Source organism: Oncorhynchus mykiss, chromosome 9, assembly GCF_057628025.1.
Source record: "Oncorhynchus mykiss isolate SJ-2025 chromosome 9, ASM5762802v1, whole genome shotgun sequence".
Classification (NCBI taxonomy): domain Eukaryota; kingdom Metazoa; phylum Chordata; class Actinopteri; order Salmoniformes; family Salmonidae; genus Oncorhynchus; species Oncorhynchus mykiss.
In genome coordinates, this window is record NC_143030.1 from 26,777,949 (window position 1) to 26,850,037 (window position 72,089).

At 43.9% G+C, this 72,089-nt stretch overlaps 2 protein-coding genes across 18 annotated transcripts in view; both read right to left on the reverse strand.

Annotated features, from left to right (window-relative positions):
* Window positions 1-9,866: 9,866 nt before the first annotated feature.
* Window positions 9,867-46,050, reverse strand: dhx15 (DEAH-box helicase 15). 15 transcript variants are annotated; one of them, XR_016483171.1, is made up of 15 exons: window positions 45,590-45,808; window positions 44,453-44,517; window positions 43,356-43,659; window positions 42,423-42,616; window positions 41,966-42,125; window positions 39,696-39,914; window positions 30,730-30,897; window positions 23,488-23,574; window positions 22,863-23,012; window positions 22,102-22,210; window positions 18,540-18,731; window positions 16,778-16,892; window positions 15,723-15,913; window positions 11,305-11,474; window positions 9,867-10,947 (listed from the first exon to the last, which is right to left on the reverse strand). XR_016483171.1 is itself a non-coding variant. In XM_021615151.3 (15 exons), the coding sequence occupies exons 2-15, from the start codon at window positions 44,482-44,484 to the stop codon at window positions 10,830-10,832; spliced, it is 2,217 nt and encodes a 738-aa protein (XP_021470826.1). In that variant the 5' UTR covers window positions 44,485-44,517; window positions 45,590-45,808; the 3' UTR covers window positions 9,867-10,829. The 15 variants fall into 15 exon arrangements, 11 of the variants coding, with proteins under 11 accessions (XP_021470826.1, XP_021470828.1, XP_090039968.1 ...); XM_021615151.3 differs by having other exon boundaries at window positions 16,778-16,900; XR_016483172.1 differs by lacking the exons at window positions 44,453-44,517; window positions 45,590-45,808 and adding an exon at window positions 45,824-46,050.
* Window positions 46,051-63,929: 17,879 nt separating this feature from the next.
* Window positions 63,930-72,089, reverse strand: part of ccdc149a (coiled-coil domain containing 149a) — a 25,316-nt gene continuing 17,156 nt past the window's right edge. The window contains exons 9-12 of one of the 3 annotated variants that reach the window (XM_021615157.3): window positions 72,061-72,089; window positions 71,710-71,786; window positions 66,728-66,841; window positions 63,930-65,398 (exon numbers count right to left, since the gene is read on the reverse strand). The exon at window positions 72,061-72,089 is cut by the window's right edge and continues 116 nt beyond it. In XM_021615157.3, coding sequence (XP_021470832.2) covers window positions 64,851-65,398; window positions 66,728-66,841; window positions 71,710-71,786; window positions 72,061-72,089 — 768 coding nt within the window. In that variant the 3' untranslated portion in view covers window positions 63,930-64,850. Of the gene's footprint in view, window positions 65,399-66,727; window positions 66,842-69,327; window positions 71,355-71,709; window positions 71,787-72,060 lie in introns of those variants that run through there. The other 2 variants (XM_036987609.2, XM_090183853.1) reach the window with 2 other exon arrangements.

A 72,089-nucleotide genomic window follows, 5' to 3' on the forward strand; every position in this document is an offset into this window, starting at 1 on the left:
TCTGTGGAGATGGGAGAAACTTCCAGAAGGACAACCATCTCTGCAGCACTACACCAATCAGGCCTTTATGGTAGAGTGGCCAGAGGGAAGCCACTCCTCAGTAAGACGCACATGACAGCCCCCTTGGAGTTTGCCAAAAGGCACCTAAAGACTCTCAAACGATGAGAAACAAGGACATTCCCTGGTCTGATGAAACCAAGATTGAACTCTTTGGCCTGAATGCCAAGCATCGCATCTGGAGGAAACCTGGCACCATCCTTACGGTGACGCATGGTGGTGACAGCATCATGCTGTGGGGATGTTTTTCAGCAGCAGGGACTGGGAGACTAGTCAGCATCGAAGGAAAGATGAACAGAAAGTACAGAGAGATGCTTGATGAAAACCTGCTCCAGAGCGCTCAGGGCCTCATACTGGGGCAAAGAATCAGCTTCCAGCAGGACAACAACCCTTAGCACACAGCCAAGACAACGCAGGACTGGCTTTGGGACAAGTCTCTGAATGTCCTTGAGTGGGCCAGCCAGAGCCCGGACTTGAACCCGATCTAACATCTCTGAAGAGACCTGAAAATGGCTGTGCAGCGACGCTCCCCATCCAACCTGACACAGCTTGAGAGCTCCCCATCCAACCTGATACAGAAGAATGGGAGAAACTCCCCATATACGGGGCAGCAGGGTAGCCTAGTGGTTAGAGTGTTGGACTAGTAACCGGAAGGTTGCAAGTTCAAACCCCCGAGCTGACAAGGTACAAATCTGTCGTTCTGCCCCTAAGCCGTCATTGAAAATAAGAATTTGTTCTTAACTGACTTGCCTAGTTAAATAAAGGTTTAAAAAAAAGAAAATACAGGTGTGCCAAGAAGACTCAAGACTATCAAAGTAATGAGTAAAGTGTCTGAATACTGATGTAAATGTAACATTTCCCTTATTTTTAATTTGCAAAAAATTCTAAAAAACAGTTTTTGCTTTGTCATAATGGGGTATTGTATATAGATTGAAGGGGGGGGGGGGGGGGGGGGGGTAATTGAATACATTTTTGAATATGGCTGTAACATAATGTGGACAGTGACAGAAAAAAAAGACAAATACAAGAAGTCAAGGGGTCTGAATACTTTCCGAATGGACTGTATGAAAATACCCTCAAATAAAAGGTGACATTCTGTACTATCGCCTAATATAAAACGTTTGATCTCAAATCCAAAATGCTGGAGTAGAGCTAAATGTAAAGTTTTAGCTTCACTGTCCAATTAAATAGGTAGGGTAGTGTACATGTGCAGGAGAAGAGACATAACAGCAAGATGTCATATTGACCCAGAAAAATGTCAGAGGAGGGGGTGTGTCAGCTAGCAAAGAGAGTCCACCCTGGTTCCTGCACTCGCACTAGGCCAAACATCTACGTTTTTTTCTCCAAATGCAAATCATGTATCTTCCTGGAGGCCAGCGCTCACACAAAGTTTGGTTTTGGGTTGTTGACATTAAAGCAGTGGTTCCCAAATGGTTTTGCCTCGCGACCCAATATTCGCATTGCGGAAAAATCGCCAAAATGCAATCTGAAAAGTATTTTTAATGCTATATTGATAGAAGTAGCAATTATATGACAAAGGAAAATAGGAAATAATTACATTTTGCCCATATTCTTCATTAAGAACATTAATAAGATTTTGAGACCATCAAATGGACCAAATCCACTAAATAGCGCTGCTAATAGCATAAAAGAATGCCATTTAAATTATTGAATCACTTTCTACCTGGGTTTAGTTATTTAGTTATTTAAATTCAGACTGGAGTATTTCTCAACCCCAAAAAATATATAAACAAATTTTTTCCCCAGACACCTGGACCCATTCAAAACCTCACAACCCAACAGTAGAGAATCACTGGATTAAAGGATACCAAACGTTGCTCATCAAACAAGGCTGATTCTCTTGCCTGTATTCTCGACTCACTTCAACTAGGTCCACCAACAGAGCTTGTTTGGAGGGCTGTCTTTCGCCTGTTTATCATGACTTGTTGCTGAGGACCACAAAGCAGCCGGAGCCTTTCATTCTCTCCCTGTATCTCTCTTTGCTCTCCTCCTCGTTTGATTTGACGTGTTTGTCACGCATCAGCTGTGACCTTTTTGAATTTTGGTTGAGTGGCTCAATGTTGTGCATTTTCATTCACACACAACTTGTCATACACTTCACTGGCTAGAGTAATGTAAAAATGAAATGGACACTGATGGTATTAACATGGAAGGAGAAACTGTGTTCACTGTAAAAGGCTTTTCATACAGCAATCAGATTTCAGCATGGTCACTTGGTTTGGAGGAAGATAAGAAAAACACATGTTTAATGTGTCACAGTTAATGTGGCCAATAGGGAATTCATGTATCATGCAAATTTCACATCAAAATGCATACTGTAATTGTATTTAATTTGTCAATTAAATATGATCAAATTGTCTTAATTGGGATTTACCACCAAGGATCATTAGTGTCATGTTTCCACTATAATTTCTCCTACACATTCCTCTTATATTTCCCTGGACTAGTGATTGCAAAGACCTTTCCTATTAAGGTCATTAGTTAGAATTCCCAAGTGTGGTACTGCCTTATAGAATGACTGTAAATAGCCTAAACCTAGTTTCTATGGGTAGAAAAAAATAGGTTAACCAATTAAGTAGTAAGAGTAAGGAGGCCTAGATGAAAGTATAGAGAGTGGGGGGTGGAGGGGTGACGCACGCTATAGGAACACTGGGGGGGTGCGTGGTTTGTGCTTTATCTCTGTCATAATCTACCATAATCTGTCCTCTACTGTAGATTAATTTAAAGATTGCAGAGCACCATGCATTTACACAGCAGAGGGGAGCTGCACAGCGAGCGAAATCACAATAGTCTGAGCAAGCTCTTTAAAAACAAATGTATTACGGCACACGCTACCCTTCAGGGTCCATTGCAATGTACTGAATCTTTGCTTTCTGTGATCTCCCTTTCTTATTACGTCTAATTCTAGGGGCATATTTGTTTTTCAGAGAAATCGCATTGACAGGTAGTAATAATCCACTGTGACAATCATGTGTGCCATTTCAAATACTGGTATATTTTAATAATTTCCATATTTTTTTCCATAAGGGGACCACACCAGTGAACTGGTTAGGTGATATGTCAGGATATCTATCTACTGAGCTTGAGGAAATAGATGAAGTCACAAATGATGCAAATATTGTTTTTCATTTCCTGCCAGCATGTTTCTGCATAGATCCCTCTAGTTGGGGGGCGAGATTAATTTCCAATTGGCAGCTCAATTTTAAACATGCAGACTACCACCCACCTCCCCCTATATAGCCAATCTATCAAGCCTAACCCGGTGATTCATGCATATATACCATATCACATAAAGGGCTGGCAAGCGACTGTCAGAGATGGCATGATTGAATTGTTCCGTTGCACTGTCACCAGAGAGGCTATTACTTCAAATTAGCATACAAATTCAAACCAGGACAGATGGATTTGTCACATTCCAGTCGCCATCTTCCTGTGAGATTGGCTGCTCTTGTGCTGCGTGATGGAGATAAGACACCTGTCTGGGCTCGTATTGGGAGGAAAGTCTGGTGCAGGATGGTAGGGGGCTAGATGGGTTAGATGGTGGAAAGGGTTTGTGAAACGCTGATGTGTCTTGCAATAACCCCCTCCCAAACTGATGAGGCCTCCATCCATCGCCCCATGGGTGGTCCAGAGATGCAGTCGTTCTCATACAAAGTGGTGATTTGTGTGCCGGTTAGCTAGCCATTTCCTCGTCCTTTTGTCTCAGAATTTGTGGTTTTGGTAAGTTATGTTCGCAGACCACTGTTGAATGGTCCCTTGTGTGACTGTCCTCTGTCACATTCAAAAGGGGGGAGGGGGGGGGGGCACATCAGCAAAGGCTGAGAATGACCATGTCAGCAGGTGAGGGTTGGGTGAACAGTGATGATCTGAGGTTACTCTGGTTCAGGCAATCTCCTTCCTCAACATAATAATGTATCCATGGCCTTTTATCACCCAGGACTAAAGGTTCCTCTAAAATAGAATGCATTTGCTGAAATTATACAACTCCTTTATGCTGAAGCATGAGATTACTAAACTTCAATCATGACTGCTAGGCATAAAATAATGGCTTTTAAAAATGGGGAAATATCAGCTAGTATGTGGACGGTCCATGTTGTAAACTATTTAAGTACAATTAAGACACATTTCACCATGCCACTGAAATGAACTGTACTACACACCATTGTCTTCCGACAGATGGAGACACTAACGCAGCAAACGTTGTCAGTGCAGACGGCCGTCGTAATTCCAAAGGATATATGGTGGATGGGTCTAAAGGACATTTTGTTAAATATACAGTGCCTTGCGAAAGTATTCGGCCCCCTTGAACTTTGCGACCTTTTGCCACATTTCAGGCTTCAAACATAAAGAAATAAAACTGTATTTTTTTGTGAAGAATCAACAACAAGTGGGACACAATCATGAAGTGGAACGACATTTATTGGATATTTCAAACTTTTTTTACAAATCAAAAACTGAAAAATTGGGCGTGCAAAATTATTCAGCCCCTTTACTTTCAGTGCAGCAAACTCTCTCCAGAAGTTCAGTGAGGATCTCTGAATGATCCAATGTTGACCTAAATGACTAATGATGATAAATACAATCCACCTGTGTGTAATCAAGTCTCCGTATAAATGCACCTGCACTGTGATAGTCTCAGAGGTCCGTTAAAAGCGCAGAGAGCATCATGAAGAACAAGGAACACACCAGGCAGGTCCGAGATACTGTTGTGAAGAAGTTTAAAGCCGGATTTGGATACAAAAAGATTTCCCAAGCTTTAAACATCCCAAGGAGCACTGTGCAAGCGATAATATTGAAATGGAAGGAGTATCAGACCACTGCAAATCTACCAAGACCTGGCCGTCCCTCTAAACTTTCAGCTCATACAAGGAGAAGACTGATCCGAGATGCAGCCAAGAGGCCCATGGTCACTCTGGATGAACTGCAGAGATCTACAGCTGAGGTGGGAGACTCTGTCCATAGGACAACAATCAGTCGTATATTGCACAAATCTGGCCTTTATGGAAGAGTGGCAAGAAGAAAGCCATTTCTTAAAGATATCCATAAAAAGTGTTGTTTAAAGTTTGCCACAAGCCACCTGGGAGACACACCAAACATGTGGAAGAAGGTGCTCTGGTCAGATGAAACCAAAAATGAACTTTTTGGCAACAATGCAAAACGTTATGTTTGGCGTAAAAGCAACACAGCTGAACACACCATCCCCACTGTCAAACATGGTGGTGGCAGCATCATGGTTTGGGCCTGCTTTTCTTCAGCAGGGACAGGGAAGATGGTTAAAATTGATGGGAAGATGGATGGAGCCAAATACAGGACCATTCTGGAAGAAAACCTGATTTGAGTCTGCAAAAGACCTGAGACTGGGACGGAGATTTGTCTTCCAACAAGACAATGATCCAAAACATAAAGCAAAATCTACAATGGAATGGTTCAAAAATAAACATATCCAGGTGTTAGAATGGCCAAGTCAAAGTCCAATCGAGAATCTGTGGAAAGAACTGAAAACTGCTGTTCACAAATGCTCTCCATCCAACCTCACTGAGCTCGAGCTGTTTTGCAAGGAGGAATGGGAAAAAATGTCAGTCTCTCGATGTGCAAAACTGATAGAGCCATACCCCAAGTGACTTACAGCTGTCATCGCAGCAAAAGGTGGCGCTACAAAGTATTAACTTAAGGGGGCTGAATAATTTTGCACGCCCAATTTTTCAGTTTTTGATTTGTTAAAAAAGTTTGAAATATCCAATAAATGTCGTTCCACTTCATGATTGTGTCCCACTTGTTGTTGATTCTTCACAAAAAAATACAATTTTATATCTTTATGTTTGAAGCCTGAAATGTGGCAAAAGGTCGCAAAGTTTAAGGGGGCCGAATACTTTCGCAAGGCACTGTATGTTAGGCTTTCACTGTGTGTCATTAGCCACTCACTAATAACATATAACCAAAAAAAAAAAGGAGTGATTTTTCTTTTGTAATTATGTATGACAGAATGGGTGGATTGGAAATATTGAGCACGACAATATCCCAATCAGCTCAAACCTATGGGTTTTCCGTTGGCTTCAGTTAGGGGTGCTAATCTCCCTGGCACCATCTCGTGGTTACATTCATGTTCCTGTGCAAAAAGGAGTCGATTTAAAAACTTGGGCTGAAAAACTTGCCTCCCAACAGTCTGGAAATATAAAATAAACATACTAATCTCCTGACTTTGCATACTGCACAAACCATAGCCTTAATACTCCCTCAGTAGTATAGGGTGCCACATTCCCCTCCTCTCTCTCCTCTCGCTACTAAAGACCGCTCTGAAAACACTTCAACTTCCCCTCCCCACTTGGCTGACTTGCCTTTGAAACTTCAATCAGGGGGCAAATGCTAAGTTAAGGGTCGCTTTTGAAGTTCGTCTTCCTCAGTCGTGTCTCTTAGCATAAGACTCAACACTTCTCAGGCACACGGGTGAGATATATTACGCCATAGGTGGAGAAAAAAATGATTTGGTCCTCATGTAAGACTAATGGATCATCACGGAGCTAAAAACAAAAAAGACCCCTTGGGTGCCGTGGCAAACTGCGCTCTCGCCCACGTAGTCAGCTGCAGAAACATGAACCGTGCTGCTGCAAATGCTTCAGTTTTTGCCCAGCAACACGGGGGCAGCCATTTTTAAAAGAAATGGACATAAAGTACCTGCAATGGCAGAGGTGTCCCAGACACAGGCTGCCATTCAGGTGAGATGAACTGGACCCTTCATAGCCTTACTGAGAATATACAATGAGGTAGAGAAAGAGGGGGGAAAAAGAGAAATGTCACAACAGGGAAAAACCAACAGAATTCACCCGCAATGGTCAGAGTGCATAAAGCACCATATATTAGGGAATAAGCACTACATCTCAAAGAACTGCATCCACAGCCATTGACATTTTTCTTAAGGCATGATCTACCATAGAGGGACTAAAACGCCAGAGTTCATATAACTGTCAGGAGGCTTTAACTCTGAATAATATAGAGATTTTATGGAAGTTGCAGAGGCTCAGAGCCAGCTGAAGCTGCCTTGGACACATACTGCGAAACCCCCTCAACCCAAAGCAGCCACGAGGGAGCCTTGAGGGGTGGAAGGACCCCAGATGCTCCACCAGTTGGGCTAGTCTTCTTTGGGACCTGGGCTGACCTGAGCCTGGGGAACAGCCCTGTCTTCAAGGCTCTCATCTCTAAGGAGTCCTGCGTCCAATTTCCTGTGGCTTCACACACCGCCTCACACAGCGATGATGTGTTTCATTTGGGCTGCTGACCCATCGGATGACAGGGGAGCTCTCTAAGAAACTTCTCCAGGGCTCAAACTTTCTTGGCTAGAGAAGCAAATAAATATTAAATTCCTTTGTTCAAAGTTTGATAAGAGCTAGCTGTCCAATCCCAATGACAAATTAGGAGGTGGACTGAAGAACGTTTAGAATGTTATTGGGTCCTGTTTAAAATTATTATGCAGCCTCATCAGTGGCTTGACAAAAGCTTGAGCAATTTTATGCAACTATAGTCCCTGCCACTCCAACAGATGCAGGCAAAGAGATTGCCACATCTTTTTAACCCTCAAATGTTTGTAATTAACTCATCTATGATTACTTTGACTAAAAGTGATATCTGGAATTTTCCTGAAATGTGCAGACTTCAAGTTATTGGCTGATATACACTGAACAAAAATGTTTCAAAAACGCAACATGTAAAGCATTGGTCCCATGTTTGATGAGCTGAACTAAAAGATTCCAGAAATGTTCCATATGCACAAAGCTTATTTCTCTCAAATTTCTGTGCACAAATTTGTTTACATCCCTGTTAGTGAGCATTTCTCCTTTGCCAAGATAATCCATCCACCTGACAGGTGTAGCATATAATAAAAGGCCATTCTAAAATATGCAGTTTTGTCAAATCCCACAGACATCTCAAGTTGAGGGAGCGCGCAATTGGCATGCTGACTGCAGGAATGTCCACCAGAGCTGTTGCCAGAGAGTTGAAGGTTCATTTCATTACCATAAGCCACCTCAAACGTAGTTTTAGAGAATTTAACAGTACGTCCAACACAACCGCAGACCACATGTATGGTGTCGTGTGGGCGAGTGGTTTGCTGACGTCAACATTGTGAACAGAGTGCTCCGTGGTGGCGGTGGGGTTATGGTATGAGCAGGCAGATGCTACGGACAACAGATACTGAGACGAGATCCTGAGGCCCATTGTCGTGCCATTCATCCGCCTCCATCAACTCAAGTTACAGCATAAAAATGCACGGCCCCATGTTGCAAGGATCTGTACACAATTCCTGGAAGCTGAAAATGTCATAGTTCTTTCATGGCATGCATACTCACCAGAAATGTCACCCATTGCGCATGTTTGGGATGCTCTGGATCGACGTGTATGACAGCGTTTTCCAGCTCCAGCTAATATCCAGCAACTTCACACAGCCATTGAAGAGCAGTGGAACAACATTCCGCAATCAACAGCCTGATCAACTCTATGCGAAGGAGATATGTCGTGCTAAATGAGGCAAATGGTGGTCACACCAGATACAGACTGGTTTTCTGACCAAAAAGTATGTGGACATCTGCTCGTCGAACATCTCATTCCAAAATCATGAGCAATATGGAGTTGTTCCCCCCTTTTGCTGCTATAACAGTCTCTACTCTTCTGGGAAGGCTTTCCACTAGATGTTGGAACACTGATGCAGGGACTTGCTTCCATTCAGCCACGAGCATTAGTGAGGTTGTGCACTGATGTTGGGCAAATAGGCCTGGCTCGCAGTCTGCGTTCCAATTCATCCCAAAGGAGTTTGATGGGGTTGAGGTCAGGGCTCTGTGCAGGCCAATGAAGGCCTTCCCCAAACTGTTGCCACAAATTTTGGAATAACATAATCGTCTAGAATGTCATTGTATGCTGTAGCATTAAGATTTCCCAATCTGCCAAACTCAGATTTGTCCGTTGGACTGCCATAAGGTTGAAGCATGATTCATCATCCCAGAGAACGCTATTCCAGAGTCCAATGGCGGCGAGCTTTACGCCACTCCAGCCGCGCTTGGCATTGCGCATGGTGATCTTAGGCTTGTGTGCAGAAACCCCATGAAGCTCCCGACGAACAGTTCTTATGCTGACGCTGCTTCCAGAGGCCGTTTGGAACCTGGTAGTGAGTGTTGCAACCGAGGACAGATTATTTTTATGCCCTACATGCTTCATCACTCAGCAGTCCCATTCTGTGAGCTTGTGTAGCCTACCACTTCGTGGCTGAGCCGTTGTTGCTCCTAGTCATTTCCACTTCACAATAACAGCACTTGCAGTTGACCGGAGCAGCTTTAGCATGGCAGAAAATGTGACAAACTGACTTGTTGGAAAGGTGGCATCCTACGACGGTGCCATGTAGAAAGTCACTGAGCTCTTCAGTAAGGTCATTCTACTGCCAATGTTTTTCTATGGAGATTGTATAGCTAGCTGTATGATCAATTTAATAGACCTGTCAGCTATGGGCGTGGCTGAAATAACCAAATCCACTCATTTGAAGGTATGTCCACATACACTATATATACAAAAGTATCTGTGACCAACAGATGCATATCTGTATTCCCAGTCATGTGAAATCCATAGATTAGGACCTAATTTATTTATTTAAATTGACTGCTTTCCTTATATGAACTCTTTGAAATTGTTGCATATTGCATTTATATTTTTGTTCAGTATGCAGAGTACATATCTATATGCACAAAAAATAACTAAATTGACTTCCAAGGCCAAGCTTGAAAAGCCAAAAAAAAATGCCAAGACCTTCATTACAAATTATTACAGTTTATTCATGTTATTTAAAATGGATGACCAGGTGATTTCCCAGTCTGCACACCACTATAATCTCACATTTGTTCACACAAGGGGATCTCCCCTGTGTCCATTAACATACATTAAAGGCCCTATGCATCTGTTTTTATATCAATATCAAACCTTTCTTATTAAATAAGTACCTTACTGTGATAGTTTTCAATTAAAATGGTCAAAAAGAAAGCAATTTCTCAAGCAAGAACTTAGCTTGGACTATCTGGAAGTGGTCTGAGTGGTGAGGGGAAAACGGAAAACTAGCTGTTATTGACAGAGGTTTGGAACTCTTTCTTATTGGTCTATCAACTAATTTACAAAAGTCCATCCCATCAAAACAGGCTGAAATGTCAGGCTCTTTTCAAACAGCTCTTACACTAAAAGGGCATTATCATTTTCACAGTATTATTCCAACCTCAAAAACAATATATGAAACACAAGACAATCACGTTTTTAACATTTCAACATTTCATTTCTATTGAGCCCCTCCCCCTAACATAACACCAAAGTCTGGTAGCTATACAAGCAAGACGGTGGGTGCTAAACCGTCCACGCTGGTATTTTCCTTAAATTGAAGTCAAAGTTGGTTCAATGAATTAGCATGGAATGTCTCTACCTAAGTACATTTCAGTAAGAGTTCACACTTTCTAAAAAGGAATGTCTACATAAATGGTCATGCTTTACCATGGTCAATGGCAGTAACTGTGTTGACCGCTAACTCCTACCCGGATCGGCCGCAGTGCCAACCACCTGTTAATCACAAATGACTACAGGTGGTCAAAATAAGGAAGACCCAAACAAAAAGTATGAAAATAATACATTATGAACCAATGAGAAGAAAAGGCTTTTGAAGAAAATGAAGAGTGCTCAGATAAAGAGTTCAGATGCCCTTAGTGCTGGTGGTATTGTTGTCATACACACTTGTGTTAGTACTGAGAGTATTCCTTGGTTGAGAGTTTAGCTATGATGCGCTCCAACTGTCTCTTGGCTTCACAGTTGGGGAAGTTTCCCATCTCATAGTACTGCGGGGCGATTTTCACCAGCCTGGGAAAGGACACAAATAAACAGTCATGAAATGTGTCTGTGAGTGAGTGAGTGAGTGAGTGAGAGAGATTGGTGCAGACATGTAAACCAACAACGCGCACAGTCCCACAAACACATAAGGAGCGGGCTGACTGCTGTTTTTACACACGCAACTCACATTCTCACCAGTCTAGAAGGAAACATGAACACTAGAAGCTGTAGTCTCGCTCTCTGGAATATGGATCTAGGAGCAGGCGGGTTTGACTGCAGGCAAGCACATTCACAGACGCCTAGAAGAATCTAGGCGAGGACCGACTATAGTCAGGAGCACACGCACTAGACAAGATGGACCTGGGGCTAGGCAGGCAGTGAGCTTACCACTCTGGTTTGATGTCGGTGCAGGTGCGGATGTAGTTTTTGGTGGTCAGCACAAACTCATTGTACATCACCCACTCCGGCTTGTGGTCCAGCACAGTGGAGGGGTGCAGCTGGACCACCTGGTTGTCCTTCACAGTCAGGTAGTGGCCTGTACGCTCCAAATGGGCTACCTGTCAATCACATACAGAGACAGTAGGCTAGATAGTAGCTGCACTGGGCACTTGTTCACACAAGACTAACTACATTTCAAGAGGGCTTCCATTGACATTTATTAACAAAATCTCACTAATGCATACAGTATCAACTAATTTAAAGTCCATACACGAGGGATATGCATCTTTCTCTTTCAAGACGATTCAATGTGTATCTAGATACATGGGCTCCGATACGATACAGAAACAATACGTTTTAGTTTGAAATTATTTTTGTGCGATTAGGTTTGATTATAGAGGAATGAATCGATGCGGTTCGGTGGGATACGGTTCGATGCTCTAACATCTGTTGCATAAACACATCCATTTTCCATTAAAATCTGCTGAGCTGACTTGTGTGTCTAAATTATGTACAATATATGTCTATGGTGTATGTAGTCACCTGAGCCACTGTCAGATTGGGGGCAATGTATGATTTTCTCTTTTGATCTGAATTAAACATGTTTTAGCTAGTAATGTATCAAATAATTAGCTATGGCAATGAATAAATAGCACAACTTCGGATTTCACCCCGTCTCAAAACGAATGGTTTTGGTCGTTATGTAATTATCAACTTGACCCTGTATATCTAAAACTGACCATATACACAGATTATTTAAAGCAAAACAACCAAAACTATTGCTGATGGGGAACCTGAACAATCGTTAAAAAAAATCCAATATACAGTGCCTTGCGAAAGTATTCGGCCCCCTTGAACTTTGCGACCTTTTGCCATATTTCAGGCTTCAAACATAAAGATATAAAACTGTATTTTTTTGTGAAGAATCAACAACAAGTGGGACACAATCATGAAGTGGAACGACATTTATTGGATATTTCAAACTTTTTTAACAAATCAAAAACTGAAAAATTGGGCGTGCAAAATTATTCAGCCCCCTTAAGTTAATACTTTGTAGCGCCACCTTTTGCTGCGATTACAGCTGTAAGTCGCTTGGGGTATGTCTCTATCAGTTTTGCACATCGAGAGACTGACATTTTTTCCCATTCCTCCTTGCAAAACAGCTCGAGCTCAGTGAGGTTGGATGGAGAGCATTTGTGAACAGCAGTTTTCAGTTCTTTCCACAGATTCTCGATTGGATTCAGGTCTGGACTTTGACTTGGCCATTCTAACACCTGGATATGTTTATTTTTGAACCATTCCATTGTAGATTTTGCTTTATGTTTTGGATCATTGTCTTGTTGGAAGACAAATCTCCGTCCCAGTCTCAGGTCTTTTGCAGACTCCATCAGGTTTTCTTCCAGAATGGTCCTGTATTTGATCCATCCATCTTCCCATCAATTTTAACCATCTTCCCTGTCCCTGCTGAAGAAAAGCAGGCCCAAACCATGATGCTGCCACCACCATGTTTGACAGTGGGGATGGTGTGTTCAGCTGTGTTGCTTTTACGCCAAACATAACGTTTTGCATTGTTGCCAAAAAGTTAAATTTTGGTTTCATCTGACCAGAGCACCTTCTTCCACATGTTTGGTGTGTCTCCCAGGTGGCTTGTGGCAAACTTTAAACGACACTTTTTATGGATATCTTTAAGAAATGGCTTTCTTCTTGCCACTCTTCCATAAAGGCCAGATTTGTGCAATATACAACTGATTGTTGTCCTATGGACAGAGTCTCCCACCTCAGCTGTAGATCTCTGCAGTTCATCCAGAGTGATCATGGGCCTCTTGGCTGCATCTCTGATCAGTCTTCTCCTTGTATGAGCTGAAAGTTTAGAGGGACGGCCAGGTCTTGGTAGATTTGCAGTGGTCTGATACTCCTTCCATTTCAATATTATCGCTTGCACAGTGCTCCTTGGGATGTTTAAAGCTTGGGAAATCTTTTTGTATCCAAATCCGGCTTTAAACTTCTTCACAACAGTATCTCGGACCTGCCTGGTGTGTTCCTTGTTCTTCATGATGCTCTCTGCGCTTTTAACGGACCTCTGAGACTATCACAGTGCAGGTGCATTTATACGGAGACTTGATTACACACAGGTGGATTGTATTTATCATCATTAGTCATTTAGGTCAACATTGGATAATTCAGAGATCCTCACTGAACTTCTGGAGAGAGTTTGCTGCACTGAAAGTAAAGGGGCTGAATAATTTTGCACTGCCAATTTTTCAGTTTTTGATTTGTTAAAAAAGTTTGAAATATCCAATAAATGTCGTTCCACTTCATGATTGTGTCCCACTTGTTGTTGATTCTTCACAAAAAAATACAGTTTTATATCTTTATGTTTGAAGCCTGAAATGTGGCAAAAGGTCGCAAAGTTCAAGGGGGCCGAATACTTTCGCAAGGCACTGTAAGCCCCGATCAGCAGGTATAGGCTATAGCCAGATGAACGTTGACTCCGGTAGCTTACTTTTATTCCGGTAAAACACATTTTTCAACTGCACAATAACCTATCAAATTACATTGGTTTTTACTCAACTAATAAAGCCTAATATTGTGCAAGCCAGTTTACAAGCATTTGAATGCTGAAGGTGCCGCGCAAATGTGCAAGATCAGGAATAGTCCGCCTACATCTTGTTGGTCTGCGCACGAAGCAGCACAGTGAGCAGTTTGACTCGGCTACTGATATTGCCTGGGGTGTTTCAGCATGAAAAATGACTTGTAGATCAATGACACTGAAGAAGAGGACGTATCAGTTGTCACAAAAGAGTAGGTATTTTCAGAAGGTAGAAAAAAGTAATATGAGCAAAACGTTTTAGTGAACCGGCGATTCATAACATTTGAATCTATTTTCTGACCGATGCATGCAACATTTGGATTGGTTTGAAGTCCCACAGACCGATGCACTCAAATCTTAAACATTTGAACCAGGGACCAATGCATATCAAACGTTACATTCCTACCATACACGCACAGAAACACAGTATCAAAGGTTTACTGATCAGGCACTCGTGTTTTTTTTAAAATCCTGAGGCGATTTAACATAGTTTTTTTACCATCTATAATCCCTGCAGCCGAATCAGCCTATTCAGGTATGAACTAGACTGACCCCTTGGAATGTAGTGTACATCTTAAAGTACAATGAACACAATCAATTACACAGAAAAGGGAAGAAGAGGCAGCTCTGGGCTTAGGCGTTTTAACTTCAGCAGAATTTGCCAAGTTAAGGAGGGCGGTTCATTTTTGGTTTCCGTTCGGGGTACTTCAATATGCAGACGATGGCTGCTGTGATTAACGAGGCCAATCAATCAGTCTCAATAAAGACCTCTCCAAACAAAGATGTGCGCTCAAACGCCTCTGAACTGCAATATGAGCTACAAATGTGTCTTTGCGATAAAAGGTTAATGTTGACAAATATTGTTATATTAACGGCGTAATTCAACTTGTCAGGTCCCTTGTTTTCAGGTTCCCCCAGAAATGGACTTTCAACAAAATGTCATTTATTTTCCCTTAGCAGGCAGCAAATTGCCTTGAATTCTTATTATGTGTTTAACTGGTAGTGCCTGTGTGCGCACACTTAGGGGAGGCGATCCATTACAATAAGCATCTTGACGTGTTGTGTTTTAAGCAACAGTGTAAACACCTGTTAACTAAACAGACATGGTGAGTATCGAGAAAACACCACCAAGGTGAAGCACAAAAGCAGCGCTGCATCTTACTTCAGTCTTAAAGGGGCAATCTGCAGTTGCTACAAAGAATTTAACTTCTGTCTCGTGAGTTTAGTTCAACTGTCGTACCCCATCAGAACCCAAAATATACGCTTGTTTTACGGCAATGTTTGTTAAAGTAAATGTAAAACTATAGCCTCAAAACATGGTTAAAACTATCATTTTTAGATCAGTCCTTGCATCCATAGCTCTGTGTATGAATTTGAGAGCGGTTACATTTCTCCAGCCCCATCTCTCAGCTTTTTACTGAAACAGGGGCGGTAAGTACGCTTTGTTATTGTTTCAACTGTTGATTGCTACTTTAAGGGATGGCATTAGTTTGACAAGCTAACAAGCTTATATTGAAGACGGGTTATCTAACCATAAGTCAGTGGTACAGTGCTATTTTCCAATTTCAAAACATTGACTAGGGTTAACTAACTAACCCACATACTCTACTCTGGCCTGTGACATTTTTGGAACATGTACAAGGGACTAGCCAACTACCCAAAGGTCAAAGCCAAGTGCTGTGTTGTTGGGGGACAATATGGCGCCATTGAGCATGACAACACATTCTGAGACAGACCCTCTGGGTCCTTCCTTTCTGTTTGGCCAGTGAGCACTGACCTGCATGAAGAATCCTGTGACCAGCGCTCTGCGAATGTTGATGTAGTAGTCTCTGCTGGTGAACTCTGTGCTGCGGCGGGGCAGGCTGAAGCGGTCCATGATCCGGGACAGCTGCTGGCGCACGTTGTCGGCCGACATCAGCGACCTGTAGTTCACAAAGTTGTCGTAGCACCACTGTGTCGACTCATGGTCTGTGAGAGGTGAGATATAGATTTACAGTGCTTTCAGAAAGTATTCACACCACTTAATTTGTTCCATATTTTGTTGTGTTAAAGCCCGAATTTTAAACTAAAGTAAAACTACAAAACATTTGACAAAGAAATTATATTTTTGTCCTGAATACAAAGCGTTATGATTGGGGCATATTCAACACAACACATGAGTAGCACTTCATATTTTCAAGCATGGTGAAGGCTGCATTATGTTATGGGTATGCTTGTCATCTGCAAGGACTAGGGAGTTTATGATAAAAATAAATGGAATAGAGCTAAGCAGAGGCAAAATTCTACAGGAAAACCTGTTTCAGTCTGCTTTCCAACAGACATTGAGAGACAAATCCACCTTTTAGCAAGACAATACCTTAGCACACAAGGCCAAATATACACGGGACCTGCGTACCAAGAAAACATTTAATGTTCCTAGTTACAGTTTTGACTTAAAATTGTCTTGAAAATCTCTGGCAAGCAATGATTACCTACCAACTTGACAAGAGCTTGAATATTTTTTTTAAGAATAATGTGCAAATGTTGTACAATCCAGGTGTGCAAAGCTCTTAGACTTACCCAGAAAGAGTCACAGCTGTAATTGCTGCCAAATGTGATTCTAACATGTTCAGACTCAGGGGGTTGAATACTTATGGAATCAAGATAGTGTTTTATCTTTCACAAATGTTTGAATTTTTATTCCACTTTGACATTGCAGAGTATTTTGTGTAGATCGTTGATAAAAAGGCACTGTATGTTAGGTGACATTAAGGTTGGCTTACCGGACACAGATTAAACCTAGTCCTGAATTCTAATAAAGCATGCTCAATGGACATTCTGTGGGACACGTACTCTGTTTGAAGGCGTGGTAGACATTGAGTAGGGTCAGGTGGTCTCCGTCAATGTGGGCGAAACGCATCTTGGACTCGTCGGCCGCCTTCCTAGCCTCCGTGGGTCGTACGAAGCACTGTGGGACTAAACAAGGTTGGTATGGGCCCCAACACAGCCGCCCATAGGGATGAGTTAAGCAATTCCCACAGAGAAGAACAAGGCCTCGGGTCAGAGAGGCCAGAGAGAGCACTTCACGGGGCACAGAGCATTGCCACAGGTGCGTGTCGGAAGAAGGGGGTGAAGGGGGGGGTGGGAGAAGGCAAAGGAGTGTTGGCTTTCTCCTGCTTTGCGCAGGATTGAGGTTAGATGTTTTACGAGCTGCATATTGTAAGACCTAACCTCAGCCAGGGTATGAGAGGGGCATAGAAAGGGGCTCCAACCCCCAAAACATTATCTTTACTCAAACTGTTTTGCTAAAGGGCATTTATGAGGCTAGCCTGCATCTGACTCATAAGCTCTTTAAGCGGTGGTGCAGAGGGACACCAAAGAAAGTGTCCTCTTAACCACTCAATCTTTGCCTGAGCACTTTAGAGGGAAACCCATGGTCTTGCATCCACGCGGAAAAGCACTTGTACATCAAAAGGCTGCATCAAACACCTCCCGCCTTCCCAAAACTTGTTGTGAGCAGCCTAACGTTAAAACATAGTCCATCGTGGGCTTAACGGGTGAAAGCTGAGTGTTTATCGATTCGAACCCCTACACTTGGTTGCCTGGGCGATGCGAGGCCTAGTATCCACTGCTGACTCGGTAATGAACTCAGCAGAAAACCGGGTTCCTTGACACACCAGTTATAGATGTGCAGCCTGTCCAAACAGCTAGTTAAATTCCCTTTCCCTCTGTTCAAAAGCATCGGATTCATCTCAATGAGCAGCACTCTGCTTTGGCAAGCCTAAAGTGCAATTACTGCCGCAGCACATTGGTGCTGCTCAGACTATAAACTCATTAATTTACTGTAGACACGCATTTTTCCTGCCTGACAAATATTAACTGACTGACACCACCAACTCCTTCTGCTCTACTCTTTCTTCCTCACTGTGTTCAATGGGGTCGTGTGCAAAGTTAAGGCCCATTAGAGATTAAATTTGCTATCAGCCGCAAGTCAAATCACATTCATCAACATCGTTATTGAAATTCACAGTTGCAGAGATGGAGTTCAGATTACACCCCCTATACACAGCTCTTTTTAGAACTCCATCAGTACTAGAGTGATGTCATTGCTACAATGACAGAGAGGCATGGTTTTATGTTCTTTCCCGGACAAATATGTTTTTCTAACGAACCAGGTGTGAAATGCTTGGACCAGCTCTAGACACCAAACAAACAAATCTAATGTCAACAACTGCATATCAAAGGCTAGATAGAGTAGGGTCTTCATGTTGTGTCTGCAGACACAATCACATAAAAGTCTTAAGTTTCAGGAGAAGTTCATTACTTTTTTTATTTTACTTAACTAGGCAAGTTCATGACTTTAAACATATCATCTAATTATCTCCAAAACCTGTCAGGTGAAATAGGCTAAACAAGAAAGGGGTCAAGGGTGAATGGATCATCGTCTGGACAACTAAGAGAAAAAAAATTGCAGATGCAGGGCACTGAATCCATCTTTTGTGGAGGATGAAGGGCAAATTTGTCAAGAACATACAACTTTCACAGGAAAATTAGTGTGCACAATAATGACGGTGGCTTGTGATGGGCATACCACACTTTTCTCCCTGAGTATTACCTGACAGCATGGCTGTGATGGACAGGATCTCATTGGAGCAGTTGAACTCGCAGGAGGCAATCACCATCTTGGCTAGCTGCGGGTCTAGGGGGAACTCGGCCATCATGGAGCCTAGCTCCGTCAAGTCGCCGTCATCGTTGAGCGCCGCCACGTAGTTGAGCAGCTCCAGGGCCCGCATCAGGGTTTCCGGTGCTAGAGGGAGACGAGAGAGGGAGACGAGGGTAAGAAAATATTTGTACTATTGTCAACCGCTGCCATCTTGGACCAGGTCTTTTCACACAAAATGTTTATTTTATATCAAATGAGAGTAACCTGGATAAATAAGGTTTAAATAAGGAAAGGTTTAAATAAGAAATTGAAGAGAAGCACAGGAAGCGCAAGGGATGGCATAGGAGGAAAGTGAAAAAAAGAAACCGCCGAGGAAGATGGAAAGAACACAAGGGGAGATTAAAACAAGCACCTCTATATGTGATGGCCGGTTACCCCGAACGGAAACTTTAATGGTGGAGGGGAGACTCATTTTTCATCTTCAGCTCCGCTGATTCAAAACAACTCTAATGCAATTACAGGGGAACCCTTCACTTAATGCATCAAAACAGGGCTCCCACGTTTGGTTAAAAGATTTTCCCCAAGATGCAATTATTGACCTTCGGCTCGGGAAAACTGAAGCCTAATGACCAGTTGCATGTCAACTGAAAATTAGCTTCGGCTTCAGCTGAGGGCCATGTTGTTCACTTTAATTTCTCTCAAATAAGGAATCAAAAAAAGCCTTTTTCAAAATACAAGCAGGTATTTTCTTATGACGAACAAATCGATTCGGGGCATCAAACCTACTTTTGTTATAGAAAAGTGAGATCTAGCCACATTACTTTATCAATGGCTTGTGGCAGACGCACTCCTTTTGGAGGAAAATCTGATTTTGCAGTATCTGTAACATGATGCACAAGTGTGGAAATGCAATCTATACATGATGCACCTCATCAGAAATAAACTATTGACCACCTCAATACATGAGAATCCAATATATTAACCAAGGGCCAAATCAATGGGACTAAAGGCTAAAGGGTACATTAAACTCACATTGGCTTTGAAATGTACTACTCTGCAAATGTCAAGAGGCAAATGAATCCCACCTAAGGCTGGTCCTTCCTGTAAATCGCTACTGATTTCTCTGGGACTTTATGTGATTTGGTGAGCCGCTTCACGCCACTGCCACTGTGCTTATTGAGCGTGGAGCGAGGCAGGTTGACAGAGAAATAGACTGGCCTCTCGTGTGCTCCCTGGTTACAGGGTGGAAACCAAGGTTCTCCATTAAGATTCAGGCCTAACTCAAATGCAACACAAACTAAAAGCCAATGGCCTCCATGCCTGGGTTCTTTGGTTAACCTTAAAATATGTGGACCTCTCCAATCCTTGCTCACTTCAAGGTGTCACCCTGCCTGCAACTTTTCATTGCATACAGCCACAGAAAAGAGCAGCAGCTCAATGACAGTGTCCCCACTTGCCTTAATGACAGCAGCACAAACCCAAGTCGTGATTAAATCCTTTTAATGTGCCCAAATTGATGATAAATTAAAACAAATGGCTGATGAGACTCATCCCCCCACCATCATAGCAGCAGAGGTTTTCAATCGTCTCAAGGAAGCATTCCATCTCTCAAGCCCTTTGAGGAGCTGACATTTTATTCATTGGGTTGTCTGGCCTCATCAGTCAGATGACGGTGTGTGGACAATCCAAATGGCTACAGGCTAAGGCAGGGGTTCCCAAACCTTTTTTGGTCCGCAACCCCATTTGTGATCCCAATTTTTTTTTGCAGCTCAATATTTACTGTTTTAATTGGGGCTATGCCAGTCTATTAGAAATTGGGACTAGCGCTCTGGCCGGGCCAGTATTTCAGAGTTTCTCTCACAACTCCATTTTTCAAAATCAGGCGACGCCTAGTTTGGGAAACGCTGGGCTAAGGAGCAAAACATGTTCTAATCATGCTCCTCTACCTGGAGACCCACATCCATTGCTCTCTTTAACCAGTTCCAGAGATCCACTTGGCTGAACCCAAAACTCTGGCATAGCCATCCTGGGAGTGGTTCTTCTGCACCGCATGTCAAATTGACCTGTGCGCCGGCAAGATACAAAGACTTTTCTTGGAGGAGAAGCTTTGAAGTGCGTTGGAGCGAGGGCACAGCATACTCCGGCTATTCATCTTTCTAGTCCAATCAGCTCGTGTTCCCGGGGCGCTAAGCAGCTAGTTAGACGGACCCAGTGCCTCCACTGACAGCGTGTAGAACTTCCAGGGACAGCCTTTTTTGTGGATGTGGATGAATAAGGTAATCATTCCTTCCCCTCATTCCCAGTTAGACTAAATGGACAAGGCTTGAGTGGACCAGGCGGGGGGCTAACCCTTAAGTGCTAGGAGACGTATAGTTGTGGGAGAGAACTGAAGGGGGTGGGTGGCGGAGGTTGGGGGAATAGGTCAGTCACGTTTCACCGGCGGAATATAAAGAGAAGGCAATAGCCAAGGTGATACCGGGGCTATTGATGTAACCAATTTCATTCTCAAAATGGTGTTTGGCGCCGTGGATGGGGAGAGATGGGTTTAATCTCGGAGGTGAGATGAAAACTGTATTAAGGTGGTGGGGGGGTCTGGGGTTGAGGCTATGGACAGAGAGTCCGGGGGGGGAGCAGTTCTCCTTGGGGAGAGTAAGAACATAAGAACACACGCATGGTGTGTTAGCTCCGGGGCTGCTGGGAAGAGAAGTAAGTGACATTGGGACGAGACAAGGCACCTCTTGTGCGTTTTGGCCAGGCTCCAGCCCAGTGCAGATGAACAGGGAGAATAGGGGGTGCCTGGAGAAGCGACAGCCCAAACACACATCGACTGACCAGCCAAACTACTCCTCCCTAGTCACTACACCATGTCCACCCACAGCAGATAGAAACAGACTTGTTTTGACAGTGCAGTTTAACTACCTATTCCGGCAAAGGAGCAAAGAACCACAAGGTCCAATGTGGTCATTATGCTCAACTTCCAAGACAGAACAATTATTTTAGACTCTACAAACACTCCACATTTTCTCTTTTTCATTTTTCTAAGCTCATAGCTGACCCAGATTGGGTGTCATACATCAAACATTTTCAGTTCAACAAAAATGTTTTTGTGGACCTGAGATGTACCCGTCCATGTCTATTCATTAGCCCTTAACAGATGATTCTGTGATTGAAATGAGACAGAAATTCACCATGGTGTTATCTATCAAAACCCAAACTTTACAACTTGAGGCCCTATTCAATCAATCTCCGTAACTGGGTTTCCAGGATAAGTCAAGAACATTAATCTCTTTTAAGTCAAAAAAAAAGTCATGTTTGGCTATGTGATTTACACTGTGAAACAAAGAAAAACTCAGCAGCATATACAATCACACTGTGTACACACACTGTGCAGAAATAAATTAATTTAGCCTTGACTGAGATTGACTGAATAGGTCCCCTAGTAACACAAAAACAAGATATTAACACAACAAAAAGTTCTATCCCTTTTGTCAAAATGCAATAAAAGAGTTATTACCTGGTGGGTCCATGAAGTCGAAATGGACCAAGTCGTCGATACCTAGCTTCTTGAGCTGCAGCACGACCGAACCCAGGTTGGACCTCAAAATCTCTGGATACGTGTTGTCCTGTGACAGAAGAAAGGGAAACCGGAGGAGACGGTTTCAAATCAAAACAAATTAGTAAGGGTGCTGATTATCTCGTTACACGCACTCGTACGTCAAAGTGAACAGAAAATAGAAGTCTAGGGCCGCTTGAAGGGCTATTTAACTTGTTTTAAAATGCCCTCTGCCAGTCGGTGTGACGTGAAAGAATTACCCTGTTAAAGTGGAGGACTGGGTCTTTCACGTGTTCATTTGTCACGGGGGGGGGGGAATCCGTGTCACTGGCGCAGGTTATTAAAAAGAGCTGTGGGTGATTGGTGGGGAATCCAGCTGTCAGAGTGAAAAGGGCTGAATAAGGAATAGGAGACTTGTGTTCTAAGTGGAAATACTGGATAGCTGGGAAATGGAGATGTTTATTTTCAGTGTACAGGTATAATTAAGCCTCATATGCCTTTTCTCTGTATAGTCTAGAGGTACAAGTGCACTGCACTTATAAGAATCACGGATACAAGTAAGCAATGAACGACGATGCTCTGTACACTCTCTGGAAATAATGTAAGATGTAGATATCTCAACCTGGGGACATTAGCATTCCTAAGCAGCTTCAAATAATCAAATTGGTTATAGACAATTCATCTGGGACTAATATAATTCTTATAGCAGTACCACTACTAACCTGCATCTCGGTCTTGTAGGCCTTCTCTGTGTAGAGGCGGAAGCACTTCCCTGGGCGTGTCCTCCCGGCGCGCCCCGCCCTCTGCTGGGCCGAGGCTTTGCTGATGGCCGTCACCAGGAGGGACTCCACTCTGATACGAGGGTTATACACCTGGAAGGAACAGCAAGGGGGACAGGTGAGGTATTGAGAGGATTCAAATCACTCTTTTCACAAACACAGGTACACAATAATTTACAAAAGGGATGAGGCATAGGGGGCATCATGGTTGAGAAATAGACCAGCATTTATATGCAGGTTACAGGGGGAAATTGAGTTTCACACATACACAAGAGACACTAACACACATATTCCCAAATCACATACACACATAAGCACAAACACACATGCACACACAATCCAACCGGGAAAATATATCATCTCTGATTGAGCCACGTGTATGACTTGGCTCTGGGCTAGAGAAATGTCAGAGGAATAAATAACAGGCTTTTCCATCTCTGCTGCTGTCAGGTGCAGCGCTGCTCTGTTTATCTGGGGATTTTCAGGCAACAGAGGCAGATGATCGGAGAAGATTAGGCTAAGGAGGGGTGGATGGGGGTGACGTAGGGGAGGAAGGACAGCGGCAAACCTTTTGCTTGGCAAATCCGGGATCAATTACAAACACCACACCGTCAATGGTCAGGGATGTCTCAGCGATGTTTGTCGAAACCACGACCTGCGGAAATTAGTACAGCTGGGTTTAGAGTCAGTCGTTAGGGAGGAGTTGTGGGAAAGGGAGAGTAACATGGGTCGAGGCCCTGTAATGGAATGGCACTATTCAATCACTCACTCACTCACTCACTCATTCCGGTATTTGGTCATTTGATAGGTTAATAATTCAGTCATTCACATATTCATGAATTCTCCATTTTGACACAGAGTCTAGTCATAAGCTGTTGAATATGTGAGGGAAATGATTAGGTCATAGGTCAAAACCTGCTGCCATTGGGGGAGGTCAAAATATCTTAGTATGAGAGCGAGACAGAGCAAATGTTTTAATAAAGGGAAAAATGACCAATAGTTCATTTGTGGCCCCATACAAATCCCCCTTTAGTGGAGACACTGCTCAAAACTCAAGTCACTACACTTCTACAGCGAGCACGCATCAACATCTGAATGAATTAAGTTCTGCAGACACTTCCATGGCCCATCGCAGACACACTGTCTAATAGGACCCAACAGGGGAGTACTGCAACAGTTGTTGCAATCAAGTCGAATGAGGCGTCTGCAAACTGCAGCGGGCTGCCTCGCCGCTGAGTGTCCCTTCCACATGTATTACCACTGCTCTTTTTGGAGGGGGGGTGCCGCTGTCAGCTCGCAGCACGCTACCAGTCTCCACGAGATGTCATCTTCTCTCTTACAAAAAGCCCCTCCCACAGGTCTTCAAAATTACAACAAATAATTGATGTAATAGTTCCTTTTCCAGCGGGTGGCCTGCATTTAAAATGCAGTTCTTTCAGAATCACTGTGTACGTTGACGTTCATCCTCCGAGATTATAGTCTGACAAGACTGGAGGAATTTGTTTTAGATTAAAATGAAAGTTGCGGTGAAAAAATGAAAGGAAATCAAATTCTGACTTGCTTTCTGAGTAATGGAGCCTGACGCCTTCAACAAACAAAGCAACACGCGGATGTTTCATGCGCCCCAAGGTGCAGGCGTCATGTGGCAGCAAGAGAGCGCCCACCAAATTAAAATCACTCACTCCGGCAATCAGAGATGTGCTCAAAACCCACCTCGAAATAGAAGCAAAGTTGCATTAAAATTAATAAGCTCGGAGGATTGCGGCAATTATGTTTAGAGTCACAAAAAATGAGTCACGGCAAAATGAGGCTCTAAACTAGAGCAGGTGATGAGAACAGAGATTTGTTTTCAACCGCTTCAAAGCCAAGGAGGGGGTTTTCTTTTCCTATGATTCCCCATTTCCAAGTAAAATGTTAGAAATATTACAGCTGGGTTTCTTTAGGAGAAATTCCTCCGAGGTAACACATAGTAATACTTAGAAGAAGCAGAGGGGAGACGAGGAGGAAAAAAAGCCCACTCCTCAGCTGTCAGAAGGGTGCGTCGGTTGATCAAAGCATCAGGGCCCGGCTGCAACATTTATTTTCCCTAAAATGTAATAGGGTGCAGACAAATTCTGAGTAAGGGAGGGGAGAGAAGGAAGAGAAATAACAAATGAAAAGCCGTTTGGGTTGCGGTATCAACGCAAACGGGGAAGCTGCTGTGGAGTTGCACGTTTCCCAGTCCCAGATCTTTTTCTATTACAATTATCCCCTATAGCAAGGCTGTCTATGAGCAATGACAGCTGAATCGGAGCACCGAAATCAAATGAGTCACATCACCCTATGGGTCTCTCTCTGTCGGCGTTTACACAAACAGGAGAGGAGGGGAGGAAGGCAGATCTGCAGCTGCTCTCACGCGAGCCTTGACCGCCGCTGGGGGGGTGTTCCCGTTATGTAACGATAGAGCCTGATTGGCCCCAGAACCCTTCGAACTATGTTGTGCACCATGGCACTGGAGACTGGAGTCAGACAGGCAGAAACCTGCTGTACTGGGAACTTCCACTCCCACTCCAATGTCTCAGCATAATGTAGGGGGGTGGTAATAAAATTGCTTCATTGCATATTCTGTGCACTGCCACTTCTTTCATATAGAAAAGTAACACCAGTTCAACTACAAGCACAGGAAAGATGCTAATAATGAAAGTTGCCCATTTACATTAAATCTCCAAAAGCATTGAACAGACACTTCCTTACAACGAATGACAGGCGTGAGAAACATTCTCCCAAGGAAAAAGACAACATCACTTTCCTCTAACAAATCTGCCAATCATGTACTTAATTTGTTAGTGTACATGTGGCTTGTATATGAATGCATTTCGTTAATGCTTTCACATCTCTTGATCAAACATTTGCCGGTACAAAAATACTTCTGTGAATTATCATCCATCGATATGGGTCCAAAACAGATTCTGAGCACTTGCCGCCCATCCTGCGTAGCTCCGTTTCGTTTGGCTGTCTAAAGCTGTGAGCCTTAAAGGCTTTTCAAAATCCTACCTTTTAAGCGAGGATTTCTCTCCAGCCAGAGAATGCCTGACTGTTTAGTTATTAATGTCTTGGACATTTTTGGGGGGCCCAGCCCTTGGCCTTGTGTAATTCTGCCGTTAGAAGTAGAAGCATTCTGCTTTCTATTCATGCTGAGGAGAGAGGCAGCAGCCAAAGACGACCCATTTTAAACCTGTCAGAAGGCAGCCTGGCCTAGCCAACGGTCACTTCGATTAGTTTACACCTCCCCCTCGGGAGGGATGTACATCTTGATCGGATTGAACACTAGAGGTGCATTGCAAGAATCAACGGTGGCAGGTATCACTTCACAATACGTCTGAGGGGATCTCTTTGAACTAAGAGGAATCAACCACCTTTTGAAACAAAATTACATGCTGACAACTAGAGCAAAGCTGTAATTAAACCAAAGCCAATTGCTTGGCAAAGAGTTCAAGACATTAAGAACACCTAGCCATATTCAGTGACCCGTAGGTGTGGAGAAATTGCGTCTTCTTTGAGTCAATGACCCAGCTGATAAGCAATCTTGAACAAAGTTGGCTAGCCTAGCATGGACCGGCAGGTTGGGCCATCATCTCTGGGAAACAACAATGTCGGCCAACATTTCCCCAAAAGGAACGGGTGGCAAGGAGCACTTCGTGTCCTGTTCAAAGGGAGCTGTGAAAGGTTCAATGGGATGACTCCCACCAGTTTAGGCCAATGACCTGTACGTCAGGGAAGAGTAAGTCAGTGCTTTAGCAGCTGCCACAGTAGCTAGCCTGTCTCCTCACATTTCATAACCATATAGGAGGGCCTCTCATTGACTGCATTGATTCAGAATGCGTCTGGAGGCTGGGGCCTGTTACACAGAGAAGCACAGTGCGGCTCCTTCCTGTCTGTCTGTCAGCTGTATTGAGCGTTCCAGACTTTTCATCAGTAATATCATTAGAGCATCATCTCTGCGCATTATTTCTGGGTTATTAACCTGCAGGGGGTGAGCACTGTGGCTAACAGGGGCCATCTTTCACTCCAACCCTCTGGGAGGAACCGCCTGTTGAAAAATAAAACCTTCCCTTGATTGGTAAAAATGGAGGGCGCCTCGAACAATTTGGGCCCTGCCACATCAGTGACTTACTGGAATGGATCCCAGCGGGCGTGCGTCGCTGACTATTGAAGGGATATCCACACACGTGAGGATGATAGAAAACAAACCTAACGCTAAACAAGAGCCCATTTGTCAAAAGCGCATAATGATGATACTTTGAAAGGGAGAGGGGGGATTAAAGTCTTTGCTAGTAATCACAGTGAATTGAAGCTCCAACACTAAATCATTAAAATGTTCTAAAATGGGAGATCAGTGGCTTTTCTGGGGAGACATGACGGGCAAGCAAGTTATGTTAATGGAGGGAGTGCTTAATGCAGCCATTAGCATGCGGGACAGCAGAGGCCGGGAGCCTTAATTCTTTCATTGCCTCTCCTTGGACTTGCTTGGGTGACATCTCACCTCAGCTAAGGCTCAGCCACTGACGGCGTCAGACTGACAACAGAAGGCCAAACTCACTCTGTGCATGCTTTTGTCCATTCAAGACAAATGCCATTGGCTGCCACTGCTACATTCAAGACCCTTGACCAATTAAGCTTAGTGAGAGACCAGAATTGATGATATTCATCAACCTGGACATTGAGTGAAAGCAAGTCATATGGTGTTCAATGATCATTGCGACCTACACGGTCATTCTAGCCTCACTCTCCCTTTTGCAATGTAAGTTCAGACACCGACAACAGCTCACCTCCATGTGACAGTCCCTTCAGGCCAGGAATGGGGGACAACATGAAGAAAAAACTACCTGAAAGGTAGCACGCTGTTGAGACGGTCTGTAAACACCAGGGAGGAGTCTGGCACTGCTGAGAGTGCATATTGGGAAGAGGTTCTTTGTTCAAAGAATTGTTGAATGCAAATTTACAGCCACTTACCAATTCTCCCAACCATCCAAAACACCCCGTCCCAATCTACTAAGATGTGGAGGTGGCGTCTCCTGGGACCAGGCATCCAAACCACTCCCTGTGCTGCCTGTGTCCTTCTTTCATGTCAACATCCCTTTGAACAGCGCAAGCAAACACAGGGATGATGTTTGAACTTTGGAAAGATCCCAGGCCCTGGCTTAGGCCAAACTGTTGAGCCTCCTTTACACAAAACACACACACGTGGAGGAGAGAGATAAAATAATGTCACACCGGGAGGGTGAGCGAGGAAGGCCGGAGCAAGCATTTCATCCGACTCGTCTTGAACAGCAGGAAAAGAGGGGCCTGTCAAAATGCTGTGGGTCAAACCGCAGCGGTAGAAAGGAACGTGATGACAGCAGCCTTCCTAGACTTGCCTTCGGAAAGTACTCAGACCCCTCAACCTTTTTCACATTTTGTTACGTTACAGCCTTATTCTAAAACTGATTAAATATATGTTTTTTTCCCCTCAAATCTACACACACCACCCCATAACGACAAAGTGAAAACAAGTGTTTAGAAATGTTTGCAAATGTATTAAAAACAAAACACAAAAATACCTTATGTACATAAGTATTCAGACCCTTTGCTTTGAGACTAGAAATTGAGCTCAGGTGCTTCCTGTTTCCATTGATCATCCTTGTGATGTTTTTACAACTTGATTGGAGTCCACCTGTGTTAAATTCAATAGATTGGACATGACTTGGAAAGGCACACCTGTCTATATAAGGTCCCACAGTTTACTGTGCATTTCAGAGCAAAAACCAAGCCATGAGGTTGAAGGAATTGTTCGAAGAGCTCCGAGACAGGATTGTGTCGAGGCACAGATCTGGGGAAGGCTACCAAAAAATGTCTGTAGCATTGAAGATCCCCAAGAACACAGTGGGTTCCATCATTCTTAAATGGAAGAAGTTTGGAACCACCAAGACTCTTCCTAGAGCTGGCCGCACGGCCAAACCGAGCAATCGGGAGAGAAGGGCCTTGGTCAGGGAAGTGAACCCAATAGTCACTCTGACAGAGCTATCGAGTTCCTCTGTGGAGATGGGAGAACCTTCCAGAAGGACAACCATCTCTGCAGCACTCCACCAATCAGGCCTTTATGGTAGAGTGGCGAGATGGAAGCCACTCCTCAGTAAAAGGCACATGACAGCCTACTAAAGACCCTCAAACGATGAGAAACAAGTTTCTCTGGTCTGATGAAACCAAGATTTAACTCTTTGGCCTGAATGCCAAGCGTCACGTCTTGAGGAAACCTGGCACCATACCTACAGTGAAGCATGGTGCTGTGGGGATGTTTTTCAGTGGCAGGGACCGGGAGACTAGTCAGGATTGAGGGAAAGATGAACGTAGCAAAGAACAGAGAGATCCTTGATGAAAACCTGCTCCAGAGCGCTCAGGACCTCAGACTGGGGCCAAGGTTCAACAGGACAACGACCATAAGCACACAGCCAAGACAACGAAGGAGTGGCTTTAGGACAAGTCTCTGAATGTCCTTGTGTGGTCCAGGCAGAGCCCGGACTTGAACACGATCAAACATCTCTGGAGAAACCTGAAAATAGCCGTGCAGCAATGCTCCCCATCCAACCTGACAGAGTTTGAGAGGATTTGCAGAGAGGAATGGGAGAAACTCCCCAATTACAGGTTGGATGAAGGGTCCCTTGGTTAAAGGGTCATACCCAAGAAGACTCCAGGCTGTAATCGCTGCCAAAGGTGCTTCAACAAAGTACTGAGTAAAGGGTCTGAATACTAATGTAAATGTGATATCAGTTTTTTATTTTTAATACATTTGCTAAATAAATATGGGGTATTGTGTGTAGATTGATGAGAGGAGAAAAAAACCCAATTAAACCAATTTTAGAACAAGGCTTTAATGTAACAAAATGTGGAAAAAGTCAAGGGGTCTGAATACTTTCCAAATGCACTGTATATATAAAAATGATCAGGCGGGGACTTCATTATTCCAAATAAGTCATCAATAATCTTTCGGGGCTCCAATGACAGCCAAATAAGCCTCAATTGGGTAGGCAGCACACAATGAGCCATTCATCAAATCCCAGTCAGATGTTGGGGCAAATGTTCGCAAATTACTGGCGGTGTGACAGGGTTTTGATATTCCATCAGATTCCTTGCCAACAGCGTGGCCGTCCAGGTGGTTCCACTGCTGTGATTATAGTGCGCTCGTTTGAACGCAGAGCCATAAACAAAACGCTGGACAGGTTTGCGGCCCGTATTAATAATGGAACATGAAGTCGAAGGGCCGTACATTGCTCTGTGGGACCAGTTCAGGACAAGGGAACAAGAAGAGGGGAATGTTCACACATTCTTTTGTAGATGAGCAAAGTTCCAGTAATGCATGCTGCCTTTCCCTGGCACTGAGAAGACCAGATGATTGTGGCCTCTGTTCTCTGAGAGAGAGGCTGTGCAAAACCAATAGAGGAGTGCAAGAGATTAAAAGACTGTGGCTTCAGTGCTTTCCTCAGGCATGGAGGGAGTGAGTAATACCCCAGTTATATTTTAGAGCAGGGAATCATATGCTGACAAAAGCAGCATATGTTGTGTGAGTCAGTCCTGCACCAAAGCTGAAGCGGGAAAACAGTTTTTCTAACCCCCCCTCCCACTCCTCCCTCTCCATATCCACCCACCTACTTCCCCGTCTCTCTGCCACTCTCCATTTCTCGCTTCCTTTAGCCCTCTCACTTTCTCCCACTTTCACTCCCTCCCTCTCTGGAAGGGAGATATTGAGTTGCTGGGATGCCCTGTGCTGCTGAGGAGTGAATCGAGTGGCGTTTACCTTCCTCCCGATGGCTCCGTTGGGCTTGCGGGGTGGTGGCGGCTCAAAGATCCTTTGCTGCTGCTGGGGCGGCAGCGTCGAGTACAACGGGATGATTTTGATGTCCCCCGCGTCGTGTCCCAGGTCGTCGATGTCCCTCTTGATGCGCTTGCAGGCCTCGTCGATTTCCTGAAAGATGAAGCGGAAAAAGTAAAAATGGGCAGGCAGGTGAAGGGTGGCTGACGAGGAGCAAGCATTTGGGCACACAGTAACCTGGGGCTTGGTTTGAATAGCACCTTGAGAGACAATGGGGAGAAAAAGGTCTGAAGGGGAGAGGAGGGGTTAGAAGAAGAACATTTGTTCTGCCCATCTCTCCATCTGACTGAGGAAATTAAACCTGGACTGCCGCGTGCTTGGTTGAGCTCCCCATGGCTGTGTTGTCAAATGCAGCAATCAGGAGAACACAGACACACACGGTTCATTATTCCTTACCGCAATATTGTAGGAGAAATGTGAAATGACAATGCTGCACTGATGCATAACCAGCGGCAAATCATGGCAGATCAGTTTAGTGGAGCTGAACATTATAGAGCCAGTGGGCTCCCAGACAGAGAAACTTAACAACCAGGGGAATAAGAAAACATGACAGACGACAAAAGGCTATGACTCCGACTGAACTAGGCAGCCTGAATATAATAAACCAACATGGTACGGACTGCCATAATGTGACGTTAGCAAATGCAACATATCAAATCGGTAAACGGCCCATGAATAATTAAGACTATTACTTTGCAATCGACCATGCCCACGAGAACCCTAAGTGACAAGCTTATATACAGCCTACATAATACTATATAGCCTGATAGGTGTCTATGATTCCTGGAATATCTACACTTAAACACCACACTTGTTTTTTCCCCCTATCTCCAGACATTGGACAATGTTAGCTATGAAAAGACCAGAAAACGTACTGAAGCGATAGCCACTGCATTTTCATGTTCATACTTATAGGAAAGGTTGCACCAGATATATATATACAGTGGGGCAAAAAAGTATTTAGTCAGCCAGGAATTGTGCAAGTTCTCCTACTTAAAAAGATGAGAGGCCTGTAATTTTCATAGGTACACTTCAACTATGACAGACAAAATGAGAGAGAAAAAATCCAGAAAATCACATTGTAGGATTTTGAATTAATTTATTTGCAAATTATGGTGGAAAATAAGTATTTTGTCACCTACAAACAAGCAAGATTTCTGGCTCTCACAGACCTGTAACTTCTTCTTTAAGAGGCTCCTCTGTACTCCACTCGTTACCTGTATTAATGGCACCTGTTTGAACTTGTTTTCAGTATTAAAGACACCTGTCCACAACCTCAAACAGTCACACTCCAAACTCCACTATGGCTAAGACCAAAGAGCTGTCAAAGGACACCAGAAACAAAATTGTAGACCTGCACCAGGCTGGGAAGACTGAATCTGCAATAGGTAAACAGCTTGGTTTGAAGAAATCAACTGTGGGAGCAATTATTAGGAAATGGAAGACATACAAGACCACTGATAATCTCCCTCGATCTGGGGCTCCACGCAAGATCTCAACCCGTGGGGTCAAAATGATCACAAGAATGGTGAGCAAAAATCCCAGAACCACACGGGGTGACCTGGTGAATGACCTGCAGAGAGCTGGGACCAAAGTAACAAAGCCTACCATCAGTAACACACTACTATATCTCTCTAGTCACCCCCAAAACCAATTCTTTCTTTGGCCGCCTCTCCTTCCAGTTCTCTGCTGCCAATGACTGGAACGAACTACAAAAATCTCTGAAACTGGAAACACTTATCTCCCTCACTAGCTTTAAGCACCAACTGTCAGAGCAGCTCACAGATTACTGCACCTGTACATAGCCCACCTATAATTTAGCCCAAACAACTACCTCTTTCCCAACTGTATTTAATTTATTTATTTTGCTCCTTTGCACCCCATTATTTTTATTTCTACTTTGCACATTCTTCCATTGCAAAACTACCATTCCAGTGTTTTACTTGCTATATTGTATTTACTTTGCCACCATGGCCTTTTTTGCCTTTACCTCCCTTCTCACCTCATTTGCTCACATTGTATATAGACTTGTTTATACTGTATTATTGACTGTATGTTTGTTTTACTCCATGTGTAACTCTGTGTCGTTGTATCTGTCGAACTGCTTTGCTTTATCTTGGCCAGGTTGCAATTGTAAATGAGAACTTGTTCTCAACTTGCCTACCTGGTTAAATAAAGGTAAAATAAAATAAATAAAAAACTACGACGCCAGGGACTCAAATCCTGCAGTGCCAGACGTGTCCCCCTGCTTAAGCCAGTACATGTCCAGGCCCGTGCTAGAGAGCATTTGGATGATCCAGAAGCAGATTGGGAGAATGTCATATGGTCAGATGAAACGAAAATATAACTTTTTGGTAAAAACTCAACTCGTCGTGTTTGGAGGACAAAGAATGCTGAGTTGCATCCAAGAACACCATACCTACTGTGAAGCATGGGGGTGGAAACATCATGCTTTGGGGCTGTTTTTCTGCAAAGGGACCAGGACGACTGATCCGTGTAAAGGAAAGAATGAATGGGGCCATGTATCGTGAGATTTTGAGTGAAAACCTCCTTCCATCAGGAAGGGAATTGAAGATGAAACGTGGCTGGGTCTTTCAGCATGACAATGATCCCAAACACACCGCCCGGGCAACGAAGGAGTGGCTTCGTAAGAAGCATTTCAAGGTCCTGGAGTGGCCTAGCCAGTCTCCAGATCTCAACCCCATAGAAAATCGTTGGAGGGAGTTGAAAGTCCGTGTTGCCCAGCAACAGCCCCAAAACATCACTGCTCTAGAGATCTGCATGGGGGAATGGGCCAAAATACCAGCAACAGTGTGTGAAAACCTTGTGAAGACTTACAGAAAACGTTTGACCTCCGTCATTCCAACAAAGGGTATATAACAAAGTACTGAGATAAACTTTTGTTATTGACCAAATACTTATTTTCCACCATAATTTGCAAATAAATTTATTAAAAATCCTACAATATGTGATTTTCTGGATTTTTTTCCCTCATTTTGTCTGTCATAGTTGAAGTGTACCTATGATGAAAATTACAGGCCTCTCATCTTTTTAAGTGGGAGAACTTGCACAATTGGTGGCTGACTAAATACTTTTTTGCCCCACTGTATATATATTCCATATATATATATTCCACAAATCTAACAACAGCTAAACAGCCTTCATGCAAAAGTTTACAAAATAATGAATACACTTCTATTTTCACAATTTGAATTTAATGCATTAAAACCTCATACCAACAACACATTGCGGCTTTGACGTCAAGAGAGGAACAGCCTGCTGGTGGCTTCGGCGATAGAGGCGAATCGGGGAAAGTAGGTACTAAAGTGCCCAAAGAGTTTTGTCATGTTATGTTGCTAGTAGATTATTTAAAAAAGAAACTAACTATTTTGTGCACTTCACAAAATAGATGGCATCATGAGGCAGGAAATGATGTGGATATATTGAAGCAACATCATCAACATCAGTCAGGAAGTTAAAGCTTGGTGGCAAATGGTTCTTCCAAATGGACAATGACCCCAAGCATACTTCCAAAGTTGTGGCAAAATGGCGTAAGGACAACAAAGTCAAGGTATTGGAGTGGCCACCACAAAGCCCTGACCTCATTCCTATAGAACATTTGTGGGCAGAACTGAAAAGGTGTGTGCGAGCAAGGAGGCCGACAAACCTGACTCCGTTACACCAGTTCTGTCAGGAGGAATGGGCCCAAATTCACCCAACTTATTGTGGGAATCTTGTGGAAGGCTACCCAAAACATTTGACCCAAGTTAAACAATTTAAAGGCAATGCTACCAAATACTAATTGAGTCTATGTAAACTTCTGACCGACTGGGAATGTGATGAAAGTAATAAAAGCTTAAATAAATCCGTCTCTCTACTATTATTCTGACATTTCACATTCTTAAAATAAAGTGGTGATCCTAACTGACCTAAGACAGGGAATTTTTACTAGGATTAAATGTCAGGAATTGTGAAACACTGAGTTAGAATGTATTTGGCTACGGTGTATGTAAACTTCTGACTTCAACTGTAACTTGCAGGATATCATGGTGGCTGATGTTTGTGTTAGCCATTACACCTGGATTTACTGTTACTACTGCTAGTAACGTTAGTACTCAGGTTAGCATGTGGCTAGCTATAGCTACCATCACCCAACAACAGTTTGGTTATAGATGTTCAATGTCTATGATGGTAAAGGTTCATTTTGACTTTGTGTAACAGTACAATAAATGCTGATGTGTTGTACTGCTAATACAGTGCATTCGTAAAGTATTCAGACACCTTGACCTATTCTACATTTTGTTAAGTTACAGCCTTATTCTAAAATGGAATGAATTGTTTTCCCCCCTTATCAAATCTACAAACAATACCCCATAATGACAAAGCAGCAAAAATCTGGTAAAATTGCACATTTACATAGGTATTCAGACCCTTTACTCAGTACTTTGTTGAAGCACCTTTGGCAGCGATTACAGCCTTGAGTCTTCTTGGGTATGACGCTACAAGCTTGGCACACCTGTATTCGGGGAGTTTCTCCCATTCTTCTCTCCAGATTCTCTCAAGCTCTGTCAGGTTGGATGGGGAGCTTCGCTTGCAAAGCTATTTTTAGGTCTCTCCAAAGATGTTTGATCGGGTTCAAGTCCAGGCTCTGGCTGGGCCCCTCAAGGACATTGAGACTTGTCCCAAAGCCACTGCTTTGTTGTCTTGGCTGTGTGCTTAGGGTTGTTGTCCTGTTGGAAGGTGAACCTTGGCCCCAGTCTGAGGTCCTGAGCGATCTGGAGCAGGTTTTCATCAAGGATCTCTCTGTACTTTGCTCCGTTCACCTTTCCCTCATTCCTGATTAGTCTCCCAGTCACTGCAGCTGAAAAACATCCCCCACAGCATGGTGCTGCCACCACCATGCTTCACCGTAGGGACGGTGACAGGTTTCCTCCAGACGTGACGCTTGGCATTCAGGCCAAAGAGTTCAATATTTCACCAGACTAGAGAATCTGGTTAGTCATGGTCTGAGAGTCCTTTAGCTGCCTTTTGGCAAACTCCAAGTGGCTTCCATCTGGCCACTCTACAATAAAGGCCTGATTGGTGGAGTGTTTCAAAGATGGTTGTCCTTCTGGAAGGTTCTCCACAGAAACTCTGTCAGAGTGACCATTGGGTTCCTGGTCACCTCCCTGACCAAAGCCCTTCTCCCCCGATTGCCCAGTTTGGTGGTTCCAAAGAGTCTTGGTGGTTCCAAACTTCTTCCATTTAAGAATGATGGAGGCCACTGTGTTCATGGGGACCTTCAATGCAGAAAAAAAATAATTGGTAGCCTTCCCCAGATCTGGGCCTCGACACAATCCTGTCTCGGAGCTCTACGGACAATTCCTTCAACCTCATGGTTTGGTTTTTGCTCTGACATGCACAGTCAACTGTGGGACCTTTTATAGACAGGTATGTGCCTTTCCAAATCATGTCCAATCAATTGAATTTACCACAGGTGGACTCCAAGTTGTAGAAACATCTCAAGAATCATCAATGGAAACTGGATGCACCGGAGCTCAATTTCGAGTCTCATAGCAAAGGTTTTTTATACATTTGCAAACATTTCTAAAAACCTGTTTCTAAAAACCTGTTTTTGCTTTGTCAGCATGGGGTGTGCAGATTGATGAGGATAATGTTTTACTTAATTCATTTTAGAACACGGCTGTAACGCAACAAAATGTGGAAAAAGTGAAGGGATCTGAATACTTCGATGTTTCAAAGCTGTTAGTGGGTAGGTAATAGGGCTGTAAAAGGGGCAATGCTAAAAGCCTGTGTGCTGTAAAAGTGATTAAAAAAAAAACATTTTTATCTGATATAGAATAAAGAAATCACAGGATATGGTCAGATGATAAGTTGGCTTTATTCAGAGTGCCAAAAATAATTTTTTCAAAAACAATGACGACTCTCTGATGTGGGTCTTTACCGTCTTATGTGGACAATGGCTTCACTCCTGTTGTGTGTTCTCCTCTTGACATCACTTTTCCGAAACGCTTAAAATTGATATGTCGTATTGGGACTTTTAGTTGGAAGGATGAAACCAATCAGAATGTTTAAAAGAAACCTAATTCTGCTATCTTCCTTTTAAACAAGAACACCAACATGTAAACGGTCACAGCCTGTGCTGTTGCTCCACCTTCAGGCCCTAGGGAACTGTGCAGCTCCTTCTATAGTTTGTTTCGGGGTCACGTGACAATTAGCACTTACAGATTAAAATAAATGTTTTATTGGAGTGCGAAGGAGACGGGGGCTGGGGCAGGAAGGGGTATAGGGGCTTGATGTATTCTGAAATTATGGGAACCATATTTTATAGTCATACCAAAGCCACAATGTGACACTGACTGCAACCTAGAGATACCCAGTAGAACAGATGCTCTCCTTTGACCTGGAGCGTTTACTCTTTACGTGGCATTTACTTTACTCAGGGTAAGAACTGGCAAGGTTTTGTCCCGATTGAGTAAAACACAAAAACATAGGGAGCCTCAGCTAGGATCTCTCTTTGTATTTGTGGACTTTGTTTGCAGACAGTAATGCATTCCTAGCCCAATTTTTCCCTGCTGTGTTCACTCACTACACAAGTCAAATCCATCCCACCGATGGCCATGTAATCAACACGTTGACAAGTTAGAGTGGAAAAGAGTAATGAATAGATTGGTAAAATTAGCCTGGGTATTAATAGACCATCAACCCTCTGGATGCAGCAGCTGTCATGAAAAGTGGACGCCGTTGCCAAGGCGCCGGGATTGAGCTGGTGTGCCAGTGCCCGAAGAGAAATGGAGCGCGTGCACAGCGGGGCGGCCAGCCAACTGTGAGAACCTGCACACCAGCCGGCCCACGCGACCCCAGGAGCGATGCGGTGGAGCACCAGGCACCTAACCAGACTCAATTAGGCACTCGCCTCGGTCCACTTAATTAGCAGAGGCCCGGGCGAATCTTTACGTTTTGAAGTGAACCGCTGAGGGGGCAGCTTAAATGGTGGGACTTATCAGGGCGAGGCAGCTGTGATAAGTTTTGCCTCTCTTTTTTGGGGAGTTTGAGTTTGTCCCTGCCGCGAACCATTAAAAAACAGACAATCTCCCCCAAATACTTGGGAGGGAAAGGAACCCGCCCCCTTCGCTTTTCATTTGTCATAAATGAAAACAGCTTTACCTCAAAGACAGAACTACGTTGCAGATCTGCGTACCCGATCATTAGTCAACATCAAAGTTGCGGGATGACGAGAGGTTGAGATGCGCTCCGGGGAGGCACTATTTTAACGCCCATCTCCTCCAGAGCTACCTCACATCGACTTCTTTAACCCAATTAGGAAAGTGTTAATGAACTCACCATGGGAGTGCTCGCTGACTGCACTGCTTGCTTTGCCTCGGCAGCTTGACACCCTGACGCGTTCAGCGTTATTGAGCTAGGGGAGGTGGCAATGGGGGTGGATACTCAGCAAGAGACGTATCAATGTTTAACGCATTTCCCGCAAATATTCTCTTCTCCTCTGCACATTCAACGAGGGGAGGCCAATGCTGTTCCCTGGCTGTCTGAGTGGCTGGAACACCACTAATCTAATCTACCAGCCCCTTGAAGGATACCACTTCAAATACAATGCTCCTCTGTGACTTCATCCCTACCATAACGAACCAGGCATCGATCCGGCATCTGCAAATAAAAACGGATGTAGATGCGCGGTAGTGCCGTCCCGCCGATGAATGACAAATGACTGCCGTTAATGAATAGGCTGCCATATTATCTGACTGGGTGAGCCCTCGGCAGATATGATTTATTTTTTAAAGATGGCTACGCTGGATGATGACGTGGCGCTAACTTAAGGGAATCCATACATTCAAAATGAGAAACTCCAGGCACATTAACATTCACGCTCGGTCACGAAGGATACTTAAGATTTATCTAGCCTACTTCCCCAGAGTCAGATAAACTTGTGCATACCATTTCTATTTCTCTGCATGCAGTTTGAAGAAAGTTGCTCAGTAGCGTTAGCACAATTTCTAACTAACTGTTCCCATAGACTTCCAGTCATTGTGCTATTGCTAGTTAGCCTTGGCTCGCAAAACTACCTCTAACGTCGTTTAAACTGGACACAGAGACATCTTTTTTCATTTAACTAGGCAAGTCAGTTTAGAACAAATTATTATTTACAATGAGTGCCTTTCCCCCGGCCAAACCCGGACGACGCTGGGCCAATTGGGCGCCTCCCTATGGGACTCCCAATCACGGCCGGATATGATTCACCCTGGATTCGAACCAGGGACTGTAGTGACGCCTCTTGCACGGAGATGCAATGCCTTTGACCGCTGCACCACTTGGGAGCCCAGACATACAATTGGTATCCACAAGTTAATCTGACTCTGAGGAAGTAGATAAAGGGTTTCCTTGCCAATATGTCCAAGTATCCCTTTAAACTCAGTCTAGGGTTGCAATCATACAAACCTCACTTAATTAGTTCCCATGTCACAACCATAAGCTACACGAACTGTTACATTACGTAGGGAGAGAATGGTGAGAATAATAGTGTGGCACTGCTGAGCCCTGAGACAGGCTGCCTCTCCCACTCGTGAACTGGGAGGCAGACAGATGTTTCTGGGGGAAGGCAGGCAGGCGTGCACCCGCCCAGCTGTGACCAAATTCATCATTATGGGCATAAACCTCGCCCTCCATTACACATTAGTATACAACATTTTTAGGAGTGAAATTTCAAGGATTCATGGGGCAGGCAAAATCTGGGACATTGTCTTTTTTTCCCTCTTACCAGGGTAATGTTCCAAACAGGAAAGGCCACATGCATTCAATACCTCTCTTGATCTAAGCATTGATCATCTCAGTTGTGCGCATGCGAAACGCTGGAATGGTGGCAGAAAAGGACCTACCTCTTGTCCAGTGAGGAAGAGCAGACAGTCGCCCTCCTCCTCTTCACACATGTGGATCTGGATAACGGTGCGGATGGCTGCCTCCAGGTAGTCCCTCTCAGGTTCCGGCGTGTAGAAGATCTCTACCGGGTGCGTGCGTCCAGGGATGGTCAGCAGCGGACAGCTGTCAAAGTACACCTGGAACTTGCCGGCATCCAGCGTGGCGCTCATGACGATGACCTGATGAGACAAAGGACAGGGTGTTGAGAGGTGGAATGGGAAGAGAAAATGGCTGCCGATGGGGTTATATGATGCTATAGGATTTCGTTGCCCCTAGACACTGATCAGAGTTCTAGATTATAGTTTGGCCTAATGGTTCAGATTCTGATTAGTGTTATCTTAGATCAGTGTCTAAGGGCAACCCGAAACAGCAGCTTTTAGCAGGAGCAATACTGTGAAGAGAGGAGCTTACATATAACCAGGGGACAGCGGCGATAGTATAGCGTAGGTAGATAAAGGTTAAGGTAGGAGTATTTAGAAGTTGACGAATGGTAGGGTCTGGTGTAGTCTCACCTCAGGGTAGTTAAGAGTGATAGTAACACATGTGACTGATGAAATGGATAAGGCCTAGGACGTAGAACATACAATACATTGGGAAAGTATTCAGACCCCTGGACTAAATAAACAATAATGATCATCAATCTACACACAAATACCCCATAATGACAAGGCAAAATGCGCTAAAAAAAAAGAAATAGGAAACATAATAGATACCCTCTATGCAGGAGAATAGGAAGCGGGCGTGAGCCAGAAAGAGAGTGTAGATTGGACCCTGGCCAAGTGAGAGGAAACAAAATGGTGGACATATCACAGGAGGACAGAGCCCCTGACCCATGAGGATCACAACGCTCACTGCCCGGATAAGTCTCGCGGGCACACCATGTTCTCCCCTAGGGCCCATTAAGCACATTAAAATTCTGATGGTGGGCGGCGCGCCTCTCTGCTCTCCCATTTTCACTCTCAAATATTTCGGTCCACGGTCTATGCGCTACTTCGCTTTACGCATAACAAGACATTATAATTCCTCTTAATCAAGGCAAATTACACTTCAAATTTGGGAGAGGAGGGAGACTGGGAAGAGGGACATGAGCAGGGCCGGTACGATCATTGCCACTAACCTAGACCTTATTTAAAAGTCCCTGAACACGTGTGTAACCTTTGATGCCGTCCCTGACAACAACTAGTCATTACCCATCTGTTTTATGAGAATTGTGTCCGGCACATTCGGCCTATAAAAACTGAACTCCCACCCCACCCATCCCTGTCTGATTCTCTTAAATGGGCTGACCCGGGCAGCAATCTCAGTTCTGCCGCAGAGGAGACTCGCCGTGCATTTCTGAGCTGAATGGCTGACGTTTGTCTTTTCTTCAATAGACACATAGCAGTCAGCCCGTGGAGAGACTGCCACACTGAGGCTTTTTAGGGGGGGGGGGGGGGGGGGGGGAGTAATAATTGAGTGTGTGTGTACACAACCAGGTGTGTGCACACAGAGAGGCAGGCTCTCATGAAGGATAGAGGACTAGGTCAGAGGTAGGATTTGAGTTTAGGAGAGTGAGCTGAGGAGAAGTCATGAGGATCAGACGGTACAGGGCTTTGAGAAGCAGTAAAGAACACAACAGAAACTGCTTCTCCAATAGAAATCCCTGATCACTTGTAGACGATGTCATGGTGACGTTAGTTAGCTAAGCTCATGCGCAGAAACATGTCATAGGTCTGATGGTTGTGTCGAACTGCGGCCATGAAATCAAACGCACTCTTCCGATATAAAGTTGTTTTTGATTCAAATGAAAACGTGTCAGTTTGTCACTTTCACAAGGTTGTAGTAACGACAGGTTCAGCTACTTGAGACACTGGCTTGTGCCTTTAGAAATCGAGAAAATGAACAAATAAGGAAGAATTTTTCACTTCTCTCACTGACTTCTTAAACCATAAAAACGTTTTTTTCCCACCTTTGGATTTAGAAACTCTGTGGCATGACTCTATGAGATGCTGTGAATGTAGACTGGCGAGTGGAAACTTGGCAAGGCCAGGGTTGCATTCACCTGGCACGGATCAGATCACTTTCAAGGGGTGCACAAAGTTAGGAAACATTTAGATAGAAACACACCATAGAACTGACATGCTCCTCTGACAAGTAGAGTCAAGTACAAATAAGGTCAGCTCTGTTCAGGACATCTCTACTTGCAAGGTTCAGTACATTGCACCCAGGGGTATGAGGATTTGACGTGTACCTTGAGGTCTGACCTCTGTCGGACCACCTCTTTGAGGACGCCCATGAGGATGTCTGTGGCAAGTGTTCTCTCGTGGGCCTCGTCCAGGATGACGACGCCGTAGCGCTCCAGCAGAGGGTCGTTCATGGCCTCCCGCAGCAACATACCGTCTGTCATGTACCTGCACCGAGGGAGGAAACACAACAGGTAAGTCTTTAAAGTGGACATTTTCGTCGAACAATTTAACTGCTAACTGTGTACTGCCAAATTAGCCAGTTCTCTCTTGTAAAGAATATTTTAAATCTAACTTTTTTTTTCTAACAGCAAAAAAATAGGGAGGTACTATCTGAACATGCCAAATGTTCAGATAGCAATACATTTTTCAATGGAAAACATATCCTTCGAAGCACCCCACTGAACCCCAGTGAAATAAAACAGTATCTTTGGCAGTTCAACTTCAGTAGAGACTGGCACTTACTTGAGGAAGGTCTTGGCCGAGCTGCAGTCCTCGAATCGAATGGAGTAACCGACCTCCTGGCCCAGCATGACGTCCATCTCGTCGGCCACCCTCTGGGCCACGCTCATGGCTGCCACCCTCCTGGGCTGGGTACAGGCCACTGCCTTCTTAGGTCCGCCCAACCCCTTAACCATGTCCACACACCACTGGGGGATCTGAGGAGAGAGAGGGGGAGATAGCGAGAGGAAGAAGTTACTCAACCACACTCACTTTTAGAATCCCTTGACCTTCCACAAATCAGCAACCAAACCAATACCAATCAAAAGCGCTTTACAAAATTGCACTGAAGATAACTTTAAGTCAAAAAAATGAATGTTTTGGAGACCAAAGAATAAAACGGCCAGTTACTGTCTGTAAACCCCATGCCACCATCCCCGATCACTTCCACTCTCTGATAATCAACTGCGAGCTCCAGAGAAGTTGAGATGATAGCTTGTATTAGACAGTCTGCCAGCTTTCTGCTGATAGGCACTCCCGGTGGGGATCCCCCCGCTCACTGTTCAAAAGACGAGGGGACCTGCTAAGAGCAGCCTAAAGTTAGAAACTGTTTCTTCTGCCGGATTAGCCTTGTGCTCGGATGAGTGCCCGTCAGTGGCAAGCAACCTCTTTGCTACGGGGAAGGGAAACACACACTCTGCATTTAACATTTCAACAAATCAAGATGGGGGGAAAGGAGATGAGTCACAGCAGCAAGATTCATTTGAAAATAACGGGAAAGTGTGTGAGGGCATCAAGGCATCTCATAGGAAACAGTATTGAGTTATCAGTTGGCTTTTCTCGGCTGTGTTACTGTCTGTTCGTGAATACAATGATATATTGCTTGGAGAGCATTTAATAGATACATTCCGTCTCAACATAAATGATTGTAAATCCTCTACCCCTTGTCCTGCTTACCTGCGTGGTCTTGCCGGAGCCCGTCTCTCCGACGAGCACGAAACTCTGGTGGCGTCCCAGGATGTCGTTGAAGCGCTCCTTGTACTCCCACACTGGCAGCTGTAGCCTCTTCTTCAGGATCTCGTAGTAACGTGGCGTGTGGGGCAGGTTGGTGAATGGGTTGATTTGCTGCTGCATGGCCGTCTGCTTGTGGGAGAGGCCTGCGCTGCCAACAGCCGGGTTCAGGGCCATGCCAGAGGGCTTGGCATCCCGGTCTCTGTCCCTGTCCTTCGACCGCTCGTCGCGGTCCCTGTCGCGGTCTCGCCTGTGGTCGAGGCATGAATGTGAGTAGTGTGACAGACAAGACAAAGCTTCTTTTTTAAATGTATTTTTTTATATCGGCCAGGCCCCATTCCCTTCTCTTTTCCCATCACCATTCCAAAATGGAATGAACCCAACAACCAACACAGAAATAGGACGGCTCAGATTCTACAATGTGCCGCGGCTCGGCTATGTCATGTCCTTTTCCTCAAATAACATGAAAAGGTTACTGCGCATTTCCCTTTCACGCTGCAGAAGGATGTAATCAAGTGTTGCATGCAAAGGTCACATTAATAAAGAAATTAATAGGCTAAAATATCAAGTCAAAAGGGGAACACTTTCCTTTTACAAATGGGTGATATCTTTATTTCCTTTTAATTATGCTACAACACATGTCTGCACCCCAGAACCAAAGTATTGAATTTCCTTCTTTGATGAGACCAATGTTGAAGACTCCATTTGATGAACTGGCAAAAGGCTAAAACGGGTTGTGGCAATGTAGCGGGGCGAGATCTTTATTATGCTACAATGCATGTCTGCACCCAAGAACCAAAGTATTGATTTCATTCTTTGATGAGACCAATGTTGAAGACTCCATTTGAAGAATTGGCATAAAGCAAAAACTGGTCTTAGCAATGTAGCCTGTGTCATGAGCAACTACACTATTTCCTAGGACATCATGTCGGCTTGGGTACATACATACACACACACACCAGTTGACCCTTCAGAACTCGTGTCATGTTCTTATGGGCCTAGAATGTTGACATTTCAGTACCCAATTATAGCAAAGGACTTACTGAATGAATCTTGTTCTGACAAAGTTGGCCATGTGTTTCAGCACCACGTTGATGTCCTCTGACAACTGAATCATCAGATGGTATACAAAATGAGACATTTTATATAGCTAGGGATTATATAAATGATTATAGATTATTATAGTCTGTGACTTAGCTAGTTAACAGTGCGCTGTTTCTTTAACCCATATTTTACCAGGTAAGTTGACTGAGAACACATTCTCATTTACAGCAATGACCTTGGGAATAGTTACAGGGGAGAGGAGGGGGATGAATGAGCCAATTGTAAACTGGGGGTGATTAGGTGGCCATGATGCTATGAAGGCCAAGTTTGGCATTTAGCCAGGACACCGGGGTTAACACCCCTACTCTTACAATAAGTGCTATGGGATCTTTAGTGGCCAAAAATAATCAAGACACCCGTTTAACGTCCCCAATCACTGCCCTGGGGCATTGGGATATTTTTTAGACCAGGGAAAGGGTGCCTCCTACTGGGTCTCCAACACCACTTCCAGCAGCATCTAGTCTCCCATCCAGGGACCAACCCTGCTTAGCTTCAGAAGTAAGCCAGCAGTGGTATGCAGGGTGGTATGCTGCTGGCATACCCCATGGACAGAGACGGCTTTTCGGGTAGTTTCAACCAAAACAAAACATGTCAGCTAGCCACTTGTGTTTAAAAACACAAATAATATAGTTAGCTAATATAACTAGGTAACATTATTAACTTGCCATGATAGCGGTCTAGTTAGCATTAGCAATACTACTGACTGGATGCTAACTAGCTAACTACATACCTAAGTTACCTACCTACCTTATGGCCACGCGCAGGAGGCTACCCACGTGCATGTATGATGCATATTTTGCACTGTTCTGTAACGTTAGCCTGGTTTAGGAGCTTCCTAGCTATGTTAGCTTATACTGCGTGTTTATTTAAAAGACTAGCTAACTAACGTAACTAGACTAGAATACTTTTCCGCCGCATGCACGTCCCTGGACGTTTTGTCCATTCGCCATTTACATTTTATCTAGCTAGATAGCATGCGAGCGACGTTAGCTGTAGCCCCCCAAAAAACTCCTGCACTGCAGTGCCCATCAAACACGAAAACAAAGGATCCTCTCCCTATTATTCCCTATACACACCCATCAGAAGACTCTCTTTTCACTCGATGAATAACAATCTCCCAAACCCAAACGATGTCGTTTCGACATTTTTTGTTTTACACATAAATAGCTATCCACAATAAGGAACAAAAGTAGGTAGATGCCATACAATTTCTGCACACTTCTGCCAAATATATTTAGAAATCGGTCCTTGTTCTATCTGTGCTGCTGCTATTGTTAAGCACCACAAGTATGGCGACCGGAAGCACTTACCTCATCATTAATATCTCTGCGTAAATGACAGAAAAACAGCAATTTAGCGTGAGTTTCGTCGAGCCAGATACATTAAATAACGTTTTTATATTAGCAAAATATTGCGACTTAAATATTTGCGCCACGGGGAATTGTAAAGGACAGCTGCTGCCGTGGACGTGGAGTCAGTTGTTAGCTGTCTGGGGGATGTTGTGGCTTGCACCAAACTCAGCCTCCCCCTAATACATAAAAAGAAGAGGGTCCATGTGCAATACCAACATTGACCGAATCCGATGGTGAAACTCAGTTGTGGAATTCATCCCAAAACCAAACATTTTATAAATAACATTATACGAAAAATATGTACTTGAAGAGGGCTGTCAAATTGTTTGTTATTGCAAGACAGCATTATGCACATTCTGGATGTAAAGGAGTTTTTTCAAGCCATGTCAATCTTTCAAGAACATTTGACAAACATGTTCAATGTATACACCTTCCAAGATGTTTCAACCTATAAGATTATGTAGTGACAAATCAGCTGACACCGGAGACAATCATTGCCGTTGACACAGGTAATTACACAGCCTGGACATTCCTAACAAGCTTTGTAATGGCAAATGGCTCATTGCTTGTAACCAGGGATTGATGGTGATAGGGAAGGAGAAGTCAACGTTATAACAAAGCTTTACTGATGCTCTTTATCCAAGGCTACTTTAAAATATCAGGTCTTTTTCTCCCTTTCTTTCACAGGCAATTAAATAACAGTCAAATTGTGTGTGAAATAGGTCTGCCAAGCAGAGCTGCTGACAGACAGAGGACCAACACCGACACAGGAAAGAATAGCCCTGTTATTTCAATGTGAAAAGGGACAATAGCATGCAATCTGAATGGAAACAACCTCTCAATAACATCAAGATGAATGAATTGCAAAGCTGCACTTGAAATATCAAGTAACTGTATAAGCTATGAATAATTATTATTGCCAAATGACAGTAAACAGGTATTGTTTAAAATAGTTATTTCAGATTTTCAAGATCTACAACTTGTTCATAGTTTGCACCACAGCTGTTCAGTCATTCACCCACATTTCTTTACTTTGACCTCGCAGAATAGAATCAATAACAAGTCAAGTAGAGGAGGTAAATGCCATGTGCACATTGAACAGGGTAACTAGCCCCCCCCCCCCCCCCCCTGGGTAACTGCCCCCTTTATTCTCACAGAAACCACTTTCCCTGGCTGCCGCTAGTCTTGCTCAGCTGAAAATGCTATAGCGCTCATATAAAAAAATGCAAGTCACTAACAAAACGATTCTGAAGTAAGTTGATCTAATATTTTCTCATTTAGAAAAATGTATATACACTACCGTTCAAAAGTTTGGGGTCACTTCGAAATGTTCTTTTGTTCCATGAAAACATACATGAAATGAGTCGCAAAATCAATAGGAAATACAGTCAAGACGTTGACAAGGTAATAAATAACAATTTTTAATTGAAATAAGTGTCCTTCAAATGTTGCTTTCGTCAAAGAATCCTCCATTTGCAGCAATTACAGCCTTGCAGACCTTTGGCATTCTAGTTGTCAATTTGTTGAGATAATCTGAAGAGATTTCACCCCATGCTTCCTGAAGCACTTCCCACAAGTTAGATTGGCTTGATGGGCACTTCTTATGGTCAAACTGCTCCCACAACAGCTCAATAGGGTTGAGATCCGGTGACTATTATGGCCACCCATTATAGAAAGAATACCAACTGACTGCTTCTTCCCTAAATAGTTCTTGCATAGTTTGAAGCTGTGCTTTGGGTCATTGTCCTGTTGTAGGAGGAAATTGGCTACAATTAAGAGCCATCCACAGGGTATGGCACGGCGTTGCAAAATGGAGTGACAGTCTTCTTTCTTCAAGATCCCTTTTACCCTGTACAAATCTCCCACTTTACCACCACCAAAGCACCCCCAGACCATCACATTACATCTCACTAATCCGAACACTTCAAACTGAGATTAATCTGTCCATAACAATTTTTTCCAATCTTACTCTGTCCAGTGTCTGTGTTCTTTTGCCCATCTTAATCTTTTCTTTTTATTGGCCAGTCTGAGATATGGCTTTTTCTTTGCAACTCTGCTTAGAAGGCCAATATCCCGGAGTCGCGTCTTCGCTGTTGATGTTGAGACTGGTGTTATGCGGGTACTATTTAATGAAACTGCCAGTTGAGGACTTGTGAGTGAGGCGTCTGTTTCTCAAACTAGACACTCTAATGTACTTGTCCTCTTGCTCAGTTGTGCACCGGGGCCTCCCACTCTATTCTGGTTAGAGCTAGTTTGCGCTGTTCTGTGAAGGGAGTAGTACACAGCGTTCTACGAGATCTTCAGCTTATTAGCAATTTCTCACATGGAATAGCCTTCATTTATCAGTACAAGAATAGACTGACGAGTTTCACAAGAAAGTTCTTTGTTTCTGGCTATTTTGAGCCTGTAATCGAACCCACAAATGCCGATGCTCCAGATACACAACTAGTCTAAAGAAGGCCAGTTTTGTTGCTTCTTTAATCAGAACAACAGTTTTCAGCTGTGCTAACATAACTGCAAAAGGGTTTTCTAATGATCAATCAGCCTTTTAAAATGATAAACTTGGATTAGCTAACACATCGTGCCATTGGAACACAGGAGTGATGGTTGCTGACAATGGGCCTCTGTATGCCAATTTATGTATTTTTTATTTCACCTTTATTTAACCAGGTAGGCTAGTTGAGAACAAGTTTTAATTTGCAACTGCGACCTGGCCAAGATAAAGCAAAGCAGTGTGACACAGACAACAACACAGAGTTACACATGGAGTAAACAATAAACAAGTCAATGACAAAGTAGAGAAAATAAATTCTATATACAGTGTGTGCAAAAGGCATGAGGAGGTAAGCAATAAATAGGCCATAGGAGCGAATAATTACAATTTAGCAGATTAACACTGGAGTGATAAATGAGCAGATGATGTGCAAGTAGAGATACTGGTGTGCAGAAGAGCAGAAAAGTAAATAATATAAAAACAGTATGGGGATGAGGTAGGTAGATTGGGTGGGCTATTTACAGATGGACTATGTACAGCTGCAGTGATCGGTTAGCTGCTCAGATAGTTGATGTTTAAAGTTGGTGAGGGAAAAAAAAGTCTCCAACTTCAGAGATTTTTGCAATTTGTTCCAGTCACTGGCAGCAGAGAACTGGAAGGAAAGGCGGCCAAATGAGGTGTTGGCTTTGGGGATGATCAGTGAGATATACCTGCTGGAACGTGTGCTACGGGTGGGTGTTGTTATCGTGACCAGTGAACTGAGATAAGGCGGAGCTTTACCTAGCATAGACTTATAGATGACCTGAAGCCAGTGGGTCTGGCGACGAATATGTAGCGAGGGCCAGCCACCCAGTGGTGGGTGGTATAAGGTGATTTGGTAACAAAACGGATGGCACTGTGATAGACTGCTTCCAGCTTGCTGAGTAGAGTGTTGGAAGCTATTTTGTAGATGACATCGCAGAAGTCGAGGATCGGTAGGATAGTTAATTTTACTAGGGTAAGTTTGGCCGCGTGAGTGAAGGAGGCTTTGTTGCGAAATAGAAAGCCGATTCTAGATTTGATTTTGGATTGGAGATGTTTAATATGAGTCTGGAAGGAGAGTTTACAGTCAAGCCAGACACCTAGGTATTTATAGTTGTCCACATATTCTAGGTCGGAACCGTCCAGGGTGGTGATGCTAGTCGGGCGGGCGGGTGAGGGCAGCGAACGGTTGACAAGCATGCATTTGGTTTTACTAGCGTTTAAGAGCAGTTGGAGGCCACGGAAGAAGTGTTGTATGGCATTTAAGCTCGTTTGAAGGTTAGTTAGCACAGTGTCCAAGGAAGGGCCAGAAGTATACAGAATGGTGTCGTCTGCGTAGAGGTGGATCAGGGAATCGCTCGCAGCAAGAGCGACATCATTGATATATACAGAGAAAAGATTCGGCCCGAGAATTTAACCCTGTGGTACCCCCATAGAGACTGCCAGAGGTCCGGACAACATGCCCCCCGATTTGACACACTGAACTCTGTCTGCAAAGTAGTTGGTGAACCAGGCGAGGCAGTCGTCAGAAAAACCAAGGCTATTGAGTCTGCCGATAAGAATACGGTGATTGACAGAGTTGAAAGTCTTGGCCAGGTCGATTTAGATAGGCAGGGCAGGATGGATATAGGTCTGTAGATATTCCATTAAAAAAAGCAGTTTCCAGCTACAATAGTCATTTACAACATTAACAATGTCTACACTGTATTTCTGATCAATTTGATGTTATTTTAATGGAGAAAAAAATGTGCTTTCTTTTAAAAAACAAGGACATTTCTAGGTGACCCCAAACTTTTGAACGGTAGAGTAAGTATTCACACCCTTTACTCAGTACTTTGTTGAAGCACCTTTGTCAGCGATTACAGCATCGAGTCTTCTTGAGTATGACGCTACAAGCTTGGCACACCTGTATTTGGAGAGTTTCTGCCATTCTTCTCTGCAGATTCTCTCAAGCGCTGTCAGGTTGAATGGGAAGTGTCGCTGCACAGCTAATTTAAGGTCTCTCCAGAGATGTTTGATCGGGTTCTAGTCCGGGCTCCGTTTGTGCTACTCAAGGACATTTAGGGACTTGCCCCGAAGCCACTCCTGCGTTGTCTTGGCTGTGTAATTAGGGCCATTGTCCTGTTGGAATGTGAACCTTAGGCCCAGTCTGAGGTCCTGAGCGCCCTGGCACAGGTTTTCATCAAGGATCGCTCTATACTTTGCTCCGTTTATGTTTCCCTCGATCCTGACTAGTCTCCCAGTCCCTGCCACTGAAAAACATACCCAAAGCATGCTGCCACCAACATGCTTCACTGTAGGGATGGTGCTAGGTTTCCTCCAGACGTGACACTTGGCATTCAGACTACGAATTTCAATCTTGGTTTCTTCAGACCAAATTATCTCGTTTCTCATGGTCTGAGAGTCCTTTAGCTGCCTTTTGGCAAACTCCAAGCGGGTTGTCATGTGCCTTTCACTGAGGAGTTGCTTCCATCTGGCCACTCTATTTTTTTCTACACTTCCCAAGATCTGTGCCTTGACACAATCCTGTCTCGAAGCTCTACAGACAATTCCTTCAACCTCATGGCTTAGTTTTTGCTCTGACATGCCCTGTAAACTCTGGGACCTTATATAGACAGGTGTGTATCTTTCCAAATCATGTCCAATCAATTTAATTTACCACAGGTGGAATCCAATAAAGTTGTAGAAACATCTCAAGGTTGATAAATGGAAACAGGATGAGCTCATTTTCGAGTCTCATAATAAATGTGCAAACATTTCTATAAATACATTTTTGTTATGGGGTATTGCGTGTAGATTGATGACAGAAAAAAAACAACTTCATCCATTTTGGAATAAGGCTGTAACGTAACAAAATGTGGAAGCAGCTAAGGGGTCTGAATACTTTCCGAATACACTGTATATACCATTAGGAGAGACTAAAGATAAATAATATACTTCATTAGAGATCAATTTTTAATAAAGAAGTACAATCTAAGGTGAGTGTGTTGGGGTCAATGAGAAGTGTTGCATAGAATTAAAAAGGTATGTCGGATATTATTCATCCTGAATCAGACAGGTTTTTTACATGGATGGTATATTATCTCCAATGTAAGACAAGTACTCCAAACAATAGAACACTATGAAAAATATGGGAAACCAGACCTGGTACTCATAGCGGACTTTGAAAAGGCTTTTGATAAAGTACAACTGGAATTTACAGTGGGGCAAAAAAGTATTTAGTCAACCACCAATTGTGCAAGTTCTCCCACTTAAAAAGATGAGAGAGGCCTGTCATTTTCATCATAGGTACACTTCAACTATGACAGACAAAATTAGGACATAAAATCCAGAAAATCACACTATAGGATTTTTTTAATGAATTTATTTGCAAATTATGGTGGAAAATAAGTATTTGGTCACCTACAAACAAGCAAGATTTCTGGCTCTCAGACCTGTAACTTATTCTTTAAGAGGCTCCTCTGTCCTCCACTCGTTACCTGTATTAATGGCACCCGTTTGAACTTGTTATCAGTATAAAAGACACCTGTCCACAACCTCAAACAGTCACACTCCAAACTCCACTATGGCCAAGACCAAAGAGCTGTCAAAGGACACCAGAAACAAAATTGTAGACCTGCACCAGGCTGGGAAGACTGAATCTGCAATAGGTAAGCAGCTTGGTTTGAAGAAATCAACTGTGGGAGCAATTATTTGGAAATGGAAGACATACAAGACCACTGATAATCTCCCTTGATCTGGGGCTCCACGCAAGATCTCACCACGTGGGGTCAAAATGATCACAAGAACGGTGAGCAAAAATCCCAGAACTTTTTGGTAAAAACTCAACTCGTCGTGTTTGGAGGACAAAGAATGCTGAGTTGCATCCAAAGAACACCATACCTACTGTGAAGCATGGGGGTGGAAACATCATGCTTTGGGGCTGTTTTTCTGCAAAGGAACCAGGACGACTGATCCGTGTAAAGGAAAGAATGAATGGGGCCATGTATCGTGAGATTTTGAGTGAAAACCTCCTTCCATCAGGAAGGGAATTGAAGATGAAACGTGGCTGGGTCTTTCAGCATGACAATGATCCCAAACACACCGCCCGGGCAATGAAGGAGTGGCTTCGTAAGAAGCATTTCAAGGTCCTGGAGTGGCCTAGCCAGTCTCCAGATCTCAACCCCATAGAAAAGTTGAAAGTTGAAAGTCCGTTGCTGGGCAACAGCCCCAGAACATCACTGCTCTAGAGGAGATCTGCATGGAGGAATGGGCCAAAATACCAGCAACAGTGTGTGAAACCTTGCGAAGACTTACAGAAAATGTTTAACCTCTGTCATTGCCAACAAAGGGTATATAACAAAGTATTGAGATAAACTTTTGTTATTGACCAAATACTTATTTTCCATCATAATTTGCAAATAAATTCATTAAAAATCCTACAATGTGATTTTCTAATTTTTCTCATTTTGTCTGTCATAGTTGAAGTGTACCTATGATGAAAATTACAGGCCTCTCATCTTTTTAAGTGGGAGAACTTGCACAATTGGTGGCTGACTAAATGTGGCTGACCACTGTATATATAAATGCCTGGAATATTTACATTTTGGGGAATCTCTTATACAATGGGTTAAAGTTATGTATAGTAACTCTAGGTGTAAAATAGTAAATAATGGCTATTAGAAAGTATTAAACTGTCAAGAGGAGTAAAACAAGGTTGTCCATTATCGGCATATCTATTTATTATGGCCATCAAAATGTTAGCTATTAAAATCAGATCCAACAATAATATCAAGGGGCTATAAATCCAGGGCTTAAAAACAAAAAGTGTCATTTTATGCTGATGATTCATGTTATTTTAAATCCACAATTTGGATCCCTCCACAGCCTCAGAGGATCTCCATCTTGTCTCATCGCTGCAACTCCCCAATGGGCTCGGGAGGCAAAGGTGGAGTACAATGGGTCGGAAACACTGTTCACCTGATGACAGAGGTCAGCCTGATGGTATTTAAATTGCCATTGATAAAATGCAATTGTGTTCATTGTCAGTAGCTTATACCTGTCCATACCATAACTGCACACCACGGGGCACTCTGTTCAGAACATTGACATCAGCAAACTGCTCACCCACACAAGACCAGACACGTGGTCTGGGGTTGTAAGGACGGTTGGACGTACTGCTAAATGATCTAAAACAACGTTGGTGGCAGCTTATGGTAGAGAAATTAACATTAAATTATCTGGCAAAAGCTCTGGTGGACATTCCTGCAGTCAGCAAGCCAAATTCACCCTCCCTCAACTTGAGACTTCTGTGGCATTGTGTTGTGTGACAAAACTGCACATTTTAGAGTGGCCTTTTATTGTCCCCAGCACAAGGTTCATCTGTGTAATGGCCATGCTATTTAATCAGCTTCTTGATATGCCACACCTGTCAGGTGGATGGGTTATCATGGCAAATATGAAATAATCACAAACAGGATGTAAACACATTTGTGCACAAAATTTGAGAGAATTAAGCTTTTGTGCATATGGAACATTTCTGTGATCTTTTATTTCAGCTCATGAAACATGGGACCAACACTTTACATGGTGTGTTTATACACTATTTTTGTTCAGTGTACATTTATGAAATAAACATTTATTTAAAGCGTCACTCAGCAGTTGAAACAACACGACCTCGCCCGTTCCGGTAAAAAGTGGAGGGATAGGGCTGGAGAAATGTAGCCACTCTCAAATTTATAGGCAGGGCTAAGGATGCAAGGACTGACCATCCATGAAATCAAAATTATAGTCTCAACCATATTGAGGCTATATAGTGTTTGTTTACATTTACAAACATTGGAGTGAAGCAAGCTTATATTCTGGGTTCTGGTGGGTACGACATTTGAACTAAGCTCATGAAGCATTTATAAGTTATATTCTTCAAGAATCAATAGGTTTATTTCATTGATTCAGAAGTCCAAAAATGGATGAAGCAACTGCAGATTGCCCCTTTAATGTAAACATATTGTATTTTGTTAATGTCTAGTCCTGATATGTCTATTTAGAATCTGAATGCATTCTTACACTCAAAAGAAACAAAATGTCTGCGCAATATACAATTAAATAACAAGAACACTATCACATTTTACAGGACCACTGTAGGAGACAGACAGCTTTGGGAAACTACAAATCACACAGTTAAACAGCTGCCCTACTCACCTTACAATAAAACCTTTTTTTTTTGTACATGGGGCAAGTTAAAGCACTTTCAAGGGATAGTGTGACATTTAGGAAATTAAGCCTTTTTACCAAGTCGATGAACTCATGGATACCATTGTTATGTCTCTGCTTGCAGTTTGAAGGAAGTGGAAGGCAGTTTCTGGAGCCCTTACTAACTAGTGTTAGCGCAATACCTGGAAGTCTACAGGAACAGCTAGCATGCTAGTTGTTCCTGAAGACTTCCAGTAGAAAAAAAAGGGCTTAATTTCCAAAATGTCACAGTATTCCTTTATTAAGGTGTGGAAAATAAGTCACCCTATGCCCATGCATGAATTGCAGCATTATTTCATAAAGTGACAGCAATATCCATGGTTTAATCACAAAGTTAGCCACATTTGGAATGTTAAAGGTCAGTGCTGATGAGCACCTTAGATGGGGAAACCACATAAATATCAAAATTGTATATTAGTATTTTCACCCCTTATCCTTTCAGATATAGATAGAAAAGGTTTAATATGCCGGTGTCCCAACTTCAATCATTCTAACTGTAGACACACAAATTGATGTGGATATGTCTGCTTGTTGTCACATTACATTAAGCGAGCTAAAGCTGGTTGACTCATCAGCACTGTGTGAGCTAACGCTAACTCTCCGACATCCACTGTATACATCTCTCTTGGCAACTGTGTGGTCTGGAATGATGTGTTAGCTCAATGTGACGCCCTAACCTGCTTTTAAAGGCTTAATGCGTGACTTTGCTCATGCAGGTGTGTCATTTCATTTGACAGAAATAGCTCAACCATTACTCACACTTGAAAAATAAATGTGTTTTTTCCCCCTTCAACATTTAGCTCTAGTCATCCCGATCTCATTTTAAAACACCAGCCATAACAAAGCGAGTGACTAACCAGGTTGTTGGATGGCTCATTTTGCCTGAGTGAGACAGTGTTGCAATGATCAAGAGGGAGTGTGTGGGAGTTCTAGATGACAAAGCTGGCAGTTTCTAAAGATGGTTGTCACACACTGGAGTAATGGGGGCCCTGCAGGTAGTGATGCCCTGAGGCGATGCACTGGAGCAGCCAACTCTAGGCAGGGTGGGCATTGAAACGCCCTGACAACAATGTGCCAATGTGCATGATGGGGCTTCTCTCAGCAAGGAGAGGGCACACAGACAGGCACAACACACATTTTCAATAGTTATGCCAAAGATTGAGTAGGGGGGGGGGGGGGTTGAAGGATACTCAATAACACAACATGTCAATTGACTATCCTGTAGAAGATCCAAACATATCAGTCAAACTCATTCCTATCCAGACCTGGGTAGAATATGTATTCAAAATATCATAGTTGCGCTTGATTTAGCTCATCAGGCACAACAGCACTAACAGAATTGTCATGCAGGACAAGATAAGCTGGTCTGTCCCCTTACTGCATGGGCTAGATCAGTGGTTCAAGTCTCCTCTTATAGCTCCAGCCCACCCTCTTATCTTAATAGAGATCACACTGTAGGACTACACCTTGACAGTGTGCTGACCCCCCGGCGCGGCCTCTGCTTATTGGCCCACCACAACTCTCCCTCCATCCATAACGTCATCTGATGCCGGCCTCACTGGGGCCCTTGGAGCCATTTAGGTGCCGCGGTCGCTTGTTTCCTTAAAGAATAAGCGGAAACTGCAAGGTAGGTCACAATGGATAAAGAACCCGTCAACAAATGTAGAAGAGCGACGTGGATGGAATTGTCTAAAGTCGAGCGAGGCGCCACTCGACACGACGCGATTAGCCACTCAACTTGGGTGATTTACAAAAATAATTTGCATAACTGCCCACGGATTCTCCAACTCAATTCCCTGTGCATAAACAAATCAAATTCAATATAAATAAGGCCATAAAAAGCAACAACCCGAGCGGTTCCGCGTGTTGTTTCCCTGGGACTTTGCCCTTGTGAGGAAGCACGACACATGTAATTGAATGTAATAAATAAGAGTGGAGAGACGTAACTCTACAGTATATCTAGGACATTCGTGGAGGTTGATGTTGGGTTTGGGTGATTGATGCTAATGTTAATCCTAACGGGCGGCTGCTTTATTTGCTTCTTTAATCAAGGACAGTATCATCGAAGCCATTGCACTGACGTATAGGGATCCGAATGAATAGACGTAATGTAATAATCACAACATTGTTCAATAACCAGTTGCTCGCACAAGGGTGGGAACGAGGCATATGGCTCATCCATGCGTGGGTGACAAACAAGCAGGAAAAAAGATCTGACAAGACATTTCACATTGTTTTTCCACCTCCCCATGAGAGATAATGACAGACCCGTCATCCACCGAGCAGAAAGTTACACTTTTCACATCACCAGGTGACAACCTGGTGGGCTCGCTCGGTGCACTCTGATTGGTTCCCTCTCTCAGGGATTGCTGACAGAAGTCAGGTAGCATAAAGAAGAGAGAACTGAATGAAGCGCAGGACATAGACACAGCCATTGGCCATCAGTGGCCAGGGCACCTGGCTGGTAAAGTAATTAACCCCGCTGAGTGGTTGGCGTGGAAACCGCTGACTCCAAGTGTCCCACCCTCTCCCCTATCCCCCTAGTTCCCTTGGCGGTGATGGGGTGTCAATTCCCCCCACATCCAGCTGCCTCCTGCCTCCTCAAATCACACCTATTAGAGCCAGCAGGCCCCGTGGTGACCCGGCTGGGCCACTGCGTCTGTCTGTCCAGGGTAGTGTGTGTGTGTGTGTGTGTGTGTGTGTGTGTGTGTGTGTGTGTGTGTGTGTGTGTGTCCGCCCAGGGTAGGAGGAGAGGGGGGCAGGTGGCTTGGCTGAAGCATTTGGAGCAAAGCATCTCACCACCACTCCCTGTGAGAATGTGATTAGATTGCACTGCTGCCAAAATCACCACACTGGATCTCACACACTCACTGAGAGGCACATATAATAAAGGCACAGCTGTGCACACACACACACACAGTGTTAACAAATACTATTATAAACAAAACTACATTACTATTCTAAAGAAATTCATACTAACATAAGGGTGGGGAATGGGTCGGGGATGTCTCTGTCAGAGATGTGGGGCTGAGATTAGTTTTGGCAGGGGCTGCACAGTGGTGACCATGACCTAATTCTACCTGCCGTGGCAGAGAGACCAACTCACAAGGGGCAACAGCAAGCTAGCCTGGCAGCGCCCTGCTCTGTGACAACTACTTAACAACCAAAAATAGCATATATATATATATACATACAGTGCCTTGCGAAAGTATTCGGCCCCCTTGAACTTTGCAACCTTTTGCCACATTTCAGGCTTCAAACAAAGATATAAAACTGTATTTTTTGTGAAGAATCAACAAGTGGGACACAATCATGAAGTGGAACGACATTTATTGGATATTTCAAACTTTTTTAACAAATCAAAAACTGAAAAATTGGGCGTGCAAAATTATTCAGCCCCCTTAAGTTAATACTTTGTAGCGCCACCTTTTGCTGCGATTACAGCTGTAAGTCACTTGGGGTATGTCTCTATCAGTTTTGCACATCGAGAGACTGACATTTTTTCCCATTCCTCCTTGCAAAACAGCTCGAGCTCAGTGAGGTTGGATGGAGAGCATTTGTGAACAGCAGTTTTCAGTTCCTTCCACAGATTCTCGATTGGATTCAGGTCTGGACTTTGACTTGGCCATTCTAACACCTGGATATGTTTATTTTTGAACCATTCCATTGTAGATTTTGCTTTATGTTTTGGATCATTGTCTTGTTGGAAGACAAATGTCCGTCCCAGTCTCAGGTCTTTTGCAGACTCCATCAGGTTTTCTTCCAGAATGGTCCTGTATTTGGCTCCATCCATCTTCCCATCAATTTTAACCATCTTCCCTGTCCCTGCTGAAGAAAAGCAGGCCCAAACCATGATGCTGCCAGCACCATGTTTGACAGTGGGGATGGTGTGTTCATGGTGATGAGCTGTGTTGCTTTTACGCCAAACATAACGTTTTGCATTGTTGCCAAAAAGTTCAATTTTGGTTTCATCTGACCAGAGCACCTTCTTCCACATGTTTGGTGTGTCTTCCAGGTGGCTTGTGGCAAACTTTAAACAACACTTTTTATGGATATCTTTAAGAAATGGCTTTCTTCTTGCCACTCTTCCATAAAGGCCAGATTTGTGCAATATACGACTGATTGTTGTCCTATGGACAGAGTTTCCCACCTCAGCTGTAGATCTCTGCAGTTCATCCAGAGTGATCATGGGCCTCTTGGCTGCATCTCTGATCAGTCTTCTCCTTGTATGAGCTGAAAGTTGAGAGGGACGGCCAGGTCTTGGTAGATTTGCAGTGGTCTGATACTCCTTCCATTTCAATATTATCGCTTGCACAGTGCTCCTTGGGATGTTTAAAGCTTGGGAAATATTTTTGTATCCAAATCCGGCTTTAAACTTCTTCACAACAGTATCTCGGACCTGCCTGGTGTGTTCCTTGTTCTTCATGATGCTCTCTGCGCTTTTAACGGACCTCTGAGACTATCACAGTGCAGGTGCATTTATACGGAGACTTGATTACACACAGGTGGATTGTATTTATCATCATTAGTCATTTAGGTCAACATTGGATCATTCAGAGATCCTCACTGAACTTCTGGAGAGAGTTTGCTGCACTGAAAGTAAAGGGGCTGAATAATTTTGCACGCCCAATTTTTCAGTTTTTGATTTGTTAAAAAAGTTTGAAATATCCAATAAATGTCGTTCCACTTCATGATTGTGTCCCACTTGTTGTTGATTCTTCACAAAAAAATACAGTTTTCTATCTTTATGTTTGAAGCCTGAAATGTGGCAAAAGGTCGCAAAGTTCAAGGGGGCCGAATACTTTCGCAAGGCACTGTATTAGCATACACACACACAGTTGAAGTCGTAAGTTAGGTTGGAGTCATTAAAACTCGTTTTTCAACCACTCCACAAATTTCTTGTTAACAAACTATAGTTTTGGCAAGTCGGTTAGGACATCTACTTTGTGCATGACACAAGTAATTTTTCCAACAACTGTTTACAGACAGATTATTTCACTTATAATTCACTGTATCACAATTACAGTGGGTCAGAAATTTACATGCATGAAGTTGACTGTGCCTTTAAACAGCTTGGAAAATCACAGAAAATTATGTCATGGCTTTAGAAGCTTCTGATAGGCTAATTGACATAATTTGAGTCAATTGGAGGGGTACCTGTGGATGTATTTCAAGGCCTACCTTCAAATCATGGGAAAATCTAAATAAATCAGCCAAGACTTCAGAAAACAAATTGTAGACCTACACAAGTATGGGTCATCCTTGGGAGCAATTTCCAAATGCCTGAAGGTACCACATTCATCTGTACAAACAATAGTATGCAAGTATAAACACCATGGGACCACGCAGCCGTCACACCGCTCAGGAAGGATACGTGTTCTGTTTCCTAGAGATGAACATACTTTGGTGCGAAAAGTGCAAATCAATCTGACAACAACAGCAATGGACCCTGTGAAGATGCTGGAGAAAACAGGTACAAAAGTATCTACATCCACAGTAAAAACGAGTCCTATATCGACATAATCTGAAAGGCCGCTCAGCAAGGAAGAAGTCACTGCTCCAAAAACCTCATAAAAAAAAGACAGACTACGGTTTGCAACTGCACATGGCGACATGTACTTTTGGAGAAACTGTTTGGTCATAATGACCATCGTTATGTTTGGAGGAAAAAGGGGAAAGCTTGCAAGCCGAAGAACACCATCCCAAAACGTGAAGCACGGGGGTGGCAGCATCATGTTGTGGGGGTGCTTTGCTGCAGGAGGGACTGGTGCACTTCACAGAATAGATCATCATGAAGACGGAAAATTATGTGGATATATTGAAGCAACATCAAGACATCAGTCAGGAAGTTAAAGCTTGGTCGCAAATGGGTCTTCGAAGTGGACAATGACCCCAAGCATACTTCCAGAGGTGGCAAAATGGCCTAAGGGGCACAAAGTCAAGGTATTGGAGTGGCCATCACCAAGTCCTAACCTCAACCCTATTGAAAATTGTGGGCAGAACAGAAAAAGTGTGTGCGAGCAAGGAGGCCTACAATACTGACTCAGTTACACCAGCTCCCAAGTAAAACTATTTAAAGGCAATGCTACCAAATACTAGTTGAGTGTATGTAAACTTATGACCCACTGGGAATGTGATAAAAGAAATAAAGCTGAAATAAATCACTACTATTATTCTGACATTTCACAATCTTATATATATATGGGGAGAACAAGTATTTGAAACCCTGCCGATTTTGCAGGTTTTCCTACTTACAAAGCATGTAGAGGTCTGTAATTTTTAATCATAGGTACACTTCAACTGTGAGAGACAGAATCTAAAACAAAAATCCAGAAAATCACATTGTATGATTTTTAAGTAATTCATTTGCATTTTATTGCATGACATAAGTATTTGATACATCAGAAAACCAGAACTTAATATTTGGTACAGAAACCTTTGTTTGCGATTACAGAGATCATACGTTTCCTGTAGTTCAGGTCTGGAGACTGGCTAGGCCACTCCAGGACCTTGAGATGCTTCTTACGGAGCCACTCCTTAGTTGCCCTGGCTGTGTGTTTTGGTTCGTTGTCATGCTGAAAGACATAGCCACTACCCATCTTCAATGCTCTTACTGAGAGGAGGTTGTTGGCCAAGATCTCGCGATACATGGCCCCATCCATCCTCCCCTCAATACGGTGCAGTCGTCCTGTCCCCTTTGCAGAAAAGCATCCCCAAAGACTGATGTTTCCATCTCCATGCTTCACGGTTGGGATGGTTTTCTTGGGGTTGTACTCATCCTTCTTCTTCCTCCAAACACGGCGAGTGGAGTTTAGACCAAAAAGACCTATTTTGTCTCATCAGACCACATGACCTTTACCCATTCCTCCTCTGGATCATCCAGATGGTCATTGGCAAACTTCAGATGGGTCTGGACATGCACTGGCTTGAGCAGGGGGACCTTGCGTGCGCTGCAAGATTTTAATCCATGACGGCGTAGTGCGTTACTAATGGTTTTCTTTGAGACTGTGGTCCCAGCTCTCTTTAGGTCATTGACCAGGTCCTGCCATGTAGTTCTGGGCTGATCCCTCACCTTCCTCATGATCATTGATGCCCCACGAGGTGAGATCTTGCATGGAGCCCCAGACAGAGGGTGATTGACCGTCATCTTGAACTTCTTCCATTTTCTAAATAATTGCGCCAACAGTTGTTGCCTTCTCACCAAGCTGCTTGCCTATTGTCCTGTAGCTCATCCCAGCCTTGTGCAGGTCTACAATTTTATCCCTGATGTCCTTACACAGCTCTCTGGTCTTGGCCATTGTGGAGAGGTTGGAGTCTGTTTGATTGAGTGTGTGGACAGGTGTCTTTTATACAGGTAACGAGTTCAAACAGGTGCAGTTAATACAGGTAATGAGTGGAGAACAGGAGGGCTTCTTAAAGAAAAACTAACAGGTGTGTGAGAGATAATTCTTACTGGTTGGTAGGTGATCAAATACTTATGTTATGCAATAAAATGCAAATTAATTACTTAAAAATCATACTTGATTTTCTGGATTCCGTCTCTCATAGTTGAAGTGTACCTTTGATAAAAATTACAGACCTCTACATGCTTTGTAAGTAGGAAAACCAATTTTCAATCAATTTTGTTTCTGGTGTCCTTTGACAGCTCTTTGGTCTTGTCCATAGTGGAGTTTGGAGTGTGACTGTTTGAGGTTGTGGACAGGTGTCTTTTATACTGATAACAAGTTCAAACAGGTGCCATTAATACAGGTAACGAGTGGAGGACAGAGGAGCCTCTTAAAGAAGAATTTACAGGTCTGTGAGAGACAGAAATCTTGCTTGTTTGTAGGCGTCCAAATACTTATTTTCCACCATAATTTGCAAATAAATTCATTAAAAATCCTACAATGTGGGAGAACTTACACAATTGGTGGCTAACTAAATACTTTTTTGCCCCACTGTGTATGTATGCATGTATGTATATATACACATATACACACACACACACACAGACAGAGAGAGAGAGAGCCTCCCAGGTAATCCTGTCATAGAGAGACGAGCAAAAGTAACCCTAGATGTCAATCAATCTGTGAAATAAGATTGTCTTTAATAATTATATTTTTGAGGCTAGATGTTTTTTATTCTTCTAAATCATGGATAGTCAAGCCTCCTTCTGGAGAGCTATTGGGTGTGCAGACTTTTGCACCAGTCATGCTCTAACACATTTGGTTCAACTGCAGGACATTGATTCGCTGATGTGTTAGAGCAGGGCTGGAGCAAAAGCCTCCACACCCAATAGCTCTCTAGGAAAGGTTGGCACCTCTGCTTAAGATTTTGGAATGTCACGTCTGATACAAAGGAATTGGATAATAAAGTCAAGCCATATCTAATGAGTCTGAGTCTTAATGCAATTTGTTGTACAGCCCTGAAGAGTAAAACAATGAGCATAGCTACTTTCCTTTGCAAATGAGAATAGAAATTCCTCTAAGAGAATATAAAGTATACTGGTAGCGAGACGCAGGAGGATTCTGACTTCCCACAGTGCAAGCGGCAGGCTGTGACAGACCATCAGGGATCGGTGCAGGGAGGGGGGGCAAAAAAGGGAATTGTCAACTTCAATCCATGTCACAACTTGAGCAACCCAGCGAGAGCAGCTGAAATTGCTCACTTCTTCAATGCCCAGGGCTCTCTGAGCGGCAGTCAGTTTTGGTTGACTAGTACAGGGCAGGTCACGCATTGTAACCTAGGTTACAGTCTCACTTCTACAAAACGACAACTACCAGCTCCATGCCACTGCTCAGAAAATAACACATTTGTAGTTCTACTGTTTACCCCTTTGAGTAGTTAAATTTCACAGAGACATTAAAGTCAAATTAGGCAAGATACCGGAGGATGAGGAACCCCCTTATCGTGGTGAATTGGCACGCAGGTTAGGCATTTCGCTAAAGCCCAAGGCACCACGTCGTTTCACAATTTCATTAGCAGCAAATCCCATCTGCTTTATAAAGTCATCAGATTCCTCGAAACGCCTCGCCAATATGCCAAATAAGCTGGCTGGCAGCGGGCCTACTCTCTCTGTGTGAGTGTGTGCGTACTGCGAACACACCATGGCTTCCCGGGATTCTATATTTTTTTCCTTCCTCCTATTTTGTGTCAAAGAGTAAAAATAGCAAGCAGCCTTCTGCAGAATAAGCACTTCATGGATTCTGGCTTTGATGCCGTTTGCTTGGAGGCCAGCTGCCGCCTGAATGTGGGAAAAACTGAATCTGAATACCTTAGCAGGGCCTGGACTTTGGCTGTAAGTGTGTGTGTCAGAATTTTGGGGCAAGAACATGAAACTTTGTGTGACAAAATTAGTCAATGTGTTTATTTACAAAAGTGTAGTAAGACTGTGTGTGTGTGTGTGTGTGTGTGGTTATGCAGCTGGTAAACAAAGCTTTATAAGAGTAGACAACCATGACAATCAGTTGGTTGTGAAAACAAGGACATTGACATTCCTCAGGCAGCACTGAGGCCCATATTGATTATATGTCTGTGCTCCTATGCAACAAGTTAGACATGTGACACTGCAAGATATGACATTCAAAAAGTCAGTCAAGCTCATTCAAAAGGATTTGAAAATGTAAAATTAAATATTCCAGTGTATATAAGGCACATGCAGTCACAAGCCAACATCTACTTTTCCATTAGAAACAGAATAAGAAAACGGCTCCATAATTGATTAGTGACTGTAACTATAATCTATATACATAAAGCTACAATAATACAAATACATTACAAACTCTCGAACAATGTTCTTCACAGATTTCCATGCAAATTTAATACATTCATCACACTAACTCACAATGGCTCCTGTATGTGGGCAACGGGAAAAAAATAAAACAGCTCTCATTTAACTAGCAACCCTTAGGAATAAACAGGAAGCAAACAGCTGGGATTATCCTACCATGGAGGCAGTTTGCGGGGGGACTTTGCCATCTTTGCTATTTTCTTTGCTAAATTACTCCTGTAGGACATTAGACTTGCAAGTGGATTGATTTCAAGATTGTCTACTCTTTTCAGAGTAACAACACTATCTAGATGCAAAGTACACTTCAGGCACTGACTGTCAATGGGAGGCTGAGAAAGTGGTCTCTCTATCCATTCTATAGACTCATGCAAAGAATGGCTGGGAGCACAAAAGGGGGGGGGGGGGGGGTTGGTCTACATTGTGGAAATGTTGCTAGTGAGTAGTAATGCAGCCAAGACAAACTTCACTTTTCAATGATTGTCGCTATGGTAACTGTCACTCTGTCCTGATTGATAGTGCAGGTCCCACCCATCTGTGCCACCCCAGTCTGGGGTCTTGAATATGGAAGCTGGCTTAGAGGCATCTTCTGTGTTAGGGAGTCCTGTAGGCTCCACTGCTTGATCATGGCAGATCAAATGACCCGCCTCAAGGGTGTCATCTATGGTAGCATGCCTTACAGGCAGCTGTGGGAGGTTACCCAAGTCTGACTCCGCCTCTAAGGGTGGGGCGTCAAGCGCCAGGGCCGCCTCCTCTCCCTCCTCCACTGTGGAGCCCAGCTCCTCGTCCACTTTCACCTCATGCCCCTCCTCCTCCACGGGACTCTGCCCCTCTTCCAGCTCCGCGGCAGCCTGCTCCTCCGACAGCGTCACAATCTCCACTCCCCGCCTGTCACTCAGGCAGATGCAGTTAGCCTCCGCCCCGTCACTGGGCTCGGGTGCGCCCTCCCCGCCGACGCCATCTGCGCCAAAGTCACCGCCAGCTGTGGCCCGTTCCCACGACGATGCTCCCATTCTGTCGTCTAGTCACATTGGGAGAGAGGAGAAGAGTTCATTGTGAGAGGGTAGTTATAATGAAGCTGTAACACCCTCTTAACTCTACCTAGTGGTAAACTGTCCTCCCGGAGAGCTTCTGCGTGTCCAGGCTTTTCCTCCTAATCTGCTATAACACAGCTGGTTCAGCTAATCAAGGTTTTGATAAGCAGCTGAAGCATAGTCGAGTTTTAAATCAGGTGTGTTAGAGCAGGACTGGAACAAAAGTTCCCCAAAGCCCATTGGTAAACTAGGTTGAGCTTTTCCTTCCACATATACAGTACCTTAACAGTCCTATCAGGGCCAGTTTCATAATGCGCCTCAGAGTAGGAGTACTGATCTAGGATCAGTTTAGCTTTTCAGATCATAATGAACAAGCGCATATGGACAGAGGGGGCTGATCCTAGATCAGCAGTTCAAAAACACCAACGTGTTCGGTGCTAGGGGACGCAGTCTGCTGATATTTGCATGTTGCAGTAATGCTTGATAGTGGTCAAAAGAGAGCGGTGACCCAACCAAATTCCTGTCGGTCCTTAATCCACATGCTATATCCAACCAGCCTGGGTGTATGTAGAGCTGTGCAAATGGATAATGCATGAGTGTAAGCTATGTAAAATCAACCAAGTTTCGTGAGTGAATATGCAGTGTGAACGTTACGGACATTGAAAACAACTCCACACCACATTACTCTGAGCACCTGTAAAGAGTTGATTATTAAATCCTCCATTTCAAATTGATAGAATTAAGATGTCATTACAAGATTAAATAACTAGCCACCCCTACTTCTCTTTGGAGTTGGGGTCTGTGTCAATCGACAAAAGTTATTTCAATAACTTGTGACTCAAGCACTTCCAAGGCAAAGGGCTAAAAATAGCGACGCCCCTAAGTTCTGCTTCCTCTCCAAAATATTTCTCCCATTCCGCGGATTACTGACCCATATTTGTGAATGTTCAGTCAAAAAGGTTAAAGACAGACCACAGAGAACACTTGCCCCCCACAAAAGAGAGGGAAAGAAAATTCATGCCAGCATCCATATTTATAGGGCCCCCCCCTTCCAAAAACACACCAACTTTTTGAATGTCAGCGGGCGAGAATTGTGCTCACATTTCCAAAATGCCATGGCATTTGAGGAGCATCAGGTACTTAGCCATCAGCACCAATGAGAGGCCAGCGTTGGAGGAGAGGCGGGAAAGGGGACTGGGCGCAAAATGAAGGGTGTGTGGGGAGAGGGGATGGAGCTAATTACAGCGTTTTAGCCGCTGCCCGAGGGCGACGTTTAACGAACGGCGAAGCCCAGTTACACACAATTACACACTCACCTTTAGGTGGCTGCGTTGCTGCGTGCGTGTGGGGCTGAGGTGGGCACGGCGTGATGCTGGGCGATAGGAGCTCGGGTCGCTGGCTCTCGCTCAGCATAATGTTGTCTCGTCCCCCTGTTAACCCAACAAACCCACAGGGGAACAAGAGTTAACTTCCCCAGAAGGTTTCCCCCACCCAGTCAGAAAATAAAAAACACCCAACAGACACAGATGCTAAAAACATGAGGGTGGTTTTCAAAAAAGGTGCGTGTGTAAGCAGGTAAGGACTGCGCGTGCTCCTTCACACAGATAAAGTCATATTCATCCAAATGCACACACACACAAAACTGTGCTCACAGGAAGTGGCTGCAGTTCCCTGTCATCAGTCTTCATTAGTGATGGCTGCACGCCTCCTGGGCTGACGCCATATGCTACTCACAGGGGACCGTGCACCGTATACCAGACATCACACACATACCCACGCAAGCACAAACACACTCGACACAAACTAGGGTCACTCAAGTGTGAATTACGAACTGAAACATTAAAACATAAACAAAAACAGAAGAACGCTAAACGTGGATGTCAGCATGTGAAACATGTTGACTGTCAAGCATGAATGGCACAAGCACTTGTGTTATGAACGCAGGGCACTGCTCATCTTTTCTATAGCACACCAGGGGTTGGGGTCAATTCCTCTTCACGTCAATCTATGGCACTGGATGCACACCGTACTTTGATTGTCCTGTGAAGTTCCCCCTTTTACTTTCCTCGAAAGCTGTTTATGAAAAAGGACTCTGCAACTTAGTTTCTGTACACCTCATTTCACACATTAGCATATTCGTCTTAAATAAATGCCCATTGGGATACATGCAATGGCAAGGCTAAGTAATACTTCAAACTTTCATCTAGGCGCTAGCCCTCATACAGGCTGAGAGCCTTGCTCGTCCGGAGTTGAGAGGGCCTTTGGTGACTTGAGTTTCTCAGGCTGCTTTTTAAAGCCAGTATTAAAGTGGTGATTATGTATGCAGAGCAGGGCCTGGGCTGAACGCAGCAGGTTTCAGCCCACGCCGTGCTCAGGAGGAGGTATGGAGGAGTGGGTTTATACCCTCCTGACAGCTGCCCATCCATCCGTCCATTCCTCCTCTCACAGACGTGCGCGCACACACACACACATTAATAACTGCACACACACTAAGAGACAGACATCCCAACTCGCACGCACATATGCATGCATGAATGCATTAATCCTGAAGCCTATATCCTACATACATGCTAAAACAAAGATAGTAGAGGTACCAAAGGAAGTACAACCTCCACGAATAGAACTACTGCTTCTACCTTTACACTGACACCCAAACGATACTGTAGGCCTATCTCCCTCATCCAAAACAGACTTCGGACATCTCTCTGGTACCCAACTTCTCTAGTCCCTACACCAGTCTCGGGGGGGGGGGGGGGGGGGGGGGAGGGGGGGAAAATCACCCGTCTCTTATTTTGACAACGAGGCAGGTCTGTCACACCCAATACACCGCCTTTGTGAGATGCCAGCCCGCGCCCTCGCGGACGTTGATCCGCGGAGAGGTGGCAACAACGACAGGGAAGAGTTTGGGAGAGAAAATAGAGAAATCTTTGTTTAAAAATACCCGGGTAATGACATGTCTATCTATCAGGGCATTGCACAATGCATCTTCTTCTCCAGTGTAGTAGGCTACTGTATATGCGAGTCTCACCCCGTTTGCTATTGAGTGTGGCTGATGCGCCCAGACAGGCTTTCAGTCTGCGTGTATTCCAGCGCTCATTGAACAGGGGATCGCTCCCAGGGGGGGTTTGGGTAGTCGAGTAAATCACAAGTCTATTTGAGTGAGTCGCTTTTGTTTTTTTACTCTCCCTTTTAACTTGTCGTTCGGGAACAGCAACGCATGGCGTGTCCAATGTTTTGACTCGGGGCCTACCCCAAATCGGCCCCTCTGGTTTTTTTTCCTCCCCGTCGTGACTGTCCATCTTGACATGGCCACTCTCTCTCTCAATCTCCATCTCGCCCTCTCCCTCTGCCCTGCGTCGATTGTGGTGGACAGAGTCATGAGGCACTTTGGGCCTCGTCTACAAATCCCCTAATAACAGCACATTCCCCTAAATGTGTTTGTAATGTGGGCAATCATTTTCAGTAATGGATGCTTGTCAGTTTTATGGCGGGAGAATGACAGTCTCATGACAGGCGAGCTTCATCGAGCTACAGCTCGCCACCTAAATCCCACCAATGCACTTTAAAACACAGCACAACACCCCCCTCTGGTGCACACTGGAGAAACTGTTCTAGAATCTCAACGTCTGACTGGCATGTCTGTCCATTGTACATTTGCTGTTCTTTCCATTAGATTGAGCGAAGCTGTTAAACTAGTTCAGATATTTACTAAATCATACGCTTAAAAAGTTAGTCTATTTCAGTATTTGAAAGCAGTAGGAATTACCCATTTCACAGGACTCTTATGTGACAGCATCAAGCTCCCCAAATTACCTGTCACTCATTAACCAGTAGTTTTGGAACACATATTTGTCCTGTTTCACTGCATGTAGAAGTGGGTAACCTGTACAAGTGTGAGGTGTGAAATGGAAATGCGTTTTTTTTGCATATCCCAACTCCCCCCGAAACATCGGAGAGTGGGGTCACGGCCAGGGATCAGCCATTATTTACGGCGACCCTGGTTAAGTGCAGAGCGACAGATTTCTCACCTTGTCGGCACGAGGATTAGAATGATATAAATATAAAATGCAACATGTAAAGTGTTGGTCCCATGTTTCATGAGCTGATAAGATCCCAGAAATGTTCCATATGCACAAAAGCTTATTTCTCGCAAATTTGGTGCACAAATTTGTTTAACGTCGTTAGTCCGAATTTCTCCTTTGCCAAGATAATCCAGCCACCAGACAGGTGTGGCATATCAAGAAGCTGATTAAACAGCATGATCATTACACAGGTGCACCTTGTGCTGGGGACAAAAGGCCACTCTAAAAATGTGCAGTTGTGTCACACAACACAATGCCACAGATGTCTCAAGTATTGAGGGAATCGGGCAATCAGCATGCTGACTGCCGGAATGTCCACCAGAGCTGTTGCCAGAGAATGTTATGTTAATTACCATAAGCTGCCACCAACACCGTTTAAGAGAATTTGGCAGTACGTCCAAACAGCCTCACAACCAGACCACGCCATCCCAGGACCTCCACATCCGGCTTCTTCACCTGAGGGATCTTCTGAGACCAACCACCCGGACAGCTGATGAAACTGTGGGTTTGCACAATCAAATCATTTCTGCACAAACTGTCATTAGCACTATCAGGGAAGCTCATTAGCATGCTCGTCGTCCTCACCAGGGTCTTGACCTGACTGCAGTTTAGAGTCGTAACAAACTTCAGTAGGCAAATGGTCACCTTCGATGGCCACTGGCGCGCCGGAGAAGTGTGCTCTTCACGGATGAATTCCGGTTTCAACTGTATCGGGCAGATGGCAGACAGCATGTATGGCGTTGTGTGGGCGAGTGGTTAGATGTTAACATTGAGAACAGCGTTTCCCCATGGTGGCAGTGGGGTTATGGTATGGGCAGGCATAAGCTACAGACAATGAACACTATTGCATTTTATCAATGGCAATTTGAATGCACAGAGATATCGTGCCGAGATCACCTCATGTCTCAGCATGATAATGCATGGACCCATGTCACAAGGATCTGTACACAATTCCTAGATGCTGAAAATGTCCCAGTTATTCTATAGCCTGCATACTCACCAGACAGGTTACCTATTGAGCTGGTTTGGGATGCTCTGGATCGCCGTGTACGACAGCGTGTTACAGTTCTCGCCAATATCCAGCAACTTCGCATAGCCGTTGATGAGGAGTGGGATAACATTCCACAGGCCACAATCAACAGCCTGATCAACTCTATGTGAAGGAGATGTGTTGTGCTGCATGAGGCAAATGGTGGTCACACCAGATACTGACTGGTTTCTGATCCACGCCCCTGCCTTTTTTTTTTTCTAGGTATCTGTGACCAACAAATGGATATCTGTATTCCCAGTCATGTGAAATCCATAGCTTGGGCATAATGAACATATTTCAATTCACTGATTTCCTTAGATTTACAGTTACAGTTCATATATGAAATTGTTGCATGTCGCATTTATATTGGTGTTCAGTGTAGCAACCTTTCGGTTACTGGCCCAACGCTCTAACTGCTAGGTAACCTACCTGTAGTTGTACCGACATTCAAATATATACAAAAGACGGACTCACCTTTTATACTGATAAACGGAGCAGTAAGTAGTCTCTCAGGAGAGACTGTTAACACAAATGTTATGAATCGAGTAACCAAACTGAGTGGGTGGCCATTGTGCAAGTGTGATTTAGCTCTGGGTTCCGAGGTTAAGCCGTAAGTGACTACGTACAGCAGGTGAGAAGACCCCAACAGGTGACATGAATGCACAAGGAGTGGCCTTGGGCTAGAATGGAGGTAGCATTAGGGCGATGGATATGAGATGGCAGTTTTTGGGAGGATGCCAAGATGGCATGACAATGGAAAGCATGGGCTAAGAAGGGCGGTATATACAGAACACATACTCCCTATTCCCAGAGAAACGTGGTAGGTCAGGCCTGTAGGCAGCCGCAGCCAGGGAGGAGATACCCAGTTAATAACACAGCATTTCATTGGACCGTGCACCACCAATTGGTCAGTTCATTGGTAAATTGAAGTGTCCGTAAAGAAATTCTCAGTAGGTAAAGCTGGGTAACATTTCATCATACAGTCCCATTGGAGCTAGCATTAACCAGATATTTGCAAATAAATGTTGGTAGACAGTGTGTTTGCTAATGGTGTGGTGCTTTGTTCTCTGTAGTGTTATTTAGCTGCATGATCTAGTATTATCCACCCAACTAAAACCCCACTGTCTAGGATTTACACTCATGTCAATAACAGTCAATGCGTTTGAACAACGTTACTGTAACTAACCTGGAAGACTCCACAAGCCGGACACCTCTAATGTCTTCAACTTCCTCTCCAGCTCAGCAACTCTATTCCCCAGAATCCTGTGTGGAGAAGGTAAACTGGAGGGTGAGTCACAAGGTCCCTTATGGCCCAGTGGCCAGACTGTAAACTAAGTGTGTCTCCACTGTTTGACTAGTAGGAGTGGAGAACATTGTGTGGCGAGGTTTATGAACTTACTATGGGTAAAGGTCAATGGAGACAAAGCACACCAGACGTAAATAAAGGATATGAAAGAATAAGAAAGGGAATGTGTGGACTGTGTGTGTGTGTGTAGGCCTGTGTGTACTGTAGAAATGTGTGTGCCAGTGTATATACCGGTTGGTGTGTCTCTGGTGCTGAATGAC

Excerpts from the sequence above, each read along its gene's own strand:
- dhx15 (XM_021615150.3), bottom strand. The coding sequence starts at position 44,550 with ATGTCTCATTTTGTATACCATCTGATGATTCAGTTGTCAGAGGACATC. Across the intron at positions 18,732-22,101 it reads CGACTTCATGGACCCACCAG|CACCGGAAACCCTGATGCGG; the intron begins GTAATAACTCTT and ends GTCTCCCTCTAG. Across the intron at positions 11,475-15,722 it reads TCACAGGATTCTTCATGCAG|GTAGCCCATTTGGAGCGTAC; the intron begins GTCAGTGCTCAC and ends TGTGATTGACAG.